Source organism: Mya arenaria, chromosome 1, assembly GCF_026914265.1.
Source record: "Mya arenaria isolate MELC-2E11 chromosome 1, ASM2691426v1".
Lineage (NCBI taxonomy): Eukaryota > Metazoa > Mollusca > Bivalvia > Myida > Myidae > Mya > Mya arenaria.
Window position 1 is genome coordinate 9,385,991 of NC_069122.1, and position 72,089 is coordinate 9,458,079.

The following is a 72,089-nucleotide window of genomic DNA, read 5'->3' on the forward strand; positions in this document are numbered from 1 at the left end:
TGCTATGAATGGAATTTCTCCGTCTTTTTCCCTAGTGACAGACAAACCCACTGACAGATTGAAGATAATATTTTTTACCACACCTAACTCAAATTATTCTAACAGTTACTATGAATAGAATTTTCCACTTCGTTTTCCCTAGTGACAGATAGAAGCTCATAATATTTACCACACCTTTTTCTATCGATTCCTATGTTTGATTTTCATGTGACCGATTGAAGCTCATTGTTTTTACCACACCTTACTAAAGATTTTCTAACAGTTGCTATGAATGGAATTTTCCCTTCTTTTTCCCTGGTGACGGAGAAAGCCAGTGACAGATTGAAGCTTATTGTTTTTACCACACCAAACTAAAGATTTTCTAACAGTTGCTACGAATGGAATTTTTCTTTCTTTTTCCCTGGTGATAGAGAAAGCCAGTGACAGATGAAGCTCGTTATTTTTACCACACCTAACTAAATATTTTCTAACAGTTGCTATGAATGGATTTTTTCCCTTCTTTTTCCCTGAAAGCCAGTGACAGATTGAAGCTCGTTACTTTTACCACACCTAACAAAAGTTTTTCTAACAGTTGCTATGAATGGAATTTTCCCTTCTTTTTCCCAGGTGACAGAGAAAACTAGTGATGGGTTAAGCTCATTATTTTTACCACACCTAACTCAAGCTTTTCTAACAGTTGCTATGAATGAAATTTTCCCTTCATATTTGTTTTCTTAAGTGACAGAGAAGCCAGTGATAGGTTGAAGCTCATTAAATCCACCATGGACGGTCAGATTGCTCTTTAAACACCTCCTCAAGTAAATGGAATTTAATGAAATATATTTTGTTCAATTTTACACCATTTTGTTTCTTCTTTTTTCTATTAGTCGAGACATCACATAGTTTGATGAGATGCCTTTAGTAAGTTCAGTGATTACAATTTCAGTGATATCCTTTTTAACATTTTATTGTACATAGTAAGACAAATATCTTACATTATTGAATTCTATACACAAAAAGCGTTTTACCGAAATGAATTATTTCATTCACAGGGGAAGTAGGTGGAGTAACTGTTTCGTGCCATATTGTCAGTACCATGCAAAAAGAAGCATGCATATATATATTAGGATATTATTGACACTAATCTTCACGTAAAAGTTTTGCTGAATGGATATCATTCTAAAATAAGAATTATTGCCTACACTAAAAAAAAGAAAAAACCCTCTCCAATATGATACAAATCAACATCATATTAATGTCTCTTGTAGGCACTGTGTAACTTCAATCACAGTAAGATAACTAAGTTTAAAAATGAGAAAAACTGTTATCAATTCAAACTGTGTGTTTACTAGATTTTTCCAAGAATTTAGAATCCAACCTGTAAAAATAATATCAAAATATTTTGCATACTTTATTACATATATATCCTGTCTTCCTATTTCAGTGTCATGAATCTACAATGTGAAAAGAAGATGGCTGCACTTCAGTTGGCGATCGTATTCGGTCCAACGTTGATCTGGCCCGAGACGTCGACCATGAATCTAGCCACAAGCATGGTTTACCAGAGCCAGATCGTGGAATTTGTCTCGCTAGGGTATAAGAACATCTTCAGATGAGAGTACTGTTTTAAGAGTTATATCATTTATCAAATATAGATTCTGTACAATGAAGTTCGATGATGGCTTACATTCAGAGAACATGGCTGTTTGTCAAGTTAAAAGGATATTTGTATGTATCTCCTTCGGATGTGAGCAGTATTCACCTATCAATGTTTGCCCCACTAGGTGTAGGGGTTAAGGACTGACACTGGGGATATATACAAACTGTATTTTGTCACCTTATTAATACGTTCATAGGCATTTAACATTAACAGTCATATGGCCATGCAGTAATTATAGGTTTCAATTAAATTGTATTCCTATATCTTAGAAAACAACCTACATTTACAGTAAATAAAATTGCAGATAGGCAATTATTTAGTTCTAGGCTTAAGGGCCGACCACCATGCAAAAGTTGGTGGGGAAGGGGGAAGATAAAAAACGTTAACATTTCATGTTTTATTTAGTTTTGAGGAACGATCTTTTTGGGGAATGAAACATATATTCTTGGTGGCATATTACAGGGTAGTAAGGAATTAAAGAAATTTTACAAAAGAAGATTTCATCATATTTTTATCAAAAAGAATCCACATTATTTTGGAAAAGTCTGTCGACATTATAACTTTGTCTTCATGTCAAAATGCCCCAGACTACCTATTCAACTATGTCTTGAGAGATGATATATTGTCAAATAAGAAAGTTATCATTATCAAGACATTTCCCAGAAAACGTAAATGCTTTTTGATTGAAAATCTGACAAAATATTAGTTCGTGAAAAATTGCTCAACTCTTTATTAGAGCTTTTCATGTTGAAACAGATATTTGAATCATATTTTATTAGATATTTGACCTCAAAACTAAATAGAAATTGTTTTTTTTAAACATTTTATTTTTTGGTCCTTCAATCGACTTTTGCATCGCTGCCGGCCCTTAATAATTAAGAATTTCAACTTTCGCGGGTGTTTAAAGGTCTGCCTCCTGCCACTCATCTGCTACAAAATCCCTGTGTCAGATTTTGTGTGTACAATGTGTTAGCAAATGAGGAAGTATTCTTAGGCAGTAAGATAACCTAAAGTAATATTTTAATGATAAAGAAGGGCTAGTTTTGCTACGCTTACTCCGCCCATTCTTTATCATTAAAAGGTAACTTTATGCCATTTAACTGTTACATAAATCCAATCGTCCAAACAATGTTACATGAACTTTAGAATGTCACATCAGCATTTAAATGTCTCTTAAATTGAAAAAAATATCACATCAAGATAAGATTGTCACATCTATATAAGATTTTCACATCAATTTAAGATTGTCACATCGATATAATAATGTAACATCATATAAGAATGTGAGAACAATATAACTTTGTAACATCAATGTAAGATTGTCACATCATTAAAAGATTATCACATCAATATAACATGGTCACATCAATATAAGATTGTTACATCAATATAAGACTGCCACATCAATAAAAGAATGTAACATCAATATAAGAAAGTAACATCAATATGAGATCGGCCTATCAATATAAGATTGGTCACATCAATATAAGATTGTCCCACCAATATAAGATTGTCACATTTATATAATAATGTCACATCAATATAAGACTATCACATCAATAAAAGAATAAAACATCAATATAAGAAAGTAACATCAATATGAGATCGGCCTATCAATATAAGAATGTCACATCAATATAAGAAAGTAACATCAATATGAGATCGGCCTATCAATATAAGATTGTCACATAAACATAAGAATCTAACGTCAATATAAAATTGTCACATCGTTATAAGAATGTCATATCAATATAAGAAAGTAACATCAATATGAGATCGGCCTATTAATATAAGATTGTCACATCATCATAAGAATGTAACGTCAATATAAAATTGTCACATCGTTATAAGAATGTCACATCAATATAAGATTGTCACATCAATAGAAGATTGTCAGTAAATGGTGATCATCAATGACTAATATGGCCACCGATATCGCCACCTACAGTAAGGGGTGGATATCAATGACAGATATGGCCACCTATAGTAAGGAGTGGTCAGCAATGATAGATATGGCTACCTATAGTAAGGGGTGGTCATCACTGACTTATATGGCCACCTACAGTAAGGGGTGGATATCAATGACAGATATGGCCACCTATAGTAAGGAGTGGTCAGCAATGATAGATATGGCTACCTATAGTAAGGGGTGGTCATCACTGACCGATATGGCCAGCTATAGTAAGGGGTGGTTATCAATGACAGATATGGCCACCTACAGTAAGGGTTGATATTCACTGACCGATATGGCCACCAACAGTAAGGGGTGATCATCATTGACTGATATTACCACCAACTGTAAAGGATGATCGTCACTGACAGATATGGCCACCTTCTGTAAGGGGTGAACTTCACTGGTTGACATGGCGACCTTCAGTAAGGGGTGATCATCACTGACTGATATTACCACCTACAGTAAGAGTTGATCATCACTGACAGATATTACCACCTACAGTAAGGGGTGATCATCACTGACTGATATGGCAACCTAGAGTAAGGGGTGATCATCACTGGTCGACATGGCTACCAACAGTAAGGGTGATCATCACTGACTGATATTACTACCTACAGTAAAGGGTGATCGTCACTGACAGATATAGCCACCTTCAGTAAGGGGTGATCATCACTGGTCGACATGGCCAACCTACAGTAATGGGTGATCATCAATAACTGATATGGTCACCTTCACTAAGGGGAATTCATAAGTGACTGATATGGCCACCTACAATAAGGGATGATCACCACTGACCGATATGGCCAACTACAGTAAGGGGTGATCATAACTGACTGATATGGCCACCTACTGTAAAGGGTGGTCAGCAATGTCAGATATGGCCACTTATAGTAAGGGGTGGTCATCACTGACCGATATGGCCACCTATAGTAAGGGGTGGTTAGCAATGACAGATATGTCCACCTATAGTAAGGGAGGATGATCACTGTTTGATATGGCCACCTATAGTAAGGGGTGGTCAGCAATGACCGATATCGCCACCTATAGTAAGGGGTGGTCATCACTGACCGATATCGCCACCTATAGAAAGGGGTGGTCATCAATGACAGATATGGCCACCAACAGTAAGGGAGGATGATCACTGTTTGATATGGCCACCTATAGTAAGGGGTGGTCAGCAATGACCGATATCGCCACCTATAGTAAGGGGTGGTCATCACTGACTGATATGGCCACCTTTAGTAAGGGGTGGTCAGCAATGACCGATATCGCCACCTATAGTAAGGGGTGGTCATCACTGACTGATATGGCCACTTATAGTAAGGGTTGGTCATCACTGACTGATATGGCCAGCTATAGTAAGGGTTGGTCATCACTGACTGATATGGCCACCTATAGTAAGGGTTGGTCATTAATCACCGATATGGCCACCTATAGTAAGGGTTGGTCATCACTGACTGATATGGCCACCTATAGTAAGTGGTGGTCAGCACTGACCGATATCGCCACCTATAGTAAGGGGTGGTCATCACTGACTGATATCGCCACCTATAGTAAGGGGTGGTCATCACTGACTGATATGGCCACCTTTAGTAAGGGGTGGTCAGCACTGACTGATATGGCCACCTTTAGTAAGGGTTGGTCATTAATCACCGATATGGCCACCTATAGTAAGGGTTGGTCATCACTGACTGATATGGCCACCTATAGTAAGGGGTGGTCATTAATCACCGATATGGCCACCTTTAGTAAGGGGTGGTCATCACTGACTGATATGGCCACCTATAGTAAGGGGTGGTCATTAATCACCGATATGGCCACCTACAGTAAATGGTGATCATCAATGACTAATATGGCCACTAACAGTAAGGTGTGATCATCACTGACAGATACGGCCACTTATAGTAAGGGGTGGTCATCACTGACTGATATGGCCACCTTTAGTAAGGGGTGGTTAGCAATGACAGATATGGCCACCTATAGTAAGGGGTGGTCATCACTGACTGATATGGCCACCTTTAGTAAGGGGTGGTTAGCAATGACAGATATGGCCACCTATAGTAAGGGGTGGTTATCACTGACTGATATGGCCACCTATAGTAAGGGGTGGTTAGCAATGACTGATATGGCCACCTATAGTAAGGGGTGGTCATCACTGACTGATATGGCCACCTATAGTAAGGGGTGGTTAGCAATGACAGATATGGCCACCTATAGTAAGGGGTGGTTAGCAATGACTGATATGGCCACCTATAGTAAGGGGTGGTTAGCAATGACAGATATGGCCACCTACAGTAAGGGGTGGTTAGCAATGACTGATATGGCCACCTATAGTAAGGGGTGGTCAACACTGACTGATATGGCCACCTATAGTAAGGGGTGGTTAGCAATGACAGATATGGCCACCTATAGTAAGGGGTGGTCATCACTGACTGATATGGCCACCTATAGTAAGGGGTGGTTAGCAATGACAGATATGGCCACCTATAGTAAGGGGTGGTTAGCAATGACTGATATGGCCACCTATAGTAAGGGGTGGTTAGCAATGACTGATATGGCCACCTATAGTAAGGGGTGGTTAGCAATGACTGATATGGCCACCTATAGTAAGGGGTGGTTAGCAATGACAGATATGGCCACCTATAGTAAGGGGTGGTCATCACTGACTGATATGGCCACCTATAGTAAGGGGTGGTTAGCAATGACAGATATGGCCACCTATAGTAAGGGGTGGTCATCACTGACTGATATGGCCACCTATAGTAAGGGGTGGTTATCACTGACTGATATGGCCACCTATAGTAAGGGGTGGTTAGCAATGACAGATATGGCCACCTATAGTAAGGGGTGGTTAGCAATGACAGATATGGCCACCTATAGTAAGGGGTGGTTAGCAATGACCGATATGGCCACCTATAGTAAGGGGTGGTCATCAATGACCGATATGGCCACCTATAGTAAGGGGTGGTTATCACTGACTGATATGGCCACCTATAGTAAGGGGTGGTTAGCAATGACAGATATGGCCACCTATAGTAAGGGGTGGTCATCACTGACTGATATGGCCACCTTTAGTAAGGGGTGGTTAGCAATGACAGATATGGCCACCTTTAGTAAAGGGTGGTCAGCACTGACTGATATGGCCACCTATAGTAAGGGGTGGTTAGCAATGACAGATATGGCCACCTTTAGTAAGGGGTGGTCATCACTGACTGATATGGCCACCTTTAGTAAGGGGTGGTCATCACTGACTGATATGGCCACCTTTAGTAAGGGGTGGTTAGCAATGACTGATATGGCCACCTATAGTAAGGGGTGGTCATCACTGACTGATATGGCCACCTATAGTAAGGGGTGGTTAGCAATGACAGATATGGCCACCTTTAGTAAGGGGTGGTCATCACTGACTGATATGGCCACCTTTAGTAAGGGGTGGTTAGCAATGACAGATATGGCCACCTATAGTAAGGGGTGGTCATCACTGACTGATATGGCCACCTTTAGTAAGGGGTGGTTAGCAATGACAGATATGGCCACCTATAGTAAGGGGTGGTCATCACTGACTGATATGGCCACCTATAGTAAGGGGTGGTTAGCAATGACAGATATGGCCACCTATAGTAAGGGGTGGTCATCACTGACTGATATGGCCACCTATAGTAAGGGGTGGTTAGCAATGACAGATATGGCCACCTTTAGTAAGGGGTGGTCATCACTGACTGATATGGCCACCTATAGTAAGGGGTGGTTAGCAATGACAGATATGGCCACCTTTAGTAAGGGGTGGTCATCACTGACTGATATGGCCACCTATAGTAAGGGGTGGTTAGCAATGACAGATATGGCCACCTTTAGTAAGGGGTGGTCATCACTGACTGATATGGCCACCTATAGTAAGGGGTGGTTAGCAATGACCGATATGGCCACCTATAGTAAGGGGTGGTCATCAATGACCGATATGGCCACCTATAGTAAGGGGTGGTTATCACTGACTGATATGGCCACCTTTAGTAAGGGGTGGTTAGCAATGACAGATATGGCCACCTATAGTAAGGGGTGGTCATCACTGACTGATATGGCCACCTATAGTAGGGGTGGTTAGCAATGACAGATATGGCCACCTATAGTAAGGGGTGGTCATCACTGACTGATATGGCCACCTATAGTAAGGGGTGGTTAGCAATGACAGATATGGCCACCTTTAGTAAGGGGTGGTCATCACTGACTGATATGGCCACCTATAGTAAGGGGTGGTTAGCAATGACAGATATGGCCACCTTTAGTAAGGGGTGGTCATCACTGACTGATATGGCCACCTATAGTAAGGGGTGGTTAGCAATGACAGATATGGCCACCTTTAGTAAGGGGTGGTCATCACTGACTGATATGGCCACCTATAGTAAGGGGTGGTTAGCAATGACAGATATGGCCACCTATAGTAAGGGGTGGTCATCACTGACTGATATGGCCACCTTTAGTAAGGGTTGGTCATTAATCACCGATATGGCCACCTATAGTAAGGGTTGGTCATCACTGACTGATATGGCCACCTATAGTAAGGGGTGGTTATCACTGACTGATATGGCCACCTATAGTAAGGGTTGGTCATCACTGACTGATATGGCCACCTATAGTAAGGGGTGGTCATCACTGACTGATATGGCCACCTATAGTAAGGGGTGGTTATCACTGACTGATATGGCCACCTATAGTAAGGGGTGGTCATCACTGACTGATATGGCCACCTATAGTAAGGGGTGGTCATCAATGACCGATATCGCCACCTATAGTAAGGGGTGGTCATCACTGACTGATATGGCCACCTATAGTAAGGGGTGGTCATCACTGACTGATATGGCCACCTTTAGTAAGGGGTGGTCATCACTGACTGATATGGCCACCTATAGTAAGGGGTGGTCATCAATGACTGATATGGCCACCTTTAGTAAGGGGTGGTCATCACTGACTGATATGGCCACCTTTAGTAAGGGGTGGTTAGCAATGACAGATATGGCCACCTATAGTAAAGGGTGGTCATCACTGACTGATATGGCCACCTTTAGTAAGGGGTGGTTAGCAATGACAGATATGGCCACCTATAGTAAGGGGTGGTCAGCACTGACTGATATGGCCACCTTTAGTAAGGGGTGGTCAGCACTGACTGATATGGCCACCTATAGTAAGGGGTGGTCATCACTGACTGATATGGCCACCTATAGTAAGGGGTGGTCATCACTGACTGATATGGCCACCTATAGTAAGGGGTGGTCATCACTGACTGATATGGCCACCTTTAGTAAGGGGTGGTCATCACTGACTGATATGGCCACCTTTAGTAAGGGGTGGTCATCAATGACCGATGTGGCCACTTACAGTAAATGGTGATCATCAATGACTTATATGGCTACCAACAGTAAGAGGTGATCACCACTGACTGATATGGCCACTAACAATAAGGGGTGATCATCACTGAGCAATATGGCCACATGCAGTAAGGGTTGATATTCACGGACTGATATGGGCACCTGCAATAAAGGGTTATCATCACTGACCGATATGGCCACTTGCAGTAAGGGTTGGCATTCACTGAGCGTTATGACCGCCTACAGTTTGGGGTGATCATCTCTGACCAATACGACAGTTTATTTTTTTAAGAGTGGAATTTAAGCCACAGTAACTGTTATATTGCTCACGCCCAAAAGCACCAAACATAAAATGTTTGAAATTACTAAAGCAATTGTGCACAGCGTAAAATGGCTATTTTGTCATTTTCTTTGCTATTCTACTGATAGTGTTTAAAAAATTACCATATTATACCCAACAATAGAGTGTTTATTTTCATTAGGCCAAAAAAAATAATTGTTTGTTTAGGGTAACCTTTCCAAAATTTCTAGGTAGGGTAGGTATGGATTTTGTTTTCGAAATCCGTCGTGAAGTTCAGAGTGTTTTCTTGCACATGGCAGTCTTTCCTACATTACTGTCATTGCCTGACTTTGTTTTATCATATAAACAATAATTCTGATTAAAATCTGCATTTATCCGCGCTTCGTAACTCTCTATTCGCTAACGAATATTTTTTTTGCTCAGAAACGGAAAAAAATAGTTAGGGTCGGCGCATTTTTATAGGTAGGGTCGGGTTACCCGAAACAGACATATTTTTTTTAGGCCTTATGAAAGAATCAAAACTACATGTAGTTCGTCTCTAATCATCCTGAATAGTGTGGTTAATTCATTGTTCAGGAATATCACAAATTGACTAATCCTATTCACACACTATAAAGGAGTTGGTGTCGTCTTTCGAAATCCGATACAAAGGCTAATGAGGCAAATATAAATTTGGAACACAGAAAACTTAAAACAAAGTTAAACAGGCCATCAAGTGTACAAGAACCAGATTAGGAAATTCGTAAAATAATTGAAATAACCCGGGAGAGAAAATGGGATAGACGGTGCTCAAGTAAATGTAAGTATTAACATATTACATCCATTTCGCATTAATATTTTACCTATCATGGGGCATTGCTCTTTAAAATTAAAATTAATAAAATATGTACGTAAATCTAAACATTCTAACGGAAGCAAAGCCCACAGCAAGATATATCTGATGTGTCCATTGTCATCTGTATTGTAATTAGCTTACATTAGCGTAAAGTTATATGAACAGTAACCGAACAGTGATAATCTGATGTCCGTTGTCCTGTTTTGATCATTTTAGCAGCCGCCAGTTACTGGTGTTCTGTATGGAAGTACCAAGGGTAACATTTAACAAACCATATCAGTGGTCGTCTGTATGGAAGTACATAGGGTCAAATTAACATACCATATCATTGGTCGTCTGTATGGAAGTACATAGGGTCAAATTAACATACCATATCAGTGGTCATCTGTATGGAAGTACCAAGGGTAACATTTAACAAACCATATCAGCGGTCGTTTGTATGGAAGTACTAAGGTCACATTTAACTTACCATATCATTGTTCGTCTGTATGGAAGTACCAAGGGTAACATTTAACATACCATATCGGTTGTCGTCTGTATGGAAGTACCAAGGGTAACATTTAACACACCATATCGGTGGTCGTCTGTATGGAAGTACCAAGGGTAACATTTAACATACCATATCGGTGGTCGTCTGTATGGAAGTACCAAGGGTAACTTTTAACATACCATATCGGCGGTCGTCTGTATGGAAGTACCAAGGGTAACTTTTAACATACCATATCGGCGGTCGTCTGTATGGAATTACCAAGAGTAACATTTAAATTACCATATCACTGGTCGTCTGTATGGAATTACCAAGAGTAACATTTAACTTACCATATCTGCGGTCGTCTGTATGGAAGTACTAAGGGTAACATTTAACATACCATATCATTGATCGTCTGTATGGAAGTACCAAGGGTAACATTTAACAAACCATATCAGCGGTCGTTTGTATGGAAGTACTAAGGTAATATTTAACGTACCATATCATTGTTCGTCTGTATGGAAGTACATAGGGTAACATTTAACAAATTATATCACTCGTCGACTGTATAGAAGTACCAAGGGTAACTTTTAACATACCATATCGGCGGTCGTCTGTATGGTAGTACCAAGGGTTACATTTAACAAACCATATCGGTTGTCGTCTGTATGGAAGTACCAAGGGTAACATTTAACACACCATATCGGTGGTCGTGTGTATGGAAGTACCAAGGGTTACATTGAACATAACATATCAATGGTCGTCTGTATGGAAGTACCAAGGGTAAAATTTAACATACCATATCATTGATCGTCTGTATGGAAGTACCAAGGGTAACATTTAACAAATCATATCATTGGTCGTCTGTATGGAGTACCAAGGATAACATTTAACAAACCATATCATTGGTTGTCTGCATGGAAGTACCAAGGGTAACATTTAACCATCCATATCGGCGGTCGTCTGTAAAAGAAGTACCAAGGGTAACATTTTACATACCACATCAAGGTAATATTTTACATACCATGGTAGTGGTCGTCTGTTTGAAAGAACGTAAGATAATATTTGAGATATTCTAGAAGTGGTCGTCTGTATGAAAGTTCTTAAGATAATAATTTAAATACCAGGAACTAGTCGTCTGTATGATAGAATGTAAGGTTATGTTTTACATACCATGGAATCGGTCGTCTATATGTAAGTACTTAAGGTAATATTTTACATACCATGGAAGTGGTCGTCTGTATTAAAGTACTAAAGGTAATATTTTACATACTACGGTAGTGGTCGTCTATATGACAGCACTTAAAGCAATGTTTAACATACCATGGACGTGTCGTCTGTATGAAAGTACTTAAGGTAATATTTAAATACCACTGAAGTGGTCGACTGTATGAAAGTGCTAACAGTAATATTTTACATCCCATTGAAGTGGTCGTGTATTTAAAAGTGCTTACAGTAATATTTTACATCCCATTGAAGTGGTCGTCGGTATGAAAGTCCTTAAGGTAATGTTTAACATACCATGGAAGTGGTTGTCTTTATGAAAGTGCTTTCGGTAATGTTTTACCAACCATGGAATTGGTCGTCTGTATGGGAGTTCTAACGGTAATATTTTACATACCATGGATGTGGTCGTCTGTATGTCAAACTTCAGGTGGAATTATACCTACCATGGAAGTGGTCGTCTGTATTAAAGTACTAAAGGTAATATTTTACATACCATGGAAGTTATCGTCTGTATGAAAGAACTTAAGATAACATTTTACATACCATGGTAGACATTTAAATACGCTGGCTTGTAGCTTTAGTCTTGTTGATATGATGTAGATATAAAGATGTTCTCATCTTAACTCTTTAAATGCATAAATTTCACTGATATCAGTTGATCAGGTCTTTAATCCCAGAAGTGAGTCTTCAATTATAGGCAGATCCGATTTTCATCTTGTGACGACAAGGTCAGAGCACAGATCTTTATTTTGTGGTTCTTGTTATGTATAATTGTCTTATAATCTTATCAAATTTTGTCACAGATTTTTTTCTTTTAGTTCTTGAAACGTCTTTTTTGAACTACCAACCCCCAAAATAAAATAAATTTCGGTTATGAGGGGTGGGTGCAATTCGAAAACTTACGCCCCTAAGTTACGTTCCCTCCGCGTCAAATCCCCTTGGTTGATACCCAAAGACACAACCACGTTCGCATCCTATAACTTGTATAGCATGCCTCATTGTCACTTTAAAACAAAATTATGTTGCCTACCGTTTCAATACCCGGAGGTCAGGCCTATGAATAAAAAAATGTTGTCTTAGTTTGTTCAAATTCTTCAATTCAACAAGTTTGACCGTGCACCAGGGGTAAATGATTTGACGAAGACTTTCATACCTGAAATACTATAATCACACAAGGCCTTATTGAAATATAAAATATTGTGTAAAGGATAGCCGAGTATTAATGATAGGTATGTTATACAATAATAAAGTGATGCAAAAGTTTTATGTTTTTTTTATAAACTATTCTTAGTTATTTGAATTTTATCAAAAAGAAGTCTTATCCTATCCCAGATTTTTGTTTAATCATTATTAAGGATATCCTATACATTCCGACACATTACGACTGCTTTGAAGCGGACAATAGCATTATGAAACAAACCACACCGAAGGAACTTAAAGTTAATTGTTCAGTCTATGTGCCTTTATACGCTATGAATTACTATAGCTGACTAATGATTGTTGAGATAAAAACAATGACAACTTCTGCACAGGTTGTGCTTGTTAACGTCGCCTTAATTAGTTGATTCAAAATAAATAACATTTTCAAAAAGATAGCAAATTCTTTTGAAAGGCTATTATTTATCATGTTGTGTGCTGAACATGAAATAAGTGCGCTTTATATAATTCAATTGGAGTGAGGTTGTTTGAGGTGACAGTCGTTCATATTCATTGTCCGTTTTAAAGCATTACATGATATCCCTTGGCTGACACCCGGGTTCGTTTCTAGTCCATAAAAATGGAAAATTGTACATGGAACCATGGAAATACCGTATAACAAGCTCACAAAAATAACGCCGTGTACTTTTTTTAAAAAGAATAGAATATTGAAATTAAATCCTACAGTATATGCTATTTAAACAACATTTATCAACGGACATGCTTCTTTTGCATTAATTTACTTGGCGAATTTCCTTCGCCGCATTCATTCGGACCACTTCTTAATCAAAACGTAATAAGACTGTAAGTGAAAGCAGCAAGCCAAGAATACCGAAAATCGAAAACTGCTACGAGGGATACTATGAACTACGCTCCAGTGGTCAGATTCTTAAGCCCATACGGCAACGTGTACAATTGTTTATGCTAATATTTACATATTCAAAACCAAACACTTGTATTTGTGGTATTTTGAATGTATGTTTGTTTTAAAAGTGTTTGTTAAACTTGGATGGGACCAATTCTCTAGGTTGTCATATATTGCCTTGTATGGAAAACCGCTTACATTACTGATATTTTCAAGTATCAATTATGTTCTTGCTGTCAATTAAAATCCGGTCCCCATATTTTATTTGTTAAGTTTTAGAACCGGCAATTAATCGTACTTGAATGTTGCGTAGATTTGTATATATGTTCCTATGTTAAAACATACTTTTGCATGTATTGTTTAGTACTTAAATAGTAGATCTGAAATTTAGAAAAAAAATGGTTCAAATAATTTAATAAGGGCAATGTTGACCACGCACCAGGAATTAATTACTTAATGACACTTGTATAGTTCAAATACCAAAACAGTTGTTAGTCTCAAATACGTTATAATTCAAAATGTAAGCGTTAAGTGATTTCTTATGATAAATATGAGATCCATGATGAATGTGTTTGTAGTGCGGCAACACTTCAATAAATAAGTTTAGACATAAGCAAAAGCCAGGTCTAACATCTTAGGTTCAAGGAATGAAGATTCAACACGCAATAAGACTATATATTTTATTACTTCAAACATTACATGTTTGCTATGATGCTATCAGCAGAGAAGTCGACTCAACTAAACTATTTGGAGGCGGTGCCAATATAGCTTCACATGCTTGACAAGTTGACATTTAAATAACAATTGACATTAAATCCTCTCTCAACTCAGATTGAAATGCACATGGCTTATACAATAAGCATTGTTTTTCAAAAAAGGATAATCGCCTTCTTATTGAAAGTAAAGTTTAAACAAGTTTTATCAAACCTAAATTCATTGTTTACTTTTGATAAAGTTTAATAAACCATAAAAAATAACACACACAGCGTTGTGAACCATTTCAACATTATCGCAATTATCAAGAGTTAAAGGATATCAATTTCAAAATAATATGTGCGGCTTGAAAATACGGGATATAATCTTATGAATGAAATTCCATAGCATAAATGAGTGTAATATTTCCAATATTCTAAACTGGTGCTCAATAGTTTAGACTGGTAACTGGAAGATTTTTTTAAGTTATAACATTTACATGCTAAGTAATACTCATCTAACTTTACTTAAAAATCAACAACAACATACATACATGTGGATATACACTGACTTTTTTAGTAGTTTAAGATGAAATTATTTACACATGTACATGCATCCTCTTAATCTTCTAATAACTTATCATTCCATCACATTAACACATTCACATAGCTAATTACACACATAGTCTTTGAGAAATTCCGGCGGATTTCTATCTCTTTCTGATATCCGGAGCTGTACTGGAGCTGCTGGTGGAGCATAGTGTGAAATGTTGATCTCTTTTTCATTGGTACCGGAAAGCGGATGGATTTAGAACAGTTTTAAATTCTAACGAATTTCTTGTGATTTTCTTGTCTTCCCGCTGCGCGGTTATTATTAAACCTTTCTTTTCAATGATCGCATATGCTTTTTGATCAAATGGTATCGAGGGTTTATTGCGTGTTTCTTGTTTTGCACGTATTCGATCTGCCATTTTTAAGTTTCAGTATTTTGCCTGTCGTATTTTCTCTTCATATGTTTTCATCCTCTGTTAAGCTTTGAAGTCAATCTCTTTTGTCTGTTGGTGCATTACACATTTTATTTATTTTGGTTGGTAACGGTAGTTTTGTGATTATGGGTCTTCTAAAGAAAAGTTCATATGGAGTTTACTTTGTACCTGCCTGCGGTGATACGCGGTAATTTCTAAGATGAATGTATAGGCTGGTTCCATAGAATTGCTTCTATGAATTTGCAGACTGATTCATTAAACCGTTCAACTTTTGCATTTGTTCGCGGACACATTGGAGTTATCTTTCTGTTTTCTAAAACCCATTTATGAAGCGAATTGTTTAAAATATTCCCATTCATCGGTTGAACATTGTCAGTTTTGAGGACTTTTGGTATTCCATCTTCAGACATTATTTTATGTTAGATAGGTTATACTGTCTTTGCTAAAAGTGATACTAGAATACTTTCAGGGATGCAGTGTTTGCATTTTAGTTCATCTTGCTTGTCTATGCATGTAAACCACACATTTTCTCGTAGCAACTCCTTGGTTTTGACAATACTCTGATGTCCTTCATCGGCAATGTTCATTACTTTCTCCTGTTGTGATTTCTGTATCACCAGCTTTTAGTCATGAAGTAACTCTTCGCCATTTTCAAGATACGCGACTGTAAGTGCGTTCTTACACCGTACAAAAGTCTCAACCACACTGTTTTGTAACTTTTTCAATGTCAAACAAATAAGACAGCACCGTTTTAGGTCGTTGTCCTTGCGTTTCTCACGAATAACTTCACTCAATTTCACTGCCTTTGTTTCATCATGACGTGCTATGAATGACACATATTCTTCAGCGCGCTTTGACTGTTTTGTTGGCTTTAATCTAGATGCATTTGGATGTCTTCTCAAATAGTCAGACATGTTTGACTCATCCGGTCTGTATTTCATCTTGATATCGTACGCTTTGAGCCTCATACTCTATCGCTAAAGTCGTGGCTTTGACTTTTAATTTCCATATATTTGTTTTAAGGTTATTCGACACCAATTAAAGTGAAGAAGTGTCCACACAAGTAAATATGTCAATGCTCTATGGCCAATACTTTTGATTGATTTTCTCGTTCTGTTTGCGAAAACCGCGTTTCCATATCAGTTAGTAAATCGCGTTACATACCATTTGGACATCCTGAAACATTATTGTTGCTTTCCAACAGACCTTACATTGACTATGTCTTCCATTTCCAATTTCGGGTTAAAATAGATCATGACGGTGTCGCTACTCAGACTATGATGTAAGCTTTCAAAAGCATCTTGCTGTTGCTGCCCCATTCCCATTTAGTTCCTTTCTTGGTCAGCCTTCGAAGTGGATCAGTAATTGTGGAGTAATTTGAAATAAACCGTATTACGTAGTATGTCATGGCTAGAAATTGCATATTTCCAATTCATTTTTTGTTGGATGAGCATTGTTGATGACGTCACATTTTTGTCGGTTTAGCAGAAACTCCATCTGCGCCGGATATGTACCCGAAAACCTCAAGCTTATGTTGGTAGAATTCACACTTATTTCTCTTCAACGTCAGGACTTTTCCTGCAACCGGTTCACTACGGCGTCCGACCGTTTTTCCTGCTGGGCATGTGTCTCAGCATAAACGATGATGTCATCGCTTATATTACGTACGTAACGTATTTTGAAATATGTCTGCTGCACTGTTTAACCGAAAACTGAGACTTTGGTAACTTCGAATTCGAACGTGCTCTGTGAACAGGATGACGTCGCACGATTCCACACAGAATGATAACCCTGATTTAAATTCAGTTTTTTTCGCTCTATTCAGGTCAACAATCATGCCATCAATTGTCGGTATGATATGCCGTGTTCACTTTAAAACTTTATTTGCTTGTCGCATATCAGCGCAAATTCTTATTTGCCATGGATGTTGGCTTAGGTGCGACGACTATCGACGATACCCAATCTGTAGGACCGTTCACTCGTTCTATGCCATCAAGGTCCTCCAGACGTTTCAATTCCTTCTCCATCTGCTTTCTTTGGTGAAAAGGTATACGTCTATGTGGTTGTGTAGCTGGTTGTACATTAAGGTACAAGTCTACTTACACTTGAATCGTCTCAGTCCAGTAAACACTAAAGTGTTTTTTTTCTGACACATCATCGACCTTGCCTGTTCGAAGTGCATGTATTTCTTATTACTTGTACATCGACAGATGTAGCATATGGCAGCAAATTACCAGTACTGCATGCAGTCACAAATATTTCAGCTGTAGCGCATTTCAATGCCACTTTGGAATTTTCCACCAGGAGTTTCACGTGTGCTTTGCGACCATAAGCGTACAAGTTCGTACTTTGTGTTAGTATTTTAGTTTAGGTTTCATATAAGTTTGTTTTCGTCCAATACATTTAAGGATGATCTAGGTTCTATAAATCTGAAAGGAGTTAATGATTAGTCAAAATGCATAATTTGTGTCACTTTGGTCACTGTCATCACTTGAAGAATAGCCTTTTTAATTGTGTGCTTTCTGAGATTTCAGCAGTTTTGAGCTACATAACTTCTCAAAATGATTTTCTTGTGACAATGAATACACTCTTTTCCCAACGCTGGGCACTTGGATGTGTGAGGGTAATTAAATCAACAATTACGCCATTTACTCGATTTTGGAATGTGCGGTTCTCTAACAAGAATGTTTGATTTTTTAAATTTACGTTTTGTATTTTTATTTGCTATTTCACCGGCACCATGTGCAATCGCTTGTGTTTCTTTAATAAATTATTCTAGAGATATTTCCTGTTTAAGGGCTTTTCGCTATAATCTTGTAGTAGAGCAACCCTGAACAATTTGGGACTTTATTTCCTTTTCTATTTTCGCAAACTGACAACTTCCACACAATTCACCGAGTCGAGTGTGAAATATTCCAATCAGTTCATTGGCATCTTGTTTTGCCTGACTTCAAACTCCGTGAACTTTTGGGGTACAAAGTAGTCCTTTTGTTTAGCTAGCACTATCTTATAGTCTTCTCCTATGTGCGGTAAAGTATCAAAAATATCATTGACGTCCTTTCCAGCATAGTGGAGCAGTTAAGCTATCGTCCGTGTTTCATCCTTAATGCCTTACCCACGAGTTTGTTTTCCTGTCTACTACTGTCTACACTTTTGACCACCTGGTGACTACCGCTGGTTAATTCACAACCAAGTTCGGAAACATTGGTAATCCTTGTGCCATTTTGTAAAGAAAACATCAATGTTTCATGTATGAATCACCTTAATGTCACAGTATCATTCCGTTGAAGTTAATTAAACTTTAAACCACCTTTGTGTTTATTCTTGTTCTATTGTTACATCTTAGGGTTTTAGGGAATGGCGATTCAACACGCTATAGGACTATATATTTTAATTCTTCTAAAATTACATGTTTGCTATGATGTTGTTAGCAGAGAAGTGAACTCAATTATAATATTTGGAGGCGGTGCCAAATTAGCTAGGCATATGTGTTTTCTTGTTCAGTACGGGACTTAAATTGTCCAAACGAAGACAGTCACAAATATCATATAATGTATATTTTCAGTACGGGACTTTAATTGTCCAAGCGTCAACAGTCATAATTATATTATGGTTTATATTTTCAGTACGGGACACAAAAATTGTTAAAGCGTGGATAGTCATAAATATCACACTGTATACAATTTCAGTAGGGGACGTAAATTGACCAAGCGTGAATATTTATAAATATTACATTCTATATAATTTTAGAACGGGACTTAAATTGTCCAAACGTCGACAGTGAAACATTTCACATTGCATATTCATTTAGTACGGGACTGAAATGGTCCAAGCGACGACAGTCATAAATATATCATTGCATATATTTTCAGTACAGGACTGATATTGTCTAAGCGTGGATAGTCAAAAACAACAGTGTATATATTTTCATTACCGTCTTTAACTTGTCAAGTTTGATACTCATAACGTGCATTGACTTGGACCTATTCTTTTACTATGGTATTGAAGCGGAAACATATTGTTTTTTTTAAAATTACCGTTCAAATCAACAGTATGTACACCCACAGATAACCTCTTATTTTGTGAATAATTTTATCTTTAGTAAAATCTTTGGAAAAATCTTGAACACAATTAGAAATTGCTGACATTGTTATACCTGAGTGATGCCGGTATATGACTAAAAGATCCCATCACGTTTAGGCAAAGAGCTTTGCATTTGAATACAACAATATGAATTGAATAACCCATTATGAGTATGGCTTTTGTTATTTTGTCCAGTTGAATACCATTTGTGCTATGAATGAGCTAAAGGGATATCAACATGACTGTTTATCATATTTACAAATGAAAAATATGTCAACAACTTTATCAGACTTGAAGTAACCAAGTCTGTGTTTATGTAATATTACAGTCTAAATAACTGATTTTTAAGAACGTTTTCAAATGTTGACCTTGACATTGACAATTAGTGACCCTAATGTGTAGTATGTTAGAAAGCTTGGCAAATGTACGCTACTTACTACAATCACTAAAACCAATATATGTTTGTGTAAAATAGATATAATACATATAGCATACATATAGTAAGAGTAGTAAGACATAGGCTCAATGAACGGCAGCCATCTTGGCCGTGTTTTTGGACACCATGATAAACTGCAAGGCGCCAGCTGTCAATTTCGAACACTCCCATAAATATGTACATTTAAACGCTCAGGACAGAAATGAACACAAATACCCCTAAGGACTAGACTATTGTAATGTTTGAAGCGTTTTGACACAGCGTGGTTGCAGTTTCTATATATACAATACATGCCACTTTGGAAAATCATTAGGCTACATCAATAGGAAAAATATGCTCAAATTGGTTCACAAATTACAATGTGATCATCATTTACCGATATGGCCACATACAATAAATGGCGAATTAAAATTTTAGAATATGGTGCCTTAATATAAGGGGTGATCACGTATCGATATGGCCACCTTCAGTAAGATGTGATCATCACTGACCGACATGGCAACCTTCAGTGAGGGGTGATCATTACTGACCGATATGGTCACCTTCAGTAAGATGTAATCATTAACGACCGATATAGCCACGTATAATAAAGGTCATCACCATTGACCAAAATGACCCACTACAGTAAGGGGAAATAATCACTGCCCGATACTACCATCTACTGCAGGAGGCGATCATTACTGACTGATATCGCCACCTACAGTATGTCAAGGTACAGTTAGCTTTGTTCATCACTGACTGGTATGACCAGGTACAGTAAGGGATGATCATCACTGACTGGTATGACCAGGTACAGTTAGCTGTGTTCATCACAAACTGGTATGACCAGGAACAGTTAGCTGTGTTTATCACTGACTGGTATGACCAGGTACAGTTAGCTGTGTTCATCACTGACTGGTATGACCAGGTACAGTTAGCTGTGCTGATCACTGACTGGTATGACCAGGTACAGTTAGCTGTGTTCATCTCTGACTGGTATGACCAGGAACAGTTAGCTGTGTGCATCACAAACTGGTATGACCAGGTACAGTAAGGGATGGTCATCTCTGACTGGTATGACCAGGAACAGTTAGCTGTGTTCATCACAAACTGGTATGACCAGGTACAGTTAGCTGTGTTCATCTCTGACTGGTACGACCAGGAACAGATAGCTGTGTTCATCACAAACTGGTATGACCAGGTACAGTTTGCTGTGTTCATCTCTGACTGGTATGACCAGGAACAGTTAGCTATGTTCATCACAAAGTGGTATGACCAGGTACAGTTAGCTGTGTTCATCACAAACTGGTATGACCAGGTACAGTTAGCTGTGTTAATCACAAACTGGTATGACCAGGTACAGATAGCTGTGTTCATCACAAACTGGTATGACCAGGTACAGTTAGCTGTGTTCATCTCTGACTGGTATGACCAGGAACAGTTGGCTGTGTTCATCACAAACTGGTATGACCAGGAACAGTTAGCTGTGTTCATCACAAACTGGTATGACCAGGAACAGTTAGATGTATTTATCACAAACTGGTATGACCAGGAACAGTTAGCTGTGTTCATCACAAACTGGTATAACCAGGTACAGTTAGCTGTGTTCATCACTGACTGGTATGACCAGGTACAGTTAGCTGTGTTCATCTCTGACTGGTATGACCAGGAACAGTTAGCTGTGTTCATCACAAACTGGTATGACCAGGTACAGTTAGCTGTGCTGATCACTGACTGGTATGACCAGGTACAGTTAGCTGTGTTCATCTCTGACTGGTATGACCAGGAACAGTTAGCTGTGTTCATCACAAACTGGTATGACCAGGTACAGTAAGGGATGATCATCTCTGACTGGTATGACCAGGAACAGTTAGCTGTGTTCATCACAAACTGGTATGACCAGGTACAGTTAGCTGTGTTCATCACTGACTGGTATGACCAGGTACAGTTAGCTGTGTTCATCACAAACTGGTATGACCAGGTACAGTTAGCTGTGTTTATCACTGACTGGTATGACCAGGAACAGTTAGCTGTGTTCATCACAAACTGGTATGACCAGGTACAGTTAGCTGTGTTTATCACTGACTGGTATGACCAGGTACAGTAAGCTGTGTTCATCACAAACTGGTATGACCAGGAACAGTTAGCTGTGTTCATCACTGACTGGTATGACCAGGTACAGTTAGCTGTGTTCATCTCTGAGTGGTATGACCAGGAACAGTTAGCTGTGTTCATCACAAACTGGTATGACCAGGAACAGTTAGCTGTGTTCATCACAAAATGGTATGACCGGGAACAGTTAGCTGTGTTCATCATAAACTGGTATGTCCAGGAACAGTTGGCTGTGTTCATCACGAACTGATATGTCCAGGTACAGTTAGCTGTGTTCATCACAAACTGGTATGACCAGGTACAGTTAGCTGTGTTCATCACAAACTGGTATGACCAGGTACAGCTAGTTGTGTTCATCACTGACTGGTATGACCAGGTACAGTTCGCTGTGTTCATCACTGACTGGTATGACCAGGAACAGTTAGCTGTGTTAATCACAAACTGGTATGACCAGGAACAGTTAGCTGTGTTCATCTCTGACTGGTATGACCAGGTACAGTTAGCTGTGTTCATCACCAACTGGTATGACCAGGAACAGTTAGCTGTGTTCATCACAAACTGGTATGACCAGGTACAGTTAGCTGTGTTCATCTCTGACTGGTATTACCAGGTACAGTTAGCTGTGTTCATCACAAACTGGTATGACCAGGAACAGTTAGCTGTGTTCATCACTGACTGGTATGACCAGGTACAGTTAGCTGTGTTCATCACAAACTGGTATGACCAGGTACAGTTAGCTGTGTTCATCATTGACTGGTATGACCAGGTACAGTTTGCTGTGTTTATCACTGACTGGTATGACCAGGAATAGTTAGCTGTGATCATCACTGACTGGTATGACCAGTTACAGTTAGCTGTGTTCATCACTGACTGGTATGACCAGGTACAGTTAGCTGTGTTCATCACTAACTGGTATGACCAGGAACAGTTAGCTGTGTTCATCACAAACTGGTATGACCAGGTACAGTTAGCTGTGTTCATCACAAACTGGTATGACCAGGTACAGTAAGCTGTGTTCATCTCTGACTGGTATTACCAGGTACAGTTAGCTGTGTTCATCACTGACTGGTATGACCAGCTACAGTTAGCTGTGTTTATCACTGACTGGTATGACCAGGTACAATTAGCTGCGCTCATCACTGACTGGTATGACCAGGTACAGTTAGCTGTGTTCATCTCTGACTGGTATGACCAGGTACAGTTAGCTGTGTTCATCACAAACTGGTATGACCAGGAACAGTAAGCTGTGTTCATCACTGACTGGTATGACCAGGTACAGTTAGCTGTGTTCATCTCTGACTGGTATTACCAGGTACAGTTAGCTGTGTTCATCACAAACTGGTATGACCAGGTACAGTTAGCTCTGTTCATCACTGACTGGTATGACCAGGAACAGTTAGCTGTGTTCATCACAAACTGGTATGAGCAGGTACAGTTAGCTGTGATCATCACTGACTGGTATGACCAGGTACAGTTAGCTGTGTTCATAACAAACTGGTATGACCAGGAACAGTTAGCTGTGTTCATCACTGACTGGTATGACCAGGTACAGTTAGCTGTGTTCATAACAAACTGGTATGACCAGGTTCAGTTAGCTGTGCTCATCACAAACTGGTATGACCAGGTACAGTTAGCTGTGTTCATCACAAACTGGTATGACCAGGTACAGTTAGCTGTGTTCATCACTGACTGGTATGACCAGGTACAGTTAGCTGTGTTTATCACTGACTGGTATGACCAGGAACAGTTAGCTGTGTTCATCACAAACTGGTATGACCAGGTACAGTTGGCTGTGTTCATCACTGACTGGTATGACCAGGTACAGTTAGCTGTGTTCATCACTGACTGGTATGACCAGGTACAGTTAGCTGTGTTCGTCACAAACTGGTATGACCAGGTACAGTTGGCTGTGTTCATCACAAACTGGTATGACCAGGTACAGTTAGCTGTGTTCATCACTGACTGGTATGACCAGGTACAGTTAGCTGTGTTCATCACTGACTGGTATGACCAGGTACAGTTGGCTGTGATCATCACTGACTGGTATGACCAGGTACAGTTAGCTGTGTTCATCACTGACTGGTATGACCAGGTACAGTTAGCTGTGTTCATCACTGACTGGTATGATTAGGAACAGTTTGCTGTGTTCATCACAAACTGGTATGACCAGGTACAGTTAGCTCTGTTCATCACTGACTGGTATGACCAGGTACAGTAAGGGATGATCATCACTGACTGGTATGACCAGGTATAGGTAGGTGTGATCATCTCTGACTGGTATGACCAGGTACAGTAAGGGGTTATCATCACTGACCGTTAAGGTCACCAACAGTTAGGGGTGATCATCACTGACCGATATGGCCACCAACGGTAAGGGGTGATCATTATTGACAGATATGGCCACCTGAAGTAAAAGGTGATTACTACTGACCGATATGGCAACCAACAGTAAGGGTTGATCAATTTTGACCGTTAAGGCCAACTTCAGTAAGGGGTGACTATCACTGACTGGTATGACCACATAGAGTAAGGGATGATCATAAGTGACCGATATGGCCACCTGCAATAAGGGTGATGATTACTGTCAAATACGGCCATTTGAAGTAAGAGGTGGAAATTACTGACCAATATGGACATCAACAGTAAGGGGTAATCATCACTCACCGACATGACCAACTACAGAGGTAATCATCAATGATCGATATGGCCAACTACAGTTAGGGGTGATCATCATTGACAGATAAAGCCAACTTCTGTTAGGGGTGATCATCACTGACCGATAAAGCCAACTTCAGTTAGGGGTGATCATCACTGACCGATATGGCCACCTACAGTTAGGGTTATAACCACTGACTGGTATGGTGAACTACAGTCAAGTGTGATCATCACTGACAAATATGACCATTTAGAGTAAGGTGCTATCATTACTTATTGATGTGGCCACCTACAGTAAGGGATGATACTCACTGACCGATGTGTCCACCTACAGTTAGGTGCTATCATTACTGACTGATGTGCCAACTTACAGTAGGGGGTGACCATCAATGACCGATATAGCCATCTGCAATAAACGTTGATCCTAAACGGCCAACTACAATAAGGGCTGATCTAAATGTACATGGAGTCTTATGTTTGATGATGCCAGTGTAAAACATCATTTTGACACATCCGAAATCAATCCTTATGAATGTCTAAATACAGTTGCAAATGCTTTTGCAGTGATTCAGGTAGATTTATATAAGTCATTTCAATCTTTTTCCTAAAAGCAGGGTTATGTTTTATTGTGAATGATCGTCATATTTAAATGTATTAATTATATTAGATATTTAATTTATCTATATAGATAACAAATGCGTGTCCTAAACACGAATGAATAAATAGGATTTTCCTAATGTCCATTAGAGGTTTAGTTTAAGATTGCATTCAAATGGGTTTAAGCGCAATTATATTGAACAATCTTTCTTATCAATATTGATTTTAAAGTGACACTCTTACTTAAAATCAATACATACACATGTATAACGAACATCAATTTTGACTGATAAACCTTTTACTGCTTACCGAATAATGCATTTATGGAAAACAATAACAACTGATATCAAGATTGTAACCGTGTATTGAATAGTAGAAAGCGCAAAAAATATTAAATGATTGGTGAATGCTAAAAGATTTACTGTGGTCTACTATAGTCTTATAAGGTAGAAATACCGTGTTTGATGTTCATTTCTTTCAAATTAAACTTGGTATCTTTCATAAGAATCATTGTTTTTGACATTTATTAATACTTTTGGATCATTAAAACAATAGTATTAACTGTGGTAAATCTGATTAGGAAGTAAGAGTGCATCTTTAAGGAATAAATATGTTTCGCTTATCGCTCGCTTCGGGTTTTATGAAAACTGACAAAATATGTATTTTTAATTTTTTTCGCAAGCTCGCTTCATTTTTTTTGGGCAAAAATCCGAGGAATGAATCATTTATTTGTAGTGGCCTTTCATATCTTTTGGAAGCCGATACACCAACGCAATGTGATTTCATTGAAGTGGACAAAAGCTTCTATGAAACAAATCATGCTTAAGGAACATTCAATGTTTAGCTATATTTGCATTGACAAGCAATGATTTACTTTTTGATAGTTGAGAAAAACAAACAATGAGAATTTATGCATTATGGTTACATTCCTGATTTTAAACAATGGGTATTATATATGTCATAACAAAGTCATCGCTTGTTAACATCGCATACACTTGAAGAAGGTCACGCTCCGCTGTCGAAGTTTGTACTAAATTGCGCAGACTTTATTGGATAAAGAATTACGTTTATTCAAGACAAAGTAACTTTATTTGGAAAGCGTAACTAATAAATAATAACAGCAATCATTTATCATTTTGTTTAATGACAACACGAATGCGATCTATAAAATTAAATTGCTGATCATTTTTGGAAGCGGCGGTTGTTTATGATTCTCACCCTATCGAAGTTGTTCAATTATGCATTGAACAATGTCGAAATCGCGTGTTAATAGCTCACAAAAATAACACAGTTGTTGATTTTCATTTGTAATCGTTTGAAGAATAAGACATTACATATTTAGCCAAACAGAAAATGCAATTGTAGTCATACTTTTTCACCGAACATACAAATTCATTTCATTTACTTGTACAGGATGTTCACACCGAATCAATTCGGATAATTTCTTACTCAACATATCATAAGACAGCAAGTTATAGCAGCAAGTCAAAATACCCAAACTCGAACATTCCTTCGTATGGCTGTATTAATCTCCAATAAGAATTTTGCGTGCGGTTTTCAAAATGAAACAAATACACAAGATAATTTACTTTGAATATCAATTAGAACCGTATAATAAATAATAATAAATAATACTACGTTTCAAAGTTTGAAGCAATTTGGCACAGCGTACTTGTAGCTTTAAATGCAAGTAATCCAATTTCTGAAATTATTTCGTTCAAGATTTCATATGAAAAATAAGCTAAAATTTGTTACTCATGGGGTATTAAAATTCTTTTTTTTACCCAAAATAAGAATTTACAATATGATTTTAAGTGTATTTGTGCATGTACTTAATAACTGTGGTCAATGACAATGGTAACAAATGTAACTATGTAGTATCTTCGTATAAATGTATGAGGAAACCTATCTAATTAGTCTATAAAACAATTACGGTATAGCAGGTGGAATTCAGATCGACTTTTGTAACCCGATATATACGCTATTTATTAAAATACAAAGTTTAAGCTTACCATAACTAAATACTGAAGAACGACATATATGGTAATATTTCAATCAAAAGTTCAAGCGAAAGGAAATGGGATAGTCACACATTAAAGTCGAAACACAGTATTTCTCTTTTGTTACTTTAAACAATAATTTGATTTAATTGTAATATTGACTTTAACAAACAATACTTAAAGTTTACCTTAACTTTCTTACACAGACGTGGGCTAAGAACGAGAAGGCTTGCACGTTTTTATCAATATTGTTATTAGAAAGAAATATACTCAAAACAGTTTCGATCTGAAGGTAACATTTCCTTCTACCACTTTACAGTATTGATATCTCCATTGCCATATTTGTATAGATTAAACTTACATTAGCGTGACTTAAATCAAACCCGTTTTCCCACGTCTGTTTTTAAAACATCAAGCAGCCTCAAATCAATGGTTGCCTGTATGGAACCTCAGTTTGGACTCGTTGTTTTAAGACCGCAATGTCGGATAAAGACAAAAACATAACAAACAAGAAGAAACTATTAAGTGAAAACAAGTGTCTTTCTTCCACCTCAGATAAGTAGATCCAATAATTTAACCATGCTAGAAATTCTTATCTTGCCCACGGGCGAAGATAAAATGCCCGTATGGAACTCCATTTTAATTGTCGCCACATTGTAATTACCTCCCTTGTTGAAGACATTCGTCTGAAGCATCATAGTAACCTTGTCTTGTGGCGACATTTAGAATGCTAATTAACTATTTATCGCTTCAAAAGTCACCATAAAAAAGTTTTCACGCATATTTAAAGAAATAATGCTCCACTTTCCTCCGAACTATTTAAAGACCGATTTGACTAGTAACATAATCTGAATCACTGCGAGCATATCCATGACAACCACGAATTATCAAATATCCATACGCATTTATTTTCACTACGCACAAAAGAGTTCCAGCAAAAATACATTTTTACACAATTTTGTTTAACTGAGGTGAGAGAAAAAGCATCTACCATAACCGCTCGTGTTAGATAGGTTTATCCCGACCTTCGCGCAGGGTGTTTTACGGAAACTCGGTAAACCTCGGTTCCGCAAAACACCCTACGCTCGGGTCGGGATGAACCTATCTTACACTCTCGGCCATGGAAGATACTTATACTCTCATCTGTCATGTTGTCGGTTTGATTCCTACGAGCGAATCTTTCGACTGGTCTGTCAAAGCGGATACATTATTGTTTGTTATCGAAGGGAACTGACTCGATTTTCTTCACTTATGCTACATTTAATTGTACCTCTACCAGGAATGATATGTACTTTATATTGCTTAGCTTCTTATGTCCTGATGGAAAAATTGTGTACACTTGTAAATGCTTAATTTCATATACAAAACTTCAAAGCCACAGCCAAAGGCATGGATTTGTAGTGTTATGATAGTATATTTGTTTTACAAGTTTAACAAACATATTTGTCAAACTAGATGGGACCAGTGGCTAGGTTGTCGTTTATTGCATTGAATGAAAATCCATTAGAATACTGGTTTGTTTAAATAGAGGTCTTAAATTGTACTTTGAGGGTCATTTAAGTGTGTAGTTACTGTTAAATATGAGAAATTTACAACTATTGTTTTTGTTAAATGCGCTTTATTGTAGGACGGAATAAAGTATTGCAAATAATTACGAGTGTTAAAACTAAGTTACCAGAATCTGGATCCATTCAGCAAATATTGATGGTTACTCAGTTATCGTCTTTGAAGACCACAATTTTCATAAACGTTAATAACGGCTAATAGCGATTCGTTGTTGCATGATTGGTTGATTGACATTATCATGCGATGTTATCAATGTATCGTTTAAAGTCAAAACATACATCTCTATTGTTTAAGCCCATGAAGTCTAGTGGTAAAGGGAGGCTGTTTTCTAATTTCTTTTTACCTTGCCGGCATGGATTAAACGATATCATTTTTTCTGCAATTTATTATATCAGATGTTAAGATAATAATACAATAAGTGTTTTTCAGATGCATTACCGGAAAAAAAATTATTTTTGGTCGAAACACATGAACAAGTCCCTTCAAACTCAAACAGACGCGCTTCAGGACTAATTTGTTTTACAAACCATTATATCTGATATCCGTCAACAGCCATAAGGCTCGTATGAAATTTGATACACTGTGTAAACGATAAGCGAGTTTATATGGTAAATGAGGTCAAAGATGTACGTGTTTTAGTGAGACAATTCTTTAAGAAGAAGTTATTTGAGTTTTAAAATCTAAATATTGTTGAATTATTCTTTTTTCGTAATTTGTGTTTCAAAGACATTGAATAATACTTTTGGGTTTAATAAGTATATTGTAGTTACTGTTAAATAGTAGGACTCTTCAAGCAGATTGCTCTTTAGGAGTAAATTCTGAAGCAAACTGAAGTGCATCAATTGACTTCTCTAAAATGAACATAACTAACCTTGAATTTCAATAAAATGTTTTTGAAAAACACAATATCCTTTCCAATCAACTTTTCTTTTTAATTTAACATGAAAACACATGCTGTAAAAAGATTTGATTAGAAAATGTGTTCGTGTGTAAAACATGAAAACGCTCTCGATTTTAAGATTACTCTTTATATTAACATACATAATTTGTTAAGTATATTCTATAGCCGGGAGTGCATGATAGGTTCATCCAAATCTGAGCGAGAGTGTTTTTCTGTTGAAATGAGGTTAACAGAGTTTCCACAGAACACGCTAAACGAGAATTGGAATGAACTGTTCTCTCAACCTAGGAAGGTAGATCCAAAAATTTGGCCATGCTGGAAATTCTTTTCTCCCACCTCAGATAAGTAGATCCAATAATTTAACCATGCTAGAAATTCTTATCTTGCCCACGGGCGAAGAAAAATGTCCGTATGGAACTTCTTTTAATGGTCACCACATTGTAATTACCACCCTTGTTGAAGACTGTCGTCTGTAGCGCATCATGGAAACCTTGTCTGGTGGCAATATTTAGAACGCTAATTAATTATTTCTCGCTTCAAATGTCACTATAAAACAGTTTTCATGCACATTTCAAGAAATAATACGTCACTCTCCTCTGAACTATTTAAAGATCGAATTGACTGTTAACATATCCCGAATCACTGCGCGCATATCCATGACAACCACTTGCTATCGCATATCCATACGCAATTATTTTCACTAAGCACAAAAGAGTTCCAGCAAAAAATACATTTTTACTTAATTTTGTTTAACTGAGGTGGGAAAAAAAGCATCTACCATAGCCGCTCGTGTAAGATAGTTTCATCCCGACCCTCGCGCAAGGTGTTTTGCGGAAACTCGGTAAACCTCGTTTCCGCAAAACACCCTACGCTCGGGTCGGGATGAAACTATCTTACACTCTCTGCCATGGAAGATACTTATAATCTTGCTCACGGGCAAAGATACAACAAGAACCCGTATGCAATTCATTTTTATTGTAATCACACAATTACCTCCCTTGCTGAAGGCCATCGTCTGTAGCATCATGGAAACCTTGACTTGTGGCAATATTTAAAGTCCAAATTAATTATTTCTCGCTTTCAATGTCGCAATAAAAAAGTTTTCGCGCTCCGTTTAAGAAATAATGCTGCCCTCTCCTCAGAACTATTTAAAGAACGATTTAATTATTTACATAATCTAAGTCACTGCGCGCATATCCATGACAACAACGAATTATCACATATACATATATACGCAAATTATTAACACTACGCAAAAAAGAGTTCCAGCGAAAAAATACATTTGAACTTTATTTTGTTTAACTAAGGTGAGAGAAATGCATCTACCATAGGCGCTTGTGTACGATAGGTTCATACGATCCCTCGCGCTGGATGTTCTACGGAAACTCGGATAACTTTGTTCCCGCAAAACACCCTTCGCTCATGTTGGGATGAACCCATCTTACACTCTCGGCCATGGATGATACTTATGATCTGAAACGAGCGGCCATGGTAAATGCTTTTTCCCCACCTCAGTTAAACAAATTATAGTAAAAATGAATTTAAATATAGTTTTACATACGGGCACTTTATGTTATCTTTGCCCATGGGCAGTATAAGGTTTTCCAGCAGGGTAATATATTTGGATCTGCTTACCTTGAATGATAGAAAACAACTACTATAATTAACCACACATATGTTTCTTTTTATTTTGTGTCAGTTTGTGCATTCATTTTAGTTATGTATGCAGATACTGTTTTTGAAACGCATGCACGTACACTGCTACATACATGAACATACAATAATTTCACATTGTAAATATCACTTGCGAATCGTCCAAGCTTACTTTTCAATATACGCCTAAAATGCATGATTTCGGACTAGAAATTGTTAAAATGGTCTTGATGGAGTACCCTTAAACCCCCTTTCCAACACTTTCGAATATGTTCTGTACTGTGTCAAACGGTTACACCCTAATGCACGCCCCCTAACGACAAATCCTGAATCCGCTCCTAAATATGGCAGAGAATTTTAAGATTTTATAATGTACTGGTGAATGTTCTAAAGGTGGGTACTCGTCAAATCGTACAGATTATGTTGGCTATTACCAAACCTTAACATGTAATAAAAAAATCCATTTCGAATTAGATGAGCAATATCCGGCCAGGAAGCTCCATTGACAATTGGTGATTTAATATAATGTTATTCATTACCGGAGTGAGGATTACCTCCTAGTTGTATCAAAGCAAACTTACCTAAAATGCATGATATTTATAACAGGTTGTTACGTCAACAATGAAATATTCGGCAGTGTACATCACAGAATAAGCTCGGAGCACGGTTATCTTGTCCGACATCGTACAGTTGCATAGTGACTATCGTCATATAGCACAGGTTATGCCTTTAAGAGCATGTGCTATGCAAGCTGGCATTTTCAAACTTCATAAAACTTCCACGGCAATCATAAAGGTGTTTAAAAATAAACAAATTGGCTAATTAGTACACATGTCAAGTGTACAAGCCGTCGGAAAGAAAAGGATGCATACACTCGATACAATTTAGCTAAAATAGGTCCAAGAAAGGCTTATTTTATGTAAAACAAAATATGTATTCGCGTATTTTTCTATTTTCAAACAATCGTTCAGCTTTAACATTTAATAACCTTTTTATTAAGGCCTCGAGAAACATAAGTAACACGTCCGGCATCCGGGTAGGCGTTTATCTAATGCGATAAAATTGATATAAACTTACCAGATCAAAATATCCGCCATTTCGTTCATGTTGAACATTTCTCTGGCACTCTTATTTAAAATCAATACATACACAACAAATAACAAACATAACTTTTAAGTGATAACCCTTTTATTACTTACAAAATAATGCATTTATAGAATATATTAACTATTAAATGATTACAGGATTATAACCGTGTATTTAATAGCTGAAAACGGACAAATATTTAATGATGCGTGAGTGCTAAAAGATTTACAGTGATTACCTATCGTCTTATAAGATAGAAATGCCGATGAAAATCGCACTAGGATTTAAATTGATGATCGAATCGATTCCTGAAAGATCTTGATAATTGAACATAAAATTATCATTAAGTTGCTCAAAAGCAATAATTTGAAAACACAAATACCATAGCCTGATTATGATATCTCGGGTTGTGGTCTACGGGTAAAGCGTTGTGTAAGCCCTATTGTAATACTAATATGTATGTTTTTTGTTTGATCAGATCATATTGATACTCCGTTACTTGTATTGTCATTTCTTTCTTCAAAATCAGATGTAACGCAAATGAGTCCAGTATGTCAAAAAACACAGACATCAGCAAGCCGGAATCGCGGAAGTGGCTGAAACAGTGGCGGGCAGTATACATCACAAGACAGGCCCTTCTGCCCACTGTCAGTGAAGAGGCCACCCAGCTGCATGATGACATTTTACAAAAAGCTCCGGTTCCAGCATGCACCACGTGCTCGTCCAAAGATGTACAAAAGAAAAATGCAAGTTGCCGCTTGCATACCGTTTTTCGAGATGAGTTGGTCAAAGAACATGCTTATGGACAAGCAAAAGGCATAGGTGCACTAACGTTGAAAAACACAAAAGCAGAAAACTGGGTTCACTCACCATGGGAGATCGCCAAGGTGTTTATGCCACCATCTGGATACGAAAATAAAACCACAATTGAAGATACAGATTTCAATGGCATTGCTGCCTTCATCATTAACTGCCAGCGTTTCCAGAGAAAGATCAGAGGCAGTATCTGTGAGACGGTAAGATCAAAGAATATTTGTCTCAAGTCATCCTATTTAAATTAAATAAAAACAATAACATGACATTGGCATACGCAAGACAACTGCTGGGCAGTCTGATTGTGGATACTGTGGATTAACATGTTTTTTTCCTCTAGGATATGTACACGTTTGTTGGTTTGCCTTTAAATATCTAGTTTGCCTTTGTAAATCCTTAGACTATTCCTAATGAAAAACGAGGTTTGATCGTAGCCTAAGTGTAATCGTCGGTGTCGTTGGCGTCATGAGCATTATCGTCATGTTGCACAAAACGTTTAGCTTAGCAGAAATACAAACTAAACTACCGCATTACAGGCTCGAGAAGCGGTCAACCACATTCGGCACATGCCGGACATTTCTTCAAGTGCCCTGACTGACAAAGCCACAATCGAATTCATAGATAACATGTACGCTCTACTAAATGAGCCGATACTGCAGACTCGACCAGAGGCGGTACAGGCTAGGAAACAATTGGACGAGGTAAACCTTACATAGTTTGGTTACATTTTGAAAGTTAAATGCTTTGTACTTTTTAGCGCTTCGCAGCATTTTCCAACGTTTTAAATGGCTGAATGAAAAACATGACACATATTTTGCTTTGTATTTTAAAATCAATTTTATAAATTTCACCATCTTTCCCCCTCTTACGTGACCGGGACACGATTTCAAAGATGTTCTTTTTCGAAAAGATGTTTCGATCGCATACAATTTGGCGCTCTCTCCGAAAACAATTAACTGTCATTTTTTTCATTTTTAAGCATTTATGAAAATATTAATTGTTTGTTTCAGTAAACGATAGCAATAAATTTTACATCGTAGAAATCAAAAATAATTATCAAGCTCGTGGCTACGCCGCTTGCGATTCGCAGCTTTCGGTGCTCACTCGGTCAAACATATTGCGATATTACCATTAAACAAATATTATCTATGAATATAAAAAAACACCCTAAAATCTGCAAATTATTAAAAGATAATCAATATGTCGTCATGTACGTTTATACGTTCTAAGTGTTCATGTATTCATCGTATGGATTATACTTTACTAACAACGTGAGCATTTTCAATAACAGACTATAAAATGCTGTGTGATAGATTACTCACTGAATCAAAAAATGTAAGTTAAAATTATTGCATTTAAGCTGAAGACAGCTGACCCATCCAAAGATGAAAATGCATATAAGTATATCTGCAATGAGTTACATGATGCATTCCAACAGAGACTTGCCGACATTGAAATGAAACTACAAACAAAAGAAACAGATACAGAAAAGGCTAAAGAAGATCTACATACTCACAGTCAACAAGTATTTGACGCTCTGAAACAATTATCTGACGATGCAATGCACGGGTTATCAAGGAAGAAAGATGACATCACTCTGGCTATTAAAGACGAGAGAAGAAAGCTAATGGATTTTATGACAAATTTGGAGCAGAAGGCTGCAGAACACATTAAACAATCAGTAACAGATGGTAAAAGAACACTTGAGACAGATTTTGAAGAAAAGAAAAGACAGGCTGCAGAACATATTGAACAATCAGTAACAGATGGTAAAAGAACACTTGAGACACATGTTGAAGAAGAGAGAAGACATGCAACAGAACACATTGAACAATCAGTAACAGATGGTAAAAGAACACTTGAGACACATGTTGGAGAAGAGAGAAGACATGCAACAGAACACATTGAACAATCAGTAACAGATGGTAAAAGAACACTTGAGACACATGTTGAAGAAGAGAGAAGACATGCAACAGAACACATTGAACAATCAGTAACAGATGGTAAAAGAACACTTGAGACACATGTTGATGAAGAGAAAAGACATGCAACAGAACACATTGAACAATCAGTAGCAGATGGTAAAAGAACACTTGAGACACATGTTGATGAAGAGAGAAGACATGCAACAGAACACATTGAACAATCTGTTACAGATGGAAGAAGAACGCATGAAGTTCAGACAGAAGCACTTGTGCAGCGGTTCCGTAAAGAAGAGGTCGAAAACATACGGGAAAAGAAACTTAGTAAGTATTAGTAGTTTACACTTCGTCTAAGGTATCTAAACTTACACTAAGATTATTTTTTTTGATATTTTCTAATTGTTTTCTAACAACTGATACGAGTTATATGTATCTTAATTGTATATGTACAATTCAGATATATACTTCACAAAACCAATTATCAAATCTTATTTATTATAAGACCGGTAACCATTAGGGAGATTAGGTACTGTTTACATAACGCAGCCCTAAAAACAAAGATATTTACAAACTCTACGTGCACGATGAAATTGACAATATGGTATAAAACATCTACGTTGCGTTTATCACTTCATAGATCGGAAATAGGTGGCAGTAATTATTGATTGTATTAGGCCGTGAATGTTTTCAACCAGCAACGAAAGTCATATGTTGTCTGAAATGTTCAGTTGCAATGTCATTAAAAATGCACCTGTACATTGTAATGAATTTTGATCCAGATGGACAATGGTTAAATTGTATATGCCTTGGACATTTTGCTAATAAACACTATTTTTATAATTAATAAACCTTTAAACAATGGATGCGAATTGATCACGTTATCGTCACATTGCTGACACACATTGACAAACTCTGGTTATCGTCCTCATGTTATTTTATTGAAGGGCAATTTACACACGTTTGCTTAATCAAGATTATAACACGTCAAAGTAATATATTAACAGCTATAGAATAAAAAAAAATATTGAATAAAATCATAAGTCCTTTCCAAACCGGTTATGTTAGTGGGAGATACATTTGAGGAAACATAAAACTTATATAGGGATGCACTGATTATTTCAACAACGGAAAGAAATCTTATTTTGAAAAAGCTTCCGAAACTTTAATTGATTCCTTTATACTTTAAAGGGACTATACACCAGATTGGCACCAAAAAAGGTTTTCTGTAACGAATCTCAGGACAATTATTTAATAAAATGTTAAACTCTTTGATATCATAATTGTAAAAAAAATCCCACAATGTAAAAATAAAATCGAGTCGGAGACCGAAGTTCGAACAATTTTTGCACCTTAACATCCTTTTCTTAATTGAACTACCTTTCGGCAAATACGAATATTTCCGATTAATGCACCATCTTCGGATATGTTCGGATCGCAAATCATCATCATTACAATTCGCACTATAATCGTTTATCTTGTTATTGTTTGTTTAGTGTCGGCAGGCCCCGAAATACTTAAATCAACATGTTAGAAAGTATAAATTTATGATATGTTAAAGGTACTGTTGTCATTAGTGTTTCAATTTTACGTTTAACAATTGGTGTACATATAAGGACTCATCACACTTAAACCAGACAAAAGTTTAAAAAAAAATGAAAAAAAGGATATTTTTAACGTTTAACTTAAAATTAATTCAACGTCAATTGATTTAAACAATAAAAAGGTATGTCACGTTTCATGTCAGAAAACTTATCAAGCCCGAAGTAATCAAAGTTTTCAAGTCAAGCAGAAAAATAGATTTTATCTCTGATAAATTAACGAATGTTTCCTCTGATTGTAGGTTATGTAAGTTTAAAAACTATATTGTATGTGCTTAACTCAGACGTGAAAGTGGCAGTTGGAAATCCATTCTCCGGAGTTCATAAACTCCAATTACTCAATTTTGAATGTTTGATGTTTTGCTCTCAGATTATTTAACACATGTTCCTCACTGTTTCGGTATAAGTATCTGTATTAATTACTTGGCCTCGTTCTTTGAATATGCACACTATAAACTGGAAAACATTATGCGCTATTTTAAAAGTGGTTAACTCAGCCGAGACTGCGACAAAATATACTTTTAATCGTGTAAAATGATGTATTATCGGCCTCATACTAGATCGTGTTCATAATTCTAGGCTTGTGTTGTGAAAATTATGTGTTTACCGATTTTGGGACCATCTGGTGTCTAGCCCCTTTAATTAGACATTTCTAAATAAATATTGACAATAAGCATATAACCAAAGCAGAGAGTTAACCATATTTATACAAGAGGCTGCTGATGATTTCGAATAGTACACTGCACCTTTTATTAATATTTAACCTTTTTTGTTTTAGTTTAACTCATGAAAGCTTTACATAATAAGTATAACAGGAATTCAACCCACAAGCTGTTTATTATGCATGGTGACATATCATTTTGGTATTATTTGAAACGGTTTATACGCAAAGAAAAGGTGTGTAAACATATTCTTACCAATATGATAAAGAAGTTTTTGTTTATATCTTTTAAACTCTCTTACGATATACACCAATGTATCATGATATGGTAAACACTATGGGAAACAAGCATAGTGGTTTATTAGTTTTTTAATTCTAAAATCATTAGTATATCCCATATGTGTTCGAAAAATCAAAGTTTATTATTTGGTACTCATTTTAAATTGTTTCCATTTTTATTCCAATAAAAACACTAGTCTTGTTGTCACTTTCAATCAGATTTATTCCTTCAAAGTTATACTGGACCTCAGTTGAAATAAATCTTTGGACTTTCCTTGGTATTCCAAGCATTACATGTCATATAGAGTAATGCATATCTCAGGTTTTTATTTCTAAATGAAAATCATTTTTTTTTTCTTTTTAATTTTTTTTTTGCATAATACTTATGATAGGACAACATATTTATATATTGTAATTTATCTCACTATGCCGAATTCATTACAGATATTCTTCATGTGATTAAGTTAATATACTGTGATATTTTCAAATTATTAAATCACCTTCGAATACTATGATACTAAGTATATATAATGACACTGATTCTGTGATATAACAATTTTAAAGTATTATGATAAGCACCTGAATCACAAAATAATGCCCTTACACCAACGCTCTTGTTTAGCAATGGTTCAAAACAACGCTCATTGAAGACGTTATGGAATTGGTTACAGATAATGGAACGTAATGATACTCGAAGAAAATAATTTCTGTTCTCTTTAGCATTTCAAAAAGCACATGTTTTGGTTTTTAGTTTTCACATTGTATTTGTGCACTATAATTCTGTTTTAGAGTTGACCTTGTACATAGAAACTAGGTCATGCAAGTTCCTCCACATGTATTCTAATTCATTAAATTAACATTCGAAAATTGCATTTAAAAAAGCCGTAATATAAGTATTTAATTTGAATGGCAATTCCAGAAATATGTCTTATGTGTTCTTGGTTTGACAATTTCTTTATCCAATGATATTTATCTAAATGATCACATATCATTTAGGCACCAAACTTATGTGAAGTTTTGGGGTATCGTTGCACTTCTAATTACTGTTTTTATACACAATTTTGATACATCAATCATTTTTCTTGATTTAATGAGATAAGCTTTTTCAATTTCCAGAGTTAAAGACACAGCTAATCGAGCACTATAAAATATCTTCAAGCCAGATGACCGTTCGGCTTGACATTGACGAAACCATTGAAAAAATATACGAAAACCCCGAACTTGCCTTCATTATAATCGAAAATGGCAATACAAATGAGGTGGATATTCCTGATGTTAGCCACTTATTTTCGACAAGCGATGACCCAATGACTAAAAAGATCATCGTCGAGGGTAAGCCTGGAACAGGCAAAACCTCATTGTGTAAAAAAATAGTGCACGACTGGCTTAAAGCAAATGAAAAAAATGAGAATGCATCAAATTTATGTCAGTTTGAATTCGTCTTCTACATACTACTTCGCCACGTTAAAACTGAGAGTAAAGTTAAAGCAATGATAGTCGAACATTTAATAATGAAGATTGATTCAGACTATAAAGATGCACACTCACTGCTTGGAGAAATTTTAAAAACAGAGACCTGCCTACTACTGCTGGATGGTTTGGACGAATGGCGTGCAGAAATGCCACATGTTGAAACAAGTTGGAGAAACTGTACAGCATTAATCACAACACGACCGTACAAATTGGCTGAACTAAAAGTGAGTACAACGCAGATCGGTAAACATGTAAAATTAAGTGGAGTTCAGGATCCTGAAAAACTTGTTTTGAAAGTCATTCAGAAGTTAGAGGAGATCCACAAACTAAATAAAGACTCAGAATCCTGCATCCAGGAATTAAAAGACAGAGACCTGTGGCATTTTAGCGAAAATCCCGTCCTACTCGTTCATATCGTGTGGCTCTGGCACAAAAATAAGTTAAGAGAAAACATGTCTTGTGCTACTCTTTACCAGGAAATAGTTGATGAAAGATGGTATGACATGTGTGACAAAAAAAAACAGGATATAGAACCACACGAGTTATATTACGTATTGAGCGAGATAGCATTTAACAAACTGTTTTCTGAAAACGAGGACGAATCACTCGTGTTTCACATTAAGGGGAAACAGCTCGAGAAATTTAAGCAGTTCAAGGAGGCATCGCTTGAATCCGGTATCATGTCTGCCAGCAATGTGCTTGGAGAACGCTTTCCTCAGTACCAATTTCTTCACAAAACATTCCAAGAATACCTTGCAGCCGTTTTTCTGTCAAAACGCGGTTCAGAATTGAACTCGCACTGCAAGCTTGTGAAAAACATACACTCCAATCATAGGAACGAAAGTGTATTTGCTTTAGAACAGATATTCTTTTTTCTTTGCGGCTTAAATCCAGTAGCAGCCGAGGAGTTTTCGGAAACACTCAATGAGTTGTTTACTGAAGATTGTGAAAAGATTGGTAAAATGAATGAATACATGTCATTCCAGGACATCATTTTTAGAGGCTATAATGAGGCAGAGAAAAACGGACATGCCAGGGCGAAGTTATGCTTGCAGCACGTCAAGCTTGATGAACAAAATGCGCTTACAGAAAATCAAAGGTCAAAGTTGAAACTGTGCTTGGATGACAAAAAATCAAGTCTCGTATCATTATCAATTAATGGAAAAAACGACATATCGTCTTCCCTGCAGTTTAAAGACGATCCAACTGTTTTAGATTTACTGAGTTTCAAGAATCTGAAATTTGTTGTGCTAGATGATATTCCATTTGAAGATATCCGCCTATTGAATTTGAATGGATTACTTCAATGCAAAATACGATTCAGCGACTTCAGACAAGCAAGTAAACTGATATCTTCATTACAATGCTCAGATTTAACTGGTTTGAAAACGCTAGAACTGGAAAATGTTGGCTTGGATTGTGAAGCCATGGACATTTTGTCAAAACTAAAATGTGTCGAAATGCTAGGCCTCACATGGAGCAAGTCGAGTCGACAAAATGATTCACAAGTTGACCCTGTGGACCTTAGACATCTCGAATACCTCAACTGCCTCAGATTTAGTGAACTTCCTTTCTGTGACGTTGTGAATCTACAAATGCGTAATATGCATCGATTAAATATCAGGTTCAGGACACAACAACGAGCACCAAAGTTGATGGCAGCATTACTTCAAGGTTACTCACTCACAGAAATCCCGGTAAGTGATACTTTGAAACAATTATAAAAGCTGCGAATCAAACAAATCAAACATGTTAAAAAAAATAGTTCAAGTTCGGTAGCCCTCAGCAACGTACAATTCTAGTTGGTAATTCTGTATTTGCATTCATTAAACTATTTGTAATTGTATATGTTAACGAGTTTAGTAATGCTTCAGTTGTTGTCTTACCGGCTACTGCTATTATAAGCAATTTTGATTTGTTGTGAAACGAATTGACTAGCTATTCAATTCATTATGTTCCTTTTCTTAATTAATTTCAGTGACTCACTTATTAACTGTCTCCTATATACCGTAATATTAATTCAAGATGCCTTATGAACCCCGTATTATTTTATCGAGTAAAGACGGAATATGAAAAACATACACCGATTTCATTTTAACAAGCATGCACAATCTTGTCATGAAATATTGCAAAATAGGTCATTCTGTCAATTTCAGTTGAAATAAAGAAATAAAAATAAAATGCCAATACATTATCTGTAATGTAATTTCTGTCGTTTATACTTAAAGACAATAATCAATAACCATTTTGAATTGCTTCGACCTTTAGCATGTTGTGGTAACAATGCAGCAACATTTAAGATTATCGACAATGGTTCAATAAATTAACAAACTCGTTTGAGCATCAGATTCCTTAAAACAGAATGAAAATTTGACCCGTTTTGTTTTTAGCATCAAACGGAAGCGTGCTCTTGTACATGGCTCAACGTAAACATTAGATTTGGCGCGTTTTCAGATTAAAAATGAATAAAAATAACATACTCTGTAATATGGGGGTAGGGTTAATTTGTGATAGGTCCTAGCTGTAGTGTATTCTCTGTCGTTTATTGTTGACAATAATCTTTGACCTTAAACATAATGGGGCACAATGCATCAATATCTTACAAACTCATTTGAGCATCGGATACCTTAAAACAGAATAAATATTTGACTCGTTTTGTTTTTAGCATGACACGTCAGCGCGCACTTAGCTTGTACATCACGTGACGTTAGCATTACATTTGGCGTTTTTTTTTTATAGATTTTTAAATTAGTTTATAGCATAAAATAAAAGGATAATTTTGGTGCACAATCGATCAAATAATAGATATTTCGTTGATACAAATATATAGTCTCTGTTTCATATTCATATATAATTATTAAAAAAAATGCATAACACGTGAACATGCCATTCATGCCGAAAAAAGAAGCGTGTGTATACTGGCTGTATTTAGCCAGATCACAAAGGGCTTTCATTATGCAAATTTTAATAACTTAACAAAGTGAAAAGGTTCTTGATCTACCCGAGTATGCGAAACGTCACCAATTCGAAGTGTTTGGTATGGGGGAGAGGGACGGACATGATCAAGCACAACTTTAAAAACAACAACAATAATACAGATATATTTTAATATGTCCGTTGAGATAGATTTAATGTGTTGTCCACATAATTTATGAAACGTTTACGTAATTTGATTCGTGTATATACATTTCAATGGTTTCTTAAACTAGTATGTGCATAATTTGGAGTTAAGTTATTAAAGGATAAAAAAATATGACTTGAATATTACAAATGCTACATATTGGAACAATATTGAAAGAAATATGCAAAGCACAAACAGGAGATGAACTGCGCCGTCGTAGAACTGTTCATGGATTAACAAGGCACATACACTAAGCGGCCATTGTTTCATTTTTCCGTTGTTCCCACTTCAATGATGTGATATTTAAGTTGTCGCTAATAACTTTTTAACGTACCTAAACCTCAAATAATGACGTCAACATTTTGAAGTAGTGTACGTTTAAAATATGTATGTATAGATATATACTTTAAAACCATATTATAATATGTCACGTTTTCGGGTTTCCTCGTCCATGGCCGATATTGCCTCATATGAATAGAATTGAATTCGTATTGATTCTGACGCGCGTAAGAGCAAACAACCATTATATCGATTTAACATGACAAAATGTAAGCATAGACGCGGCCACCGCCAAATCTCTGGTATGCTCCCAAGACACGTCATGCCTATTTCTTACAGCCCTTCATATCAAACCGGTGTTAGATGAATACTATCTATTCACCACGACATTTTATTACCCACATTTAAAAATAAAATTTCATTTTGATTCATAACTTCGTTCATAACATTTCCATTGGAAAAAAATCAGTTTGTTTTCAGCACACATTAATAACAGTGCTCAATGTAGGCTGGCAAAGAGGTGATCCTTCAAAACTAATGTTATTTGTATTAACTTAAAGCTATCCCCTCACAGATTGAACGCTTTGACAACATTTTTATTTAAAGAGCAAATTTTTGCGTAAATATCTGCAAACCAATGATAAAATATGGCTGACAAAAAATCAGATCGCAGATTTTTATATTTCTGTTCGAAAATAAATGTTTTATGGTTTAAACCGTTACAAGTGCAGTTTAAAGGTTCGGCAATGTGTTTGAACTGAAATTACCCTTTCAGTACGCGGTTGTCACAGAAAAATTTTCAGGAGTTTTGGGACTCAAAAAGGTAGTACGCAATACGTAGAAACTAAAAAATGGCATTATTCTGTTTGCAAATTTACAAAAAAAATTACACAGGATTTGAGTAGAAACTGAGTTTTCTGATAGAGTTAATACAATCCGCCTGGTTTATAGAGATTATTGGTTCGAATGATTTGATATTATTTGGATTTCATTGTGCTCAATGACATCGAAACAAATAAAAATTATAATAAAACGTGAATTCTTTATTAGTGATTTTTTCCAAGAAAGTTGCTTTGGCTGCAAAGATTTTGATAATTTAAAACCAATACAGTTTTTTTAAATGTTAAGAACATAAGATGTAAAAAAAGATATTAAAAATATGCTAAAACAGATCATGTGATTTATGATAAGCAAATGGGTAGATTTGTTGTGATTTAGAAGAGACACCACGTCTATATAAAACACGTAAACTTTGTAAAATCATGAATGAGCTTTCTGGTGAACAAATTCGATTCAATAAAAACGGAAGAGAGACTCAGTAAAACACAAATTATTCTGGGTACTTCTCAATTCTGTTTGATTTTGTTATCGTTGTTCTTTATTATTTTTGAATTGTATTATTTTATTTCATTGATCAGTTTCAATGCTCATGATTGATGTATTACTATCTGAAATAAATACTGGTTAAACCAAAAAATATAATGAAAACAAGAACACTTCATTTAATCATTATTTCCACTAAATTATATTTAAATCTTCTTTAAGGTTTTCACTTGCTATGCATATAAATCATATTTAAATCTAAATAATAAGAAATACGTAATAAGAAATGCCATCATCATTTCCATTCATACTTAAGCGTGGGAAGACAATTATATAATACACATCTTTTATTATTATATACTCATATTTTTTACAAATGGTCGCAAGTTAGTATACTATTGCATGGTGTCCGTACCTACAAGTGAAGTGGATACATTGTATTAACACTTGTTATTACCTTCAATTTAAAAAAGTTGATTTCCTTAACTATATTATGGTAATCATTAACAAATTGCTCCGGTTGTTAAATTGTTATATTTATTTGAAACAAATCGAACAGTTCAAGCGTTATATATATTGTTAGTGCTAACACTTTTTGTGTCGCCTGAAAAGACGACATATAGGGGTTACTTTTGTCGGCGTCGGCGGCGTCCGCGTCCCATTTTCGCTTGTCCGGGGTATATCTCCTAAACTATTATTAGTGGTATCAACTTGAAATTTCATATGTAGATAGATCTAATTGAGGGCAAGTGCAGTGCACAAGAACTGTTACTCTTGCTTCCATATTTTTAGAGTTATTGCCCTTTGTTATTTTTCATGCTTAAAGTTTTGTCCGGGGCATATCTTGTAAAATATATGAGGTATCAACTTGAAACTTCATATGTAGATAGATCTCATGGAGGGCAAGTGCAGTGCATAATAACAGTAACTCTTGGCTTTTAGTTTTAAAGTTATTGCCCTTTGTTAATTTGCATGCTTAAAGTTTTGTCCGGGGCATATCTTGAAGAATATAAGAGGTATCAACTTAAAACTTCATAGCTAGATATATCTCATTGAGGGCAAGTGCAGTGCACAAGAACCGTTACTCTTGCTGCCATATTTTTAGAGTAATTGCCCTTTGTTAATTTTCTTGCTTAGGTTTTGTCCGTGGCATATCTCGTAAACTATAGGAGGTAGCAACCTGAAACTTATTCCGTAGGTATATCTGATTGAGGGAAAGTGCAGTGCACAAAAACCGTAACTCTTGCATCTATATGTTTAGAGGCAGTGGCGTCGGCGGCGTCGGCGGCGGCGTCCGCGTCCCATTTTCGCTTGTCCGGGGTATATCTCCTAAACTATTAGTGGTATCAACTTGAAATTTCATATGTCGATAGATTTAATTGAGGGCAAGTGCAGTGCACAAGAACTGTTACTCTTGTTTGTTTTACATTGATCTTAATTTAATTATGAGAATATGTATATACGAATAAAACATTCTCAGAAATTTTATGACTTTAATGTCATCAATTAATAACTAAACCTGCCGAATAAAAGCAGGAGCGTAGTCTCGTAGAGGTTAGCGGCCTACACCTTTCCTCGAAATGTCAAAATTAAAGGCCAAAATTAATCATAGCGTTAAATCCTCGTACGTTATGTATACATTTCCGTGGATATTAATAATTGCACTTTGAATTGTTAAGTATTTGCATTTTGAATTTTCAATGAGCTGATAAGAAACGGTTCTCAGTAACATTTAGAAATAAAACCGATTTAAGCATTTCGCTTTCACATCTCGAAATGTAGTATATTTTGCAACATTCCGGCTTCATGTAGTTTTTTTTATAAGATTCTAGTTTTTCCTGTATGTTACTTGATAAATTTTGATGAATACTGCATTTCAGAATAGACCACACTTTATCCTACGGAAGCTCATGCTGGGGAACGTTCGTTTTTCAGCAGAAGCGTACAGGCGTCTTGTAAGTGTGGTGTTACAGTCGGGACATTCTGTAGACTTTACGTTAAATGAGTGTACAATAGAGGAGGACATAAAACAAGTGCAAGAGGAGATGGCAGACCAGCTCGCCCCCCAGGTGATGACTCCACAGGCCGCCTCAACTGACTATAGAACACACATTACATTACGCAGTATGGAAATTTCAGCAAAAGTGTTCAGTTGTCTCGTTAGTGTGGTGTTACAGTCGGGACATTCTGTAGACTTTACGTTAGATGAGTGTACAATAGAGGAGGACATAAAACAAGTGCAAGAGGAGATGGGAGACCAGCCCGCCCTCCTAATGATGACTCCACAGACCACCTCAGCTGACTATATAACATACATTACATTACGCAGTATGGAAATTTCAGCAAAAGTGTTCAGTTGTCTCGTTAGTGTGGTGTTACAGTCGGGACATTCTGTAGACTTTACGTTAGATGAGTGTACAATAGAGGAGGACATAAAACAAGTGCAAGATGAGATGGGAGACCAGCCCGCCCTCCTAGTGATGACTCCACAGGCCGCCTCAACTGACTATAGAACACACATTACATTACGCAGTATGGAAATTTCAGCAAAAGTGTTCAGTTGTCTCGTTAGTGTGGTGTTACAGTCGGGACATTCTGTAGACTTTACGTTAGATGAGTGTACAATAGAGGAGGACATAAATCAAGTGCAAGATGAGATGGGAGACCAGCCCGCCCTCCTAGTGATGACTCCACAGACCACCTCAACCGACTATATAACACACATTATATTACGCAGTATGAACATTTCAGCAAAAGTGTTCAGTTGTCTCGTTAGTGTGGTGTTACAGTCGGGACTTGATATAATCTTTACGTTAAATGGGTGTACAATAGAGGAGGACATAAATCAAGTGCAAGATGAGATGGGAGACCAGCCCGCCCTCCTAGTGATGACTCCACAGACCACCTCAGCTGACTATATAACACACATTATATTACGCAGTATGAACATTTCAGCAAAAGTGTTCAGTTGTCTCGTTAGTGTGGTGTTACAGTCGGGACATACTGTATACTTTACGTTAGATGAGTGTACAATAGAGGAGGACATAAAACAAGTGCAAGAGGAGATGGGAGACCAGCCCGCCCTCCTAGTGATGACTCCACAGGCCGCCTCAACTGACTATAGAACACACATTACATTACGCAGTATGGAAATTTCAGCAAAAGTGTTCAGTTGTCTCGTTAGTGTGGTGTTACAGTCGGGACATTCTGTAGACTTTACGTTAGATGAGTGTACAATAGAGGAGGACATAAATCAAGTGCAAGATGAGATGGGAAACCAGCCCACTCTCCAGGTGGTGGCCCCACACCCCGCCCCAACTGACTATACAACAAACATTATATTACGCAGTATGGAAATTTCAGCAAAAGTGTTCAGTTGTCTCGTTAGTGTGGTGTTACAGTCGGGACATTCTGTAGGCTTTACGTTAGATGAGTGTACAATAGAGGAGGACATAAATCAAGTGCAAGAGGAGATGGGAAACCAGCCCGCCCTCCTAGTGATGACTCCACAGACCACCTCAGCTGACTATATAACAAACATTATATTACGCAGTATGGAAATTTCAGCAAAAGTGTTCAGTTGTCTCGTTAGTGTGGTGTTACAGTCGGGACTTGATATAATCTTTACGTTATATGGGTGTACAATAGAGGAGGACATAAAACAATTGCAAGAGGAGATGGGAGACCAGCCCGCCTTCCTAGTGATGACTCCACAGACCACCTCAGCTGACTATATAACATACATTACATTACGCAGTATGGAAATTTCAGCAAAAGTGTTCAGTTGTCTCGTTAGTGTGGTGTTACAGTCGGGACATTCTGTAGACTTTACGTTAGATGAGTGTACAATAGAGGAGGACATAAAACAAGTGCAAGAGGAGATGGGAGACCAGCCCGCCCTCCTAGTGATGACTCCACAGGCCGCCTCAACTGACTATATAACACACATTACATTACGCAGTATGGAAATTTCAGCAAAAGTGTTCAGTTGTCTCGTTAGTGTGGTGTTACAGTCGGGACATTCTGTAGACTTTACGTTAGATGAGTGTACAATAGAGGAGGACATAAATCAAGTGCAAGATGAGATGGGAAACCAGCCCACTCTCCAGGTGGTGGCCCCACACCCCGCCTCAACTGACTATATAACACACATTACATTACGCAGTATGGAAATTTCAGCAAAAGTGTTCAGTTGTCTCGTTAGTGTGGTGTTACAGTCGGGACATTCTGTAGGCTTTACGTTAGATGAGTGTACAATAGAGGAGGACATAAATCAAGTGCAAAATGAGATGGGAAACCAGCCCACTCTCCAGGTGGTGGCCCCACACCCCGCCCCAACTGACTATACAACAAACATTTCATTAGAGAATACGACATTGTCAGCAGAAGTGGTCAGGCGTCTTGTAAGTGTGGTGTTACAGTCGGGACATTCTGTCGGATGTCAGTTAGAGTGTTGTACAATAAAGTCGGACGAGGAGGTGAGAAGGCTTCAGGTGGAGATGGAGAACCAGCCCGCCATCCAATTGATTGAGTTTAGAAGGGGCGAAGATGGCTTGTACATTACGTACATGAACAACGTTTAAAGGTAATTTGACACGTTAGATTTCTTAAACTCAATAAATTATTACTTGAATTTAAAGTAACATGATTTTATCATTATTGTAATATAGCTCACTTGATTTTACAATATAATATATATATTTAATTGAATATAATACATGAATTTGCATTATATATTAATCAAATTTGTTTGAATGTTAGGAAAGTATATCCTAAATGCATGTATTGTAACCTGAACATTTCGGTAAATATTAATATAAGCTCAAAATGATTTATTCTATCATAGCAATTTAAATGATAAAATGTGATTATTGTCTGTTTAAGGTCATCAGTCGGCGCCAAGACATTGTGTTTTGATACGAATATATTATGCATCGATCTATATGGACAATATAGTAATATCTTGATCATCTTATAGTGGTAAACAGGCGGCAGCGAACAAAAGATGTTTGTTTCAGTGGTTAACTGGCATCGGTGAAAAATTGATATTAGTGTCAGTGGTTAACTGGCATCAGCGAACAATAGATGTTTGTGTCAGTGATAAACTGGCATCGGTGAACAGTATATATTTGTGTCAGTGTTTCACTGGCATCAGTGAACAATAGATACTTGTGTAAGTGGTTAACTGGCAGCAACGAACAAAAGATGTTTGTTTTAGTGGTTAACTGGCATCGATGAAAAATTGTTATTAGTGTCAATGGTTAACTGGCATCAGTGAACAATATATACTTGTGTAAGTGGTTAACTGGCATCAGTGACCAATGAATGTTTGTTGCATTGGTTAACTGGCATCGGTGAACAGTATATATTTGTGTCAGTGTTTCACTGGCATCAGTGAACAATAGATACTTGTGTAAGTGGTTAACTGGCAGCAACGAACAGTAGACACTTGTGTCAGTGGTAAACTGACATTAGTGAACAAAAGGTGTTTCATTCAGTGGTTAACTGGCATTGGTGAACAATATATGTGTGATTTAGTTGTTAAATGACATGATCTAATAAATGTGTGTTTGTTTCACTACTTAACCTGTATCAGCGATCAATAAATATTTGTGTCACTGGTGTTTTATGCTTAAATTCCAACTTTAGTTTGCCTTTATTTTCCAAACATTTAACAAGTTGCAAACAAAGGCAAGAGTCGAAGATTATGTACTTCAGAACTATAGTTGGGCAATAAAAATTATAAACGTGTCATCAGATTTTTTTTGCTGTTCATGACATTGAACTTCATATAATTGGTAATAGGGCACGACGTTTGAGACGATATGAATACATGAGTAAGATATTTTAGATACATCCTTTTCATCATGTATAGCTACTTCTACAAGGATCTACTCTAACAAATTTCCATACTAGTTTTCTCTTTTGTATTTGGCGTTTTTATAATATTTTGTTCGAAATTTTAGTATGTATGTATGTTTTTTTTTTGTTTTAGGTTATTTTTATAATGTTAAGTGTGAATGAAAAAAGATAGCATGTATACGTGATAAATTATCTAAACGTTAGATTTCGAAAAAAACACAGTTGTATTTAGCTTGTTTTTGTACATTTGTTACTGATTAACGAAATACATGACCTTACGTTAGCAACAGTTCGTTATTGTTTTGCTAATATAATTTGTATATGTCGTTTATTTAAGGCGCACTATATAAACAACGAAACATTTAGATAGCTTTGTTTAATTTCAGAGAAATGGTTATTGCTTGGCTAAATATAATCGATACATATGTTGTAAATAGTGTGACCGTTGAGAATGTCGTCATAGACGTAAATTATAATGGATGTTTAGAAAAAAATCTAATGTTGTAACTGGCGCGCATGTTATAATTTCCGCATGGACGTGGATTATCGTGGATGTTAAGTAGTTTATTTATGTCATGAATGACTCACAAGTTGTATGTAGACATGGTCGTGGATTATCGTGGATGTTACTTAGTTCTCCTTAAGGAATGAATTGCGGGGTTGATGTCATTATCGGGGTATGAACGCAATTGGGCTGGTCTAAGTGTGTGGAGTCCGAAGGACTCCATGCGTACTTTGACCAGCCCAATTGCGATCATATCCCCGAAAATGGCATCAACCCCGCAATTCATTCCTTATATTTACACCAAAAGTTCATTATTTTATTCAAGAAACGTTAAAAAAATACTTCATCTCATTTCGGATTACTTTTCAGTAATCCTTTCTTACCTATTCTGTAAAAAGGACGACCCGACTGTTACCGGAAACATTTTTTTTTCAAATGACGTCACACTAATGTGGGAAAAGATCAACCAGTTGAAATCACATTTAAACGTAAAATTGAAACTCTTTTGGCTGCAAAACGTTTAAAATATGGTAACTTAGCACTTTCTTAAATGTTGTTTTATATTTTACGGGACCTGCTGACACGTTACAAACAATAACGAGATCAATAATTTTCATGTATATTGTTATGCGATGAATTGCGATCCGAACATATCCGAAGATGTTGCGTTCATCGATTTATGAACGCAATAGCCGAAAGGCAGTTTACTTAAGAACTGGAAGTTGAGGTGTAAATATTATGTTTTGAATGACGCCTACGCTGTTAGAAGGTAGGGTTGTTGATTATCGTGGAAGTTAAGTAGTTTATCTATGTTATGAATGACTCACATGTTGTATACATGATCGTGGATTATCGTGGAAGTTAATTATTTTATCTATGTCATTAATAACGCACATGTTGTATGTAGACATGATCTTGGATTATCGTGGAAGTTAATTAGTTTATCTATGTTATGAATAACGCACATGTTGTATGTATACATGGTCTTGGATTATCGTGGAAGTTAATTATTTTATCTATATCATGAATAACGCACATGTTGTATTTATACATGGTCTTGGATTATCGTGGAAGTTAATTATTTTATCTATATCATGAATAACGCACATGTTGTATTTATACATGGTCTTGGATTATCGTGGAAGTTAAGTAGTTTATCTATGTTATGAATGACTCACATGTTGTATACATGATCGTGGATTATCGTGGAAGTTTAGTATTTTATCTATGTTATGAATGACTCACATGTTGTATACATGATCGTGGATTATCGTGGAAGTTTAGTAGTTTATCTATGTTATGAATAACGCGAATGTTTTATGTAAGCATGGTCGTGGATTATCGTGGAAGTTTAGTATTTTATCTATGTTATGAATGACTCACATGTTGTATACATGATCGTGGATTATCGTGGAAGTTTAGTATTTTATCTATGTTATGAATAACGCACATGTTGTATACATGGTCTTGGATTATCGTGGAAGTTAATTATTTTATCTATATCATGAATAACGCACATGTTGTATTTATACATGATCGTGGATTATCGTGGAAGTTAATTATTTTATCTATGTTATGAATAACGCACATGTTGTATTAATACATGGTCTTGGATTATCGTGGAAGTTAATTATTTTATCTATGTCATGAATAACGCACATGTTGTATGTATACATGGTCTTGGATTATCGTGGAAGTTAAGTAGTTTATCTATGTCATGAATAACGCACATGTTGTATGTAGACATGATCGTGGATTATCGTGGAAGTTAATTATGTTATCTATGTTATGAATGACGCGTATGCCGTATGCATGCATGGTCGTGGAGTATCGTGGATCTTATTCTGGTAGTTTATCTATGTTATGAATAACGCGAATGTTTTATGTAAGCATGGTCGTGGATACTCGTGAATGTTAAGTGAGTTATTTATTTTCTGAATGACGCGTATGTTGTGTGTAGGCATGGTCTTGGATTATTGTGGATGTTAAGTATTTTATCTATGTTATGAATGACGCACATGTTGTATGTATACATGTACTCTTGTCTGATGGTTTGCTTGGATAATCGTGGATATTGCACGATGAACATTCGTATATCGTAGATGTTGCGAGGTGTACATTTGTTTTAAATGACCTACATGTTAGAGTATTCTTTAGTTTTGTGGAATATATGATATTTATCCATGTTAAAAGTGGCGAACATGTCGCTAAAACAGTGTGTCAAAATTTAACGGATAACTGTTATTAACACACAGACTTTTTCACAAAAATAGGGGTGAATAAATGAATTGAGTTTGTCATCTGCATGCTAATGCTGTGTTATTTAATTGTGCCATTGAAACGGGATGATCACTCATTATCTTATTTGTAAACAGTACTGTATTTCGGGGATTTTGCATATTGTGAAATAAACGAATGAAGAGTAAGTTTATACCTTTCAGTATGCTGTAAACTATAAAAATATAAGATTATTGCTGAAAGCTATAAATACGTACGCGTACACTTTTTTATGTCTTATAGCTTGTGACGTAAAGAAGCATTTTTGCTTGTTCTTGGTATATTATTTTTCGTTCCAGTACTATAAATTGTATATAACATTTGATTATATGTAGATAACCAGTATTCTATTAGCTTAATTATGGTTGGTTTCAATGTGTTTATTTTAGGTGTTTCATTATGTTTCATAGTTTAAAATACATATATCTGGATATTTAATCGACAAACATATCTTGTTTTTAGATTGATGCTGTATGTATTTACCTTAAATTGCATTACCTTGATAAGGCAAGGATTTTCATCGATAGTCGTAATCGTTTATTTCGAAGTCTAAGGGACCTTGGGAAAAACTTTGATATAACGAACATTCGATATATACGAAACTTGAAAAAAATGCACCGAACCCAACACATAGCCCAAATTCTGTATTTGCTGATATTTACTGCAAATAAAGATACCAGATCTCGATAAAGCGAATTTCGACTGTATTGACCTTAATGTACGTATTTTCCTTCTGTATGCATGTACTGTGTTTATTGATGAGGAAGGTCTTGGTGTTTTATTTTATTATTCATTTAAAAAAAAACGATAATGAGGCCGATTTTTGAAAAAGGGTCTAAATTTTAAAACATCAACATTGATACTGTTGAAAACATAATAGGTTTAAACGTTATGAAATAAAGTATATTTTTAGGCGTTCACATTTTCCTGTTAATAAATTATCATTCTTATAATGGTTATATGCTTCATGATGATGGATTTGTTTTGGCATTACCCACTATTCTACTAGTTATCATTTTAAATGTTGTTGCATGGTAACTCATGTGCAAATATTACCGCTTTTGAGTGTCAACTAGAGAATGTGAAATGATAAACCAAAATACAATGTAAGTTGTTTATAGATCTTTTTTATAGCATGTTTGTTGTCATTACTTGTTTTTACAATTAATAACTCTTCAAACACCTTAAGGTATCAGATTTTTTTTAAATTTTGTTCTATACTCAAATACAATGGTGTCACCAGAATCCAATATTACAAAAATACTCAAGTCAAATCGCAATCTCAACACAATCTACCACATAAAGCAAACTTAAGTATGATAAAAAAACTTGCATTTTAATACTTTTTGAAAACATTTTTTCTCATATAATGTTTTTATAAAGCATTTAAAGAAAACTATTTCTAGAGCAATAAAGTTTTCTCAAGTTCATATTTGCCCGAAGAATATTCTTCCCTTGGAATCTTGACCAATGGCGTAATCAACATATACTATGATATAATGCACTTTTATAAGGTGTAAAAACATAAATGATTTTTAATAATCTTTGATAATAATTGATGCTAAGTAATAAAATAAGTTGAGACCGAGATTGAGATTTGACTTGAGTATTTTCGTTATTTTGTGCAAGGCATTCACAATTCACATCATTCTACAAAGGATATTTTAAGTACTGACAATATGTTTGAAATGATAAGTTGATTGTTAATGACCTGTACATTATACTGCATCTTTAAATATTGTACCATATGGACATTTTTGGATGTAAATGATATGCTTTGAAATGGAAATTTAGACCTTAATACTTGAGTTATATAATAAACTAGAATATATATGTAAGTTATTGAAAAAGGAGATACGTTTCCGAAAGTAGCAAAATATAATGATTATAATTTATGCAATGTTTGTATGGTGTTATCTTTTCTTTTTGAACGCATGTCAATGAAGGCATGCGAGGTATTAGTGTATGCTAAATGACTATTATTTTAAATGTTTACGTATTAATTAAAGGTATGATTGAGTGTTTGGTTTATAGTCATTTCGCAGATTATAGGTAAAAGGTAGGCTTGTTCTTAAACCTGCACCAGAGTAAAGCTCAACATCAGGGGAGCCCCGTTCAAAATCTCCCCGGAATACTTGCTCACCTACGAGTGATAACATATTTTTTTTAAAAAGCTGAAAAAATTGGATTGTTTTGGTACAACAATTGTCATTTCGCAATTTTAAATTAATACGTCAGTCAATTCCGCCTAATGTGAAAAACAATGAGCCTGTATAGAGTTCATATAAATTGTGTTTGAAACTTGAGCTAGTGACCTACTTTTCTGCCGAGAATAACCTACACTCTATTTAGAGGAGACAATAATGTAATTCAAATTCTTACCACGTTTCTAGAGATTGGATAGTCAAAACCGTCATGGACTGTAATCGATCTTTTGTGTACTCGATATAGTTGACTGGAGCAACCACATATGCAAATCCGCCTGTTACAAATAAAGGGCTTGCGGTCAATAGAACTCCGTTTGTGACAGAGCGGGTCAGTCACGTATGCATTGACATCTGTTACAAATAGAGCGTAATAGCATTGCGGGATATGCAACTCCGATTTTGACTGAGCGGGTCAGCCACAGATACATCTCCGCCTTTCACCAATATCCCTTAATTGGCCTGCGACAAATGCATCTCCGTTTGTGGCCGAGCGGGTCAGTCACATATGCATCTCCGCCTGTTAACAATAGACCTTGACTATGCTTTCGGCAAATGCAACTCCGTTTGTGGCTGAGTGGGTCAGCCACAGATACATCTCTGCCTTTAAACCATATCCCATTAATGGGCCTGCGACAAATGCATCTCCATTTGTAGCTGAGCGGGTCAGTCGCATATGCATCTCCGCCTGTTAACAATAGACCTTGACTATGCTTTCGGCAAATGCAACTCCGTTTGTGGCTGAGTGGGTCAGCCACAGATACATCTCCGCCTTTAAACCATATTCCTTAATGGGCCTGCGACAAATGCATCTCCATTTGTAGCTGAGCGGGTCAGTCACATATGCAATTCCGCCTGTTATCAATGTGGCTTTATAGGTCAAACACATATCTATGCATTAATATATCTGATCAATATTGCCGAATGATTCAGCCACGTATGCATAACCGTCTGTAATTAAAAGTGCAAGATATACATCTTCGGCTTTACCAAGAGAGCTGAAAAGGTCATCCTCATATGCATTTGTGTTTGTGATATAAAGAGTTGAATATGTCAGTCACATGTTCGTTGCCGACTCTAATCAATAGAGTTGAATGGGCACACGCATGCATTTTCGTCGGTGATTACGAGAGTAAAGTTTGCAACCAACATATGCATCTCCGTCGGTGATTACGAGAGTGAAGTTTGCAACCAACATATGCATCACCGTCGGTGATTACGAGAGATAGCTTAACGTGATTACTGCTAACAATATTTTGCATTTTTTTGTATTGTATTAAGCAGCGGCAAACCTTCGTCCAAAGCTGAAACACTGAAAAGTGAGTTAATATTGTATTATTTAATTTTTAAATATTCGTATTTCGGTCTTTGATCGATAGAGCTGAATGGGTCGGTCACATGTTTATCTCTGCATGTGACCAATAGAGCTTAATTGTGTGTCTCTCGGTCAGTGTGTGTTCATCTACATGTGTAGTATTTCATTATTGTATTGTGACGTTGTGTGTCTCTCGGTCAGTGTGTGGAGACATTCTGGTTGAATCGGGTCGCTCCGGGCGTTTTAATGGCTGCATCACAGTTCACCGTGTTTGTGAATATCATTGTTAAGGTTACACAAGCGACTCAATTTAGAAATCGTGTACTTTGTTCCCAATGTGCAGTTTGACTCCAACAAGACAGCACCTGTCATTTTTCTGGGAATTTGTTTTAAAATTTCTCATCACTGGGAATAGCTGTTTCCGGCGGTCGTCAATTTCGGGAAAAAATGTTCATAAATATTATAACCCGCACGTTTCATATTAAGTTTAATGCTAGCTTCAAGGACTAACTCACGATCACTATATCGCTCGAATAGTGCAACCATCGATCTAGGGTTGAGTATTTCTTGTCGGGCCACCTTTACTATGTATATAGGGAAGATATAGAGTATCAATAATAATACAGGGGCGATGTGGGGATGCTATGGAGTATCAGGGATGATACGGGCACGATATGGGGATAATAAATAGTAACGGGGATGATACGGAGGGGATATTGGTAAGATATAGATTATCGAGGATAATACGGCGGGCGATATGGAAATGCTGAAGATTATCGGGCATTATACGGGGGGATGATACGGGTGCGATATGGGATGATATAACATATCGGGGATGATACGGACACGACATTGGGATGATATATCGTATCGGGGATGATACGGACACGACATTGGGATGATATATCGTATCGGGGATGATACGGACACGACATTGGGATGATATAGCGTATCGGGGATGATACGGGCGCGATATGGGGATGATATAGCGTATCGGGGATGATACGGGCGCGATATGGGATGATATAGCATATCAGGGATGATACGGAAACGAAATTGGGATGATATAGCGTATCGGGGATGATACGGGCGCGATATGGGATGATATAGCATATCGGGGATGATACGGGCGCGATATGGGGATGATATAGCGTATCGGGGATGATACGGGCGCGATATGGGATGATATAGCGTATCGGGAATGATACAGGCGCGATATAGCGATGATATACCGTATCGGGGTTGAAAGGGCGCAATATGGGGATGATATAGAGTATCGGGGATGATACAGGCGCGATATGGTGATGGTATATTGTATCAGGGATGGTACGTGGGACGAAATGGGGATTACTCGGGGGGCAAAATTGATACGATATAAAGTCGAAACTCGTTGGCCCGAACCACCACTGCCCGGCCACCTCGAGCTTCGGGAAATTCAAGCTCAGCATGAATACTTATTCTTGCATACCGGACGTGTGTTTCCGGTCATATGGCCAGTTCTGGAAAACCTGTTTTACACTCCATGTTATATAAGTCCCGCAAAACAACGCCCCCGCCCCCCTTCATTCCCTTAACTGTATGGTGTCTGAAAAGTAAAAGCCGTTTCAAAAACACGCGATCAATGTTATAAGTATGCAAGACCTCTATCAAAATTGACAATAAATATTCATCAAAATCGCGATTTTAGAGGATTTTTTTGACGTTAATAATGTTATTAAATTACTACGCTTCATGACGTCAGAAAACAACGCCGCAGGCGCTTTTTTGTAAAATGTACAAACATGCGTTTTCTACGTCAATCTTTCCACATAATATATGACATTTGCCAATTACTTAATCATCGATAGATATTTTATCTTGTACAATATAATAGTTGTTAAGGTCACCCTTTCCATAATCTAGGCTATGTAGAGTGTTGGATTAATAGTCTCAGCCTAATAAGGAATGAATATCTTGGAGATGCGGTTAATCAGAGTATGAACATATTTGGTCCGCGCACGCATACTCGTGATGTCCTTTGCATTTCCCTTAACGTCCACTTAGCAAATGTTTTCATACACCGAAGTTAACATATACACTCATTATTTAAAGCATTATTATGGATACTATAACTACAAAGTTGAAAAATGACGCTTCCAAAATAATTGAGCGCTGTATATAAATTGGGCTGTTTGAACGGCGGAATCATCAATTACGCAATTTATTTGATTGACATCATATACATTTTACCACAAACAGTCATTTAACCAATCACAGACATCGTTTCATATACAGTTTACCACAACCAGTCATTTAACCAATCACAGACATCGTTTCATATACAGTTTACCACAAACACTGATTTGATCAATCACAATCATCGTTTCATATACAGTTTACCACAAACAGTCATTTGACTAACCACAAGCATCTTTTTATTTAGATAAAAACTTTCTCCCACCTCAGATAAGTAGATCCAATAATTTAAACATGCTAAAAATTCCTATCTTGCCCACGGGCGAAAATAAAATGCCCGTACGGAACTCCTTTATAATGGTCACCACAATGTTATTACCTCCCTTGTTGATGATTGTCGTCTGTAGCATCATGTAAACCTTGTATTGTGGCAATATTTAGAACGCTAATTCATTAATTCTCGCTTCAAATGTCACCATAAAAAAGTTTTCACGTACCTTTCAAGAAATAATGCTTCACTCTCCTCAGAAGTATTTAAAGACCGGTTTGACTATTAACATAATCTGAATCACTGCGCGCATATCCATGACAACCACGAATTATCGCATATCCATACGCAATTATTTTCACTAAGTACAAAAGATTTCCAGGAACAAATACATTTTTACTTAACTTTGTTCAACTGAGATGGGAGAAAAAGCATCTACAATAGCCGCTCGTGTAAGATAGGTTCATCCCGACCCGCGCGCATTGTGTTTTGCAGAAACTCGGTAAACCTCGTTTCCGCAAAACACCCTACGCTCGGGTCGGAATGAACCAATCTTACACTCTCGGCCATGGAAGATACTTATTATCATAAATACAATTATCAGAATATGCGTTTATCTATGGAAAACACTAAAGGAGTAAATATTTAATTTCAATTAAATTATTTATCGTTGCTGATGTTATTATTTCTTAAAGCCATTCTTCTAGGAATTTCCTTCTTTTGATAGGCTTTTATCAATTGTGCAGACATCATTTGGATAATAAAATTAAATGAAAACTGCAAAGCAACCGCATAAGGCTGCCTTTCCATGGTACACGTAGACACGCACGCACGCACGCACGCACGCACGCACGCACGCACGCACGCACGCACGCACGCACGCACACGCGCGCACACACACGCGCGCGCGCACGCACGCACGCACGCACGCACACACACACACTCTATTTAAGTTATTTAATATTTTTCTCGTGGAGAATCGCAAGCAGGGCAAACCGTCGCGCACACGCGTACTTAACGCTCAAGAAATCGAACGGAATATTTCCTGTAATTTTATTAAGGGCATTTTTGTTGATACCAAACCAGTTTCAGTTTTGGTGTCAATGGTTTCAGCAGTTTCGAACTCAGTTTTGATAGTTTGCCTTGAAGTAACAAATGCATGGTTTTGTGTAATGTTTAAACAACATGGCGGAGCTACTGTATGTAGCCATTATTTCTAATTATAAATATAGTCTTTATCATTTAGCTCATTTGCCCATTGTAAGGCATTGTTATCAAAAGGATTGAGTTTCAACAAACGTGGTTGATCACTTTCCGCCATGTTGGTTTCAAAGTATACAAGTTTTCGGATGGAACAAACCGATGAAACCGACTCCGGTAGGGGTTCCGATAGTTTCGAAAACCGGTTTCGGTTTTCGTTGAAATAACGATAAAACTGGTTTTGGTTTTATTTGAAATTGTAACAACAAATGCACAGTTCGTGAAACCGATATAAAACCGAAACCAGTTTATAACCATAAAAAACGCAACTCGATTAACGTTCCACTTACATATCACACAAATATTTACGCGTTCATGGAAAAACTGCCTTATTCAGATATCTTTCAATATAAAAGCAACCCAGAAAAAGTTGTCAGAGCCCGTGAAAATGTGCTCAATACATTGCATTCTGAATATGAGTCGGCTCTCCGAACGAACACATGATCACCAGCGTTAACTTGGACTACGACTGTAGCGGTTCCAGTATGATAATCGTTAATTTCGTCTGCGTCAGCCAACAGTGCAGTCTTTACTTGCCCGCCAGTTATCAGTACAGCACGGACTTTATGATGATACTCGGAGTAGATTGTAAATGTAAAGACATAGATCCCAGCTACTGGCACATCAAAAATTCCATCATGGTTGTTGTAGCCATTTCCCAAGTCCGTCATCTGTAACGATAACATTTAAGTGGAAACGATTATACACTCGACCTACTTAAGCATTTGTGATAAATATGAAGAAAACTCTAGACGGAAGTCTTGTCGTATTCTTCCGGACTTGCGAAGCGCTGTTATGGCAAACTTAACTCGTTAAAGATCGACATTTAATGGTCGAAAATTTCATAACTTGGATGCCTATAACTCGCTGAACATTGACAACCAGAAATATCAATTAGGGAAAATAAAACGGAAGCTGTTGCATTATTATCAGGCTCACATGCAAATGTGTCATAAAGTTGTTAAGTCTCGGTTACACCAACATTGCGCTTACAATTAACAAAGAGGTTTAAAAGGTCTCAGTAAAACTTCACGAAAGTCGCCATAAATCGGTCGCATGTTCAAAAGACTAGTTGCGTCCGACTTGTTAGCTCTGATTCGTCTTCGAACGGTTTTATTTTGATCGCATATTTCTTTCCAAGTTGCGACGATCGGTTTGTACTAGAAAGTTTTACAATTTATTGAACTTTATTTGATTGATGAGTGATGACGAAGTGAGTGACCGGCGCTTTATCGGCGATTAATCGGCTGAAAAGTGGTTTCTAATCGTGCACCGATCATTCGCCAGTGAGTTTGCAATATTTCACGTGTCTTCTCAATATAGTTTTTAAAGGTATTTACAGAGTTCATGAGTTCATATCAACCATATCTTAAGAATATCAAGTATTTTCACTCAACATTATGATCGTAAAGGCAAATAGACAAAAGCGGTTGTTTTGTTCTCAGCGGTCGTCAGTCTGTCGTGAATAAAAGTAGTCGCAACGAGGTTGGTTCGCGGTCGCATATTTGTATAATCAAATAAGGCTTGAGTTATCTTAATATCATTTCTTAACGTCGCCCGAACATTTCCAACTCATTTTCTACCGGTTGTTGACATACATGTGTCGACTTGTTGTCGACAAGCAAAAGAACAACCAACACTCAGATTACTAAGCTACACTGATTGGCCACTAGACAACCGTTATAAAAACGATCGGCAACATAACGACTACCAAATGCCACGCAAATCTTGATGGCGGAGTTGATAATGCAAACCTTGATGGTGAAGTTGATAATGCAAACCTTGATGGTGAAGTTGATAATGCAAACATTGATGGTGAACTTGATAATGCAAACCTTGATGGTGAACTTGATAATGCAAACCTTGATGGTGAACTTGATAATGCAAACCTTGATGGTGAACTTGATAATGTAAACCTTGATGGTGAACTTATTTGGATTAGGAAAATTGTACAAGTTTGTCCTTGGTATATATATGTAATCATTCAAGTGTTATACACGTTCGAAATATAGTCCGGTTAAATATTTCAGCCATAAAATACATGTATAATACTATGACTTTGATCGAGTAGTACATTCAGCAAGTTGTTTTCTCGGTGAATTTAGGCCCTGATAAATCAAATGTACAACTGAGTCTACAGGATAAGGACTTAGATTACTTAATGCATACCTTATTGGTGTCCTGTTCAATGGCACAGGCAATAGCGTTAAAGTAATACATTGATTTTTAAAGAAATCTATAAAATCTTGCAAACCAAATCGAATCAAATACCTCCATGTCAAAAATGAACACCTCGTTTGAGCCGATGCATTTGGTAGCACTCATATGCGCATGGAAGGCGACCTCTCTAGGAGCACGATCTATCAATGAAAACATACAAACACGCCTAAATAGTATTAGGCGCTACGCATTTGATAATAGGGTCAACATATTTGTTTATAGCATTATTATGAAGTGTATTTCATGTTCATCAAAACTTTAAATAACGTTAACGCAAACATAAAAAGTATCGACTACAAAGTTATTTGCGTTTAGGTTGCTTATAAGATATTCATTATATAATCGTTATAACAACAATATAAAATGAAGTTTATGACGGTTAAAGCAAATATAAATATATATACTTATTACGTCCCTTGGATAGCATGGCAGGTGAAATTTTACAGGTGTATATTTTCAAATAATAAGGGTAATGGGGGTGGATGTAGGCATTTGGCGTGCAAGGATTGGATGTTTTATGCCTAAGCCAAAACGTGTGAAGCATATTAATGTGCTAATTGTGACTAGGACTGCTAAAAGGACAGTTTCACTCTTTCTTCGCGTGTGCTTGTGCATAGCCATTTTGATTGCCACGTGTGGAGATGTCGAGAGTAATCCCGGGCCACCAAAACAAGATACATCTCGCAGCAAAAGTCATCAAAAGCAGAACCCGGAGGCCCGAGGGGCATGTGGAGGACTCTCGGACGTCCCGACCCCCCCGCCCCCCCGTTGCTTAACCCAGGACGGTGTTGTAACTAGACAGCGGACAATGTCCTCATATACTTTTCCACAATCGTCACAATCATCACATTCTACCGGGGCATCCATGAATAACGGAAACAGTAGGTCTAATAATGAATCAGAAATGTTTGCTTTCCTTAGAAATATGAAAACTGATCTAGATAATCAAAATGGTCGTTTAGTCACAGACATCGGAGAAATAAATAATAAAATTGATTTAGTGTTTTCGTCTATAAATGAACTTAAGCAAAACAATGAAAGACTTCAACAAGATAATGAACTGCTTCGTGAAGAAATGTCCAGTCTTAAAAACAAACTTGATCAACTTGAAAACCAGTCACGCAGAAACAATCTACGTTTTAACGGAATAAGTGGGTTCCTCAATGAGAAATGGGCTGATTCCGAGGACAAAGTACGCGCATTCCTGCGAGATACACTGAATTTGGGACTACAAACGGACACTATTGAAATTGACCGTGCACATCGAATTAAATCCCGGGACTAAGTAAATGTTCTATCATGGTTCGCTTTACAAGGACTGTGAACTTATTTTAGGACGTGCAAATACATTACTCCAGCAAAACAACTCATTGTCTGTACAGCAGGATTACAGTGACAAAGTTCGTCAACACAGAAAACATCTTGGGGAGCGTATGATGACCGAAAGACGGAAAGGAAACTACGCTTCGGTGAGATATGACAAACTTATTGTCAATGATCATGTATATAAATACAATGACAGTACGCAATCAATCGTATCAATTGGTTTACGGCGATCAACAGCTCGACCACGTGCTCCAGCACGTGGTATTCCGCAAGGTCAACCTGACGAAAACATAAACTCGGGGCAGCGATTGGACGTTAACCATGTGACCAGTGACATAGATGATTCACGCGGCGGAAACCGACCAACCATAGACAATACGGACTTACCCGAGGACGACACACTGTCTGGTTTATCAATTATGGATTAGGGACACGGCCGAGGCTATTCAAACCATGACAATACTGTGGGGGTGGGGGGGGGGGGGGGGGTGGCGATTAATATAAACATTGTCAGCTGGAATATTGCTGGCTTGGGTAAACATGTGAACAATATGGAATTTAAATCCTTTCTAAATGCATTTGATATTATTCATTTGTGTGAAACATGGGGTAATAGCATTGGTGAATTTAGTAATTTGCTACAATCATACATTTGTCATGAAAGTGTACGACCATTTAATCCAGGTCATATACGAAATAGTGGGGGTATAAGTGTTTTCATAAAAAGTAATTTACAGAAACTGAACATTATTTCACGCATTAAGAGTTGTTATAATGATTGTGTTGTATTATACAGCAAATTTTCAATGTTGTTTAAATCAAAATATATAATTATGTATTACACATATGTCTCCCCTGAAGGGTCACATATTTATAATTGTAGGGAAGAGAAAAATGGTATATCGTATATGTTTTCAAATTTAGAAGAGGTTAAGTTTGAATATCCAAATGCACTTATATTTTTGAGCGGAGATTTTAATGCAAGAACAAAAGATTATTTAGACTATATACCTTTAGATAATTTTAATTATATTTTTGGGGAAGTATATTATGAAGGCAGTTCTTTCAATATGGTCCGTAGAAATTTAGATAGTGTGCGAGCTAATAACTTTGGCAAATCTTTGGTGAATCTGTGCTGTATTTTTGACGTGCATATTTTAAATGGCAGGTTGGCAGGTGACAATGAAGGCCACTTTACTTGTGTCTCTAATGATGGTGCTAGTGTTGTAGATTACATGATCGCGTCGTCAGAGCTATTTGAGAAATCAGTTGTCTTTAAAGTACTTGATCGACACGAGTCTGATCATTTCCCGATTAAATGTAAATTTAATATTGAATATTTAGCAGCAAATACTAATGGTGACTGTATTAATTCAAATATAGTTTTAACAAACGTGAAGAAATATAAATGGGACGATAGGCATAGTGACTCTTTCCGCAACAGTATTAACACGCTGTTTAATGAAAATAGGCGTTTAATAACATATCTTATAAATAAAGATATTAACGCGGCGATTGATAAAATAACCGCCTTTTACTATGAGGCGGGAAATAGGATGCTTTTAGCACCGAAGAACTTTCTATCATTGCAGCCTCGTTGGTGGGATGAGCGTTGTGATTTTCTTAAGAAACAAAAGTATGTGTATTTACGCAAATTTCGCTCTTCAAAATTAGCGTCTGATCTAAGACTATATAAGGACTGTAGAAATGCTTTTAAGAACCATTGCGGTGAACAAATTCTTGAATTACAGACACAAAATAGACAAGAACTTATTAATAGTCGAAATAATCTATGTTTTATGTGGAAGAAAATTAAACAGGCTAAAACGAAGCAGTCTTTAGATACTGGTATAGAAGCCAGTAAGAGGTATGATCACTTTCGTAGTCTGTTATATGATGATTGAGTCATGCCTATTTCTGTAAATATCGACATGCACAATACTGATATTGATGATAATGATTCCAATACTCTAAATGAGCCTATTACACACTCTGAAATTGAAAACGCATTCCGCAAGTTAGTTAATGGCAAAAGCTGCGAAATAGACGGAATTCCATCTGAATTTTATAAAGGCACTATCGATAGTATTGCGCCTTACTTATTGACTTTGTTCAATATAATATTTCAATCAGGGGATTTCCCAATTTCATGGGGTCAAAGTATAATATGTCCTAGTATAATATGTCCTATACATAAAGCGGGACCCACACACGTTCCTGGAAATTATCGTGGTATTTCACTTACCAATACTATGTATAAGATTTTTTCAGGTATCATAAATAAACGTTTATACAAATGGGCTGAAAATAATAACAATATAGATGAATCACAATCTGGATTCCGATCTGGTTATTCAGCCATCGATATTGTATTCTGTCTCGAAGCAATGGTTCAAAAATATATATCAAAAAAGGGGGGTAGGTTTTATTGTTTATATGTCGACTTTCGTAAGGCGTTTGATAAAATAAATCACCAGATTTTGTTCCAGTCGTTACAAAAAAGGGTATCAATGGGAAGTTTTTATATGTTTTAAAGCAAATGTATAACACATTGTACTCTTGTGTTAAAGTACCAAATGAGGTCTCTGACGCGCAATCTAATAATAACGCCCGAACAACTATTACAGAATTTTTTAAATGTAATATAGGGACGAGACAAGGGGATAAGTCAAGCCCGACCATTTTTTGCATTGTTTATTGACGATCTATCGACGATGTTACGAGAGAGATGTGGTTCCGGAATATTTATTACAAACGAAATTAATGATATTATATGTCTGATGTTCGCCGATGATGTAGCTAGCTGTGTGGAAACAGCGAACAAATTACAACAACAGTTAAATGTCATTGAGCAATTTTGTGCGAATACTGGCATGGAAGTCAACAAAACTGAAATAATCGTTTTCAGAAATGGTGGACCGCTAAGAAACTACGAAAAATGTTTTTTTAATGGTACCCAAATAAATACTGTATCTTTCTACAAATACATGGGGTTACTACTTACCCCCCAATTATCGTGGAGTGCAGCACATGATAAATTATCTGCACAAGCACAAAAGGCAATTTTTTCAATATATAGCTATAAGAAACACTTTGGAGCTTTCCCAACAAAGGAATTATTTATACTTTTTGATAGCATGGTTAAGCCAATTGTGTGCTAATAAATGTCTAATCATAGATATCCTAAACACTGCTACAAAATGTTAAAATCGTTAGATGACGCCGGGCGAAATTGTTGGGCATCCAATATTAAATCTTTGTTATTCACGTACGGTTTTGGATATATTTGGATTGCTCAAGATGTAGGAAATATAGATCTATTTATAGATACTTTTAGACAACGGTTGATTGACCGTTTCGTCCAAAACTGGCATAACGACATTAGTGAGTCCTCAAGGTGTCATCATTATAAACATTACAAAACATTATTAAATACAGAAAGGTACCTACATCTGGAAATTCCATTAAAATATAAGATTGCGTTTGCTAGGTTTCGCTGCTCCAACCATAAGCTGAATATTGAACTTGGAAGATATATAAATACTCCACAAGATAAGAGACTTTGTATATATTGTCTGAATCAACATTTGACAGTTATTGATTGTGAATATCATGCATTCTTTCAATGTCCTAATTTCGATATTATTCGTAGACAATATCTTTTTAACTGGTATTCATCTGGTAATAGTTTAAATGATTTCTACTCTTTAATGTCTACTGAAAATGATAATACAATATTGAAGTTAACAATCTATGTATACCATCTGTTAGACATGATAAATGTATAAATCGTATGTTGCAACTACTATACTATGTTTGTTTTTTGTACATTTTGTGTATTTTGGGCCGGTGGCCTTTATTTACTTTAATAAAATGAATTGAATTGAATTGAATTGAATTCGGGAAGGCACAGATCTGTTTGGTTTAGTCTTCATTTCTTCTGTCTGAACTGCCGACGAAGTGTGAACGAGTTATTGCCTGCGGTTATCGATAACTGCATAAACCTTTCTTTGTCAGCTTTTTTAACTGCTTCACGCGAATGTTCAATTCTTGGTTTGCTTCTGTTATGATTTTTATGCTGGATTTCATGTCGTCGATGTGCAAATGCATTCTAATATAACTCGCTCGAAGATTGCTATTTTCTGCTTTTACTTCATTCAACTCTAATCGAAGCTTCTGATTTTCGTTCATGACCAAAGATTCGAATTTATGTTTATGTGCTCTAATATTCCCGCACAATATAATAACCAAAACTATGTTAAATTAAGTAGTAGAGCCATTTATTTGCTCGTTGCTCGTCTAGAGTCCAACTGGCAATATCAACCTGAATAGCGTGACTGCTATTTGTAACATTGTAGAGACTTTCCACATTTGCTACAAATAATGGAAGATAAGAATACAAATAGAATATGTCCCTTTTCATTTCTTGATATAGTCACGGTCATATACTACATATATTGTCTTGGCTTTAGCATAGGTAGTTTACAACTTAAAATAATGACAATTTGTTATAAATGTCATCATTCATACATTTTTTTCAAAGGCACCCCAATATATTTATTTCACAATCATGTGTTGTCAATATAAATGATTCCCTTGTTTTGAGGTTATATTGACTATGTTCTCTTAAGGTATACCAACCCTAACATGCACTTTTTAAAATGCATCCGTCCACAGATTTGCATGCTTATTTGAAATAAAACTTAACTTCGTCGTACTCGTTAAATACGATTTATAGTATAAAGGTCACGAAGGCTCGTGTTTGGTCCCGTACATTATCGAAAGGGTGAGGATAAGAGTAGTCTAGTGGTATAGGTTTCAGCCTCTAACCTAAGTGGTACAATCACAGGAACTTACTTAAACACTCTCGGAATTGTCAAAACTGTTACTGGTACTCTGGAAGCGAAATCGAGCGTAATTTGATAAGCTATCGCCACAATCGCTATTTAATATGCTGATAGCTCTTTACATAGAAGATTTTTTTGCTTGTTGTTATCGGCTATTTCATTGGTCGGAAAATGCTTATGAATATTCCCCACAAACTGCAAGTCAATACCATGTTTGGTGTCAGTGAAAGTGAAGCCATTATTATCGCCGGTCTAGAGTCTCACTGACGAAAGCGTTCTGTTTGGCATGACTTTTTTAAATTATGTTGGACTGTACAGATCTTAACGTACAGTCTACTAGGAACGTAGAATGGAAGATAAGGATACAAATGGAATTGTTTTCAATATCGTATTTAAATTAGTCATATCGTACTCAAACTATCTTGTCTGAATTATACACATGCTAATACCTCCATCTATACTGATATTTTATAATGAAAACAATATATTTTATTTTGCTTGTTTTCATACAATTTGACACTCTATATATTGATTCCAACATCATGTGTATTTCTTGTTCGTGATTCATCTGTGTTCAGGCAATGTCGGTAAGGTTCATTTAAGATATTCTAGTCATAATTTGCACATTTTAAAATGCCTCCACTAGGGTCGATTTCATCAAAATATCCGTCAATTTGCAAGCTCATTTGAAAAAAATACGCATCTTGCAACTACTCGCACAATACTAATACGTGTACAAGGTTCACGAAGGATGATGTTTGGCCACTTAAACTTTCAAAGGGGTGAGGGTATGTGTGATCTAGGTGAACCTATTCCTGGCCTCTCAATATGTTGACACCGTTACTGGCTTATAACCAGGAACGGAACTCTAGATAGCGTAATTCTACAATCTTTCAGCGTTCATCACACTTAAGCTGAAAGAAATTTATACAAACTTTATTCAACAAATTATAGAAGTCATTGTAATGTTCGAATGATTTCAATATCAACCTTAAAATGTCCGAAAATGAATAATATTATTTTCAGTTTCGCTTAACAAGAAATATATTGGAATAATAAAATGGAAATGATAGAAAGTGTTAAAAAGTGGTGTATTTAATGACTTTAAGGCCGGACTTATTTGTTTTTGTATTGGCCGCATCCTTCACAAGCGTTCATATTTTGCCTACAGGTAGCGCTTCACCTACTAGTGGTTTGAATAGTTTTGAGGATAAGATATAACGTAACAATCGTTTTCCACGTCTTTAATATATTTTTTATCAAGTAAGTAATGTTTGTCAAATAGGGCATATTTGCATTTTACATGGCAAACCCTTTTATCATAAGGCCACATAAAATTCATCTCGTGGTCATCGATTTATTATGGTTTTTAATTTGGAGCAAGCGTGCGATCTTTTATTATTATAAAGGAGCGAAGGAAAAGCGATGAAACAAATTCCATTTAAGTCATTGAAATTACATGACATTATAATCAATTTAGATACATACTCTGAGTCATTTATTAAAGCCAAAATGTTACATCAAGTGTTTTTTGAGAAAATCCATGTTCCAGTAATGTTGCTAAATTGCATTACAATGGAAGATACTCTCCGTACCAGAGATGTTTTCTTCCAAGGGAAGAAACTTGCCGTTTTCGAGTTGAATTTAAAATACAATCTTCCCTAATGTATCTTAATTTCGCGCTTGATTTAAAGTTTTAATAAATTGTTTAAGACTACATTTACAGCGAAAACTAATTTTTCTATGAAAATTTAATGACAGGTTCATGAAAAATAATACTCGTCAACATTTTGTTTTGTTTGGTTTCACTTGGTGCATTTTTTAATTGGAAATTAATGTGTGCTTATTCCGATGACCAAGACATCAATTTTGCGTGGCCGAAAATAGATTTCAAGCGCAAAATATAATGATTTTTTCTTTCTGAACAACTGAGCCGTCCAGACCAATCCCCTGTATGATCGATTTCTTTTTCTTTTTGTTAATCGAAAATGTTATAGGGCTTACAGAAACAAACTGTGGCAACCACATGAATTTTGCAACACTGAATGCTATCGGACTAAATGGAAATGTTTTATTCTCTTTCTTACTAAGCATAATGTGTCTTTTTTTCTTAAAAGGCTTTATATCAAGTGTTCTTATAATACAGTTACAATGCGGCCCCTTTTGAGGCCAATGAGGGACTGAAAAGTGAAACAAAAAGGAAAGTTGACTCTGAAACCTTATGTTTACAGCTTTCGTGTAATAATGATATGCTCAACCATGTAATGTAGCAAGCAAACATTCTTTATAAAATCTCCGTAACGATTTGTTCAATATTGTATGCATATATGTTTCACTTTCGTTATCTCATTGATTAATGTGGAATTCCATTTCGGTATTATTCAATTGTAAAATATGCATCATTCTTTTATTTTAGATGTTTCGATTTATTTCAAACTCAATGAAAGACTGAAAAAAAAATGATGCGCAGTATAGTTTTCGAGTCAACCAAAGCTCTGTTGATTGTATTCATCAACTTAGTAATGTTATTAAAAAGGTTTTAACTCAAAAAATAAAAATGTAGTGCGACTTTATTGATTTTGAAAAGGCTTTCGACACATTTTACACGAAGCTGCGTTTATAAACTAAGTCCAATCTGGTATAAGTAGTAAAATGAAATCCAATCTTAAGTCATTATATGCAAATGTTAAGGCGTGTTTTAAAGATATGAATACTATGTTATATTCTGAACTGTTTGCCATTTATATATGAGTGAACCAAGGGGAATATCTATCTTCCTTTTATTTATTTTGTTTATAAATGGCATTCGGGAGTATTTATATTTTGAAAGTCTAACCAAAAATTATATAACTAAGCTGTTTTTATACAGGTTGCTGTTTTCAGATGATATTGCTTTGTTCACAACTGACCCGAATAGTCTTCAAGCCCAGCTCAATGCAATAAATAGATACTCACGCAAGTTGGGTCCTAAAATCCGTGTAGTTAAAACTAAAATATGTATTAATATTTGAAAAAACGAAATAACATTTAATCGTTCAAGTTTGTCCATTAATAATGAGGTTATCGAAAAAGTTGATAATTTCTGTTATTTGGGTATAGATTTCAATTCAAATGGTCTTGTAAATGAAGTTAAAGCGCTGAAAGATCAAGCTTTGAAAGCATATATTCACATTGTATCAATATTTGGTAGAGTTAAAATCGACTAAAAGTCAAAACATTGTTCGTATCCGTGATTGCTCCTATTTTTAATGAATGGTGTTGAGGTTTGGAGTATAGAAAACATGAAAGTCGTGGATAAACTCCACCTTAAATTCCACATTCCTGGAGTTTGCTCTCAACATACTTTTGCTGTTGTACTTGGTGAGCTAAGACGATTTCCATTATCTTTGTAATTTTAAATTAGAACTATTCAAACTACTATTGCTGCTGTTCTTGGTGAGCTAAGACGATTTCCATTATCTTTGTAATGCTTTATTCTAGGCCTCAGTTCTGGTGAAAGATCGAATCGTCGCCAACGAGTTATAAATAATATATACTAAGGCCAAAAATACCTGCGTTTATCTGTTTCTGGTCCCGGGTCCCATGCGATCCGGAGAATAAACTTTCATTCCTGATATGTATAACAGAGACCCTTTGTCAACAGGAAAACAAAATGGCGGTGTCAATACTGTCAGTGAACGTCATAAAATGTCCGCATTTCGCGGGCATAAATGCCTGAGATCTTTTCTCAACAGCATTGACAAGAAAATAGGCGATTTTCTTCAA

General features: G+C 36.6%; 1 protein-coding gene across 1 annotated transcript; it reads left to right on the top strand.

Annotated features, from left to right (window-relative positions):
* Positions 1–9,969: 9,969 nt before the first annotated feature.
* LOC128231975 (uncharacterized) lies at positions 9,970–54,729 on the top strand. The gene is made up of 7 exons (XM_052945288.1): positions 9,970–10,056; positions 33,126–33,612; positions 33,946–34,110; positions 34,770–35,655; positions 38,986–41,039; positions 45,946–48,650; positions 48,950–54,729. Exons 2-6 carry the CDS (start codon positions 33,148–33,150, stop codon positions 48,646–48,648), a joined length of 6,273 nt encoding a protein of 2,090 aa, XP_052801248.1. The 5' UTR covers positions 9,970–10,056; positions 33,126–33,147; the 3' UTR covers positions 48,649–48,650; positions 48,950–54,729.
* Positions 54,730–72,089: the final 17,360 nt, after the last annotated feature.

Coding starts and splice junctions, on each gene's coding strand:
- LOC128231975 (XM_052945288.1), top strand. CDS start 33,148: ATGTCAAAAAACACAGACATCAGCAAGCCGGAATCGCGGAAGTGGCTG. Junction 34,111..34,769: donor CTAGGAAACAATTGGACGAG/GTAAACCTTACA, acceptor ATTGCATTTAAG/CTGAAGACAGCTGACCCATC. Junction 35,656..38,985: donor CATACGGGAAAAGAAACTTA/GTAAGTATTAGT, acceptor TTCAATTTCCAG/AGTTAAAGACACAGCTAATC.